Source organism: Apium graveolens, chromosome 6 (genome assembly GCF_009905375.1).
Source record: "Apium graveolens cultivar Ventura chromosome 6, ASM990537v1, whole genome shotgun sequence".
Classification (NCBI taxonomy): Eukaryota; Viridiplantae; Streptophyta; class Magnoliopsida; order Apiales; family Apiaceae; genus Apium; species Apium graveolens.
Genome location: NC_133652.1, coordinates 305,755,715 through 305,827,803, shown reverse-complemented (window position 1 = coordinate 305,827,803; position 72,089 = coordinate 305,755,715). Strand labels below are relative to the sequence as shown.

The following is a 72,089-nucleotide window of genomic DNA, read 5'->3' as shown; positions in this document are numbered from 1 at the left end:
TGCAAGTTATCAGCAGTAATAGCCTTGATGGCCGCATCCTCATCTATCCCCAATTTTAGGTCTCTTAAAGACCCGTCTATACTTTTTGAGAAGTTGGGCCTGAAAAAATGATCCCAACCCTCCTCGGAATCCAGAAATACAAAAAACCACTCACTCTTCCATGTTGGATACGAGTCGGGGTTGGTGCCAGAAATAAAGCAGGAACGGGCCAAGGATCTATGAACTATTTTGACCCATCCTTGGTCCTCAGAAGCATTTACAAATTTAAATAAGTAACGAAAGACACAAACATTTGGCTCAAAACCGTGTTTACGAGATTGGGCCATATAACAGTGAATAAAACGCCAAGAGTTGGGTGTGAGTTGGGTCGGACAGACTCGGGCCTCAGCCAAGAGGCGAAAAACAAAAGGATGAGGAGGTAGGCGAAAACCAGCATAGAAGGTTTCCTTATAGACCCGAATGGCCCCAGGTTTTGGGTAGCAGGCCCTATCATTTGGGCCTGGAGCCTCGGCCCTATAAGGGTGAGAAATGCCAAAAAGGCGGGCTATGGTGCCTACTTGATCTAGACCAAATCTAGAAGGATAATTATATGCATCTAAGTGTAACATGTTAGGAAAGGCTTGCCCGAATTCGGTTAAGAGATCCCTAAGAGAAATAACTGAGGAATGTACAAGAGATTTTTTACCTCGGCTGGCCCTAGAGGGACGGGCGACAGCTTGGGGGACATGGGAGTGAGATGAATCGGAATCCGCCATGAATGAAGACAAAAACCCAGGAAGCTCTTGAAAGTAAGTGAAGAAGATGAAGATTCAAACGGAATCTTCAAAATCAGCCCAGAAAGCGGTGGAGTATAAAGCCGGAAATAGCTTGGAGGTGGCGATTCTTAAGAGACTAATTGCAGAGTTGAAGTTTAGAAATTTTTGTGAAGGTGAAGTGTGAGAAATGAACTCACACTCCACCTCTTATATAGAGGAGCTCAAAGATGCACAAATGGGCCTGGGCCTAAGAAAAAGGCGGGAAGCCCATAAGATTTGAATTTTGAAAAGATTTAAAATCAAAGTTCATTGAATGAATCAAAGCTCGAACAACCTCCAACAACGCCCAGGAGACAATATTCCTAGGCGCTGTTGGAAGGATGTCTCCTAGGCGGGGGTCAACAACGCCTAGGAAGTATGGGACCTCCAACAACGCCCAGGAGACAATATTCCTAGGCGCTGTTGGAAGGATGTCTCCTAGGCGGGGGTCAACAACGCCTAGGAAGTATGGGACCTCCAACAACGCCCAGGAGACAATATTCCTAGGCGCTGTTGGAAGGATGTCTCCTAGGCGGGGGTCAACAACGCCTAGGAAGTATGGGACCTCCAACAACGCCCAGGAGACAATATTCCTAGGCGCTGTTGGAAGGATGTCTCCTAGGCGGGGGTCAACAACGCCTAGGAAGTATGGGACCTCCAACAACGCCCAGGAGACAATATTCCTAGGCGCTGTTGGAAGGATGTCTCCTAGGCGGGGGTCAACAACGCCTAGGAAGTATGGGGCCTCCAACAACGCCCAGGAGACAATATTCCTAGGCGCTGTTGGAAGGTCGTCTCCTAGGCGGGGGTCAACAACGCCTAGGATGCATTATGCAATAAAAGCCAATTTTCTGATTATTTAATTAATCAGAAAATGGGCTAAAAGTAAGAAAATTGCTGAAAAAATCCAAAAAATAGGGAAAAACAAAAGCAAAAATTCCCAGAAGATCAGGAAAATTAAAAAATAATTTTCAATAATTATTTTTAATATATTCTTGAAAAATTAGGGGAAAATACCTGTGAGTACCAAAATAAGGAAATTCCTTAAATATTTTCTGAAAAATGTTAATATTTTCAGAAATAAGGAATAAATCCAGAAAATTAAAGGATAAATCCCAGAAATAAGGGAAAAAATCCAGAAAAATAAGGAAATTCCTTAAATATTTTCTGAAAAATGTTAATATTTTCAGAAATAAGGAATAAATCCAGAAAATTAAAGGATAAATCCCAGAAATAAGGGAAAAAATCCAGAAAAATAAGGAAATTCCTTAAATATTTTCTGAAAAATTTTAATATTTTCAGAAATAAGGAATAAATCCAGAAAATTAAAGGATAAAACCCAGAAATAAGGGAAAAAATCCAGAAAAATAAGGAAATTCCTTAAATATTTTCTGAAAAATGTTAATATTTTCAGAAATAAGGAATAAATCCAGAAAATTAAGGATAAATCCCAGTAAATTAGGGAAAAATCCAGAAAATTAGGGAAAAATCCCAGAAGTAAGGGAAAAATTCCTGGAAATTAAAGATAATTCCTGAATCAAAGGAAAATTCATTGTAAATGTGTAGGTCGCCCCACACTTTACAGAAAAACGAAACCCTGTAAGGGAACAGATAGACTTAACTTCTGCAAAACCTAATCAATGTTTCCCAAAAGTTGGGGGGCAAATGATAGGGATAAATAAATTATGATTGTATAATTAAATACTGCATTAATTATACAAGCTGTGGGCTGCTAGACCCAATAAAAAGATATATGATACTCAGACCAGAAAGGTTAAGCCTAATGGACCAGATCAGGCCTGATGGAATAAAAAAAGGCCCAAAAGCCCTGATTATTAATTAATTACGAAATTAATTAATAAGGGACAAAACAGATGTTGAAAAGAGTCCCGATAAGAATATAAATCCTTGGAGATTAGCCTCAAGGGGACCTAAAAGGATAAGGAATCAATTTCCTACTATCTAGGACTCCAAAGTCCATTCTAACTATGAGACTTGCCCACCAAGTCTCCTATACCAAGTCCAATTCAAGGACTCCCAACATCTATATAAGGGGTCTCACCCCATAAATCAGAACTACATTTTTTGGCTTGATTCTCTAATTCACAGAGATACGTAGGCATCTCGTAAAGGCAGAGTTAAGCTACGAAACACGAGAGCAGCCATTAAAGGCCTTGAGCTCCCGAATCTCAGTAATAAATACAGCAATTATATATACTAGTTTTAATCCATAACAGAGTTTATTTGGGGTCATCCGGAAGTGAGTCGGGGCTGAAACGAATGGAAATCGATTTCGAATAATTTTCATAGGGGGTAGTACACGAGGTATGGAGGAAAAATTTATGTGGCCCGGTTTTTGTATATATTTTCATAATTCGTGCCAATGGATTTATGAAATTGCATTCGCGTTTATTTGGGGTCGTCCGAAAGTGCATTGGAGCTGCAACGAATGGAACTCGGTTTTCGAATAATTCTTGCAGGGGGTAGTACACGAGATATGGAGCAAATATTAAGGTGGCCCATTTTTTGGATATTTTTTCATAATTTGCCCTTACGAATTTATGAAATTATATTCGCGTTCATTTGGGTTCTTCCTGAAGTGAATCGGAGCTGAAACGAATGTAACTCGGTTTCCGAATAATTCTCGTAGGGGCTAGTACACGAGGTATGGAGCAAAAATTGAGGCGACCCGCGTTTTGGATAACTTTTCCTAATTTGTCCTCGTGGATTTATGAAACTTTATTCACGTTTATTTAGGGTTGTCCGGAAGTGAATCGGGGCTAAAATGAATGGAACTCGGTTTTCGAATAATTCTCGTAGGGGGTAGTACACTAGGTACGGAGGAAAAATTCATGCGGCCTATTTTTTGGATATCTTTTCATAAATTGTCCCTATGGATTTATGTAATTGCATTCATGTTTATTTGGGGTCTTCTGGATGTGAATCGGAGGCAAAATGAATGGAACCCGGTTTTCTAATAATTCTCGTAGGGGTTAGTACACGAGGTATGGAGCAAAAATTGAGGCGACCCGTGTTTTCGATAACTTTTCCTAATTTTTCCTTGTGGATTTATGAAACTTCATTCGCGTTTATTTAGGGTTGTTCGGAAGTGAATCGGGGGCTAAAATGAATGGAACACATTTTTCGAATAATTCTCGTAGGGGATAGTATACTAGGTATGGAGGAAAAATTCATGCGGCCCATTTTTTGGATATCTTTTCATAAATTGTCCCTATGGATTTATGTAATTGATTCACGTTTATTTGGGGTCTTCTGGAAGTGAATCGGAGCTAAAATGAATGGAACTCGGTTTTCCAATAATTTTCGTAAGGGGTAGTATACGAGGTATGGAGCAAAAATTGATGCGACCCGTTTTTTAGATATCTTTTCATAATTTGTCCCTATGGATTTATGAAATTGTATTCGCGTTTATTTGGGGTCGTCCAGAAGTGAATCGGGGCTGAAACGAATGGAACTCGATTTCCGAATAATTCTCGTAGGGGTTAGTACACGGGATATGGAGCAAAAATTCAGGTGGCCCGTTTTTGTGGATATCTTTTCATAATTTTTCTCTATGGATTCATGTAATTGCGTTCGTATTTATTTGGGATCTTCCGGAAGTGAATTAGAGCTGAAACCAATGGAACTCGGTTTCCGAATAATTCTCGTAGGGGTAGTACACGAGGTATGGAGCAAAAATTGAGTTAGCCCATTTTTTGGATATCTTTTCATAATTTTTCCTCATGGATTTATGAAATTGCATTCACGTTTATTTGGGGTTCTCCGGAAGTAAATCGGTGCTGAAACGAATGGAACTCGGTTTCCGAATAATTCTCGTAGGGGGTAGTACATGAGGTATAGAGCAAAAATTGAGGTGGCCCGTTTTTTAGATATCTTTTCATAATTTGTCCTTATAGATTTATGAAATTACATTCGAGTTTATTTGGGGTCATCCGGAAGTGAGTCGGGGCTGAAACGAATGGAAATCGATTTCGAATAATTTTTATAGGGGGTAGTACACGAGGTGTGGAGGAAAAATTTATGTGGCCCAGTTTTTGTATATATTTTCATAATTCATCCCAATGGATTTATGAAATTGCATTCGCGTTTATTTGGGGTCGTCCGGAAGTGCATTGGAGCTGCAACGAACGGAACTCGGTTTTCGAATAATTCTTGCAGGGGGAAGTACACGAGATATGGAGCAAAAATTAAGGTGGCCCATTTTTTGGATTTTTTTTCATAATTTGTCCTTATGAATTTATGAAATTGCATTCGCGTTCATTTGGGTTCTTCCTGAAGTGAATCAGAGGTGAAATGAATGTAACTCCGTTTCCGAATAATTCTCGTAGGGGCTAGTACACCAGGTATGGAGCAAAAATTGAGGCGACCCGTGTTTTGGATAACTTTTCCTAATTTTTCCTTGTGGATTTATGAAACTTCATTCGCGTTTATTTAGGGTTATCCGGAAGTGAATCGGGGGCTAAAATGAATGGAACTCATTTTCCAAATAATTTTCGTAGGTAATTGATTCACGTTTATTTGGGGATAGTACACTAGGTATGGAAGAAAAATTCATGCGGCCCATTTTTTTGATATCTTTTCATAAATTGTCCCTATGGATTTATGTAATTGATTCACGTTTATTTGGGGTCTTCTGGAAGTGAATCGGAGCTAAAATGAATGGAACTCGGTTTTCAAATAATTTTTGTAAGGGTAGTATACGAGGTATGGAGCAAAAATTGATGTGGCCCATTTTTTAGATATCTTTTCATAATTTTTCCCTACGGATTTTTGAAATTGCATTCGCGTTTATTCGGGGTTGTTCGGAAGTAAATCGGGGCTGAAACGAATGGAACTCGATTTCCAAATAATTCTCGTAGGGGTTAGTACACTGTAGTACACGAGGTATGCAGGAAAAAATCATGTAGACTGTTCTTTTGATATCTTTTCATAATTTGTCCCTTTGGATTTATGATATTGCATTCGCGTTCATTTGGGTTCTTCCGGAAGTGAATCGGAGCTGAAACGAATGCAACTCGGTTTCCGAATAATTCTCGTAGGGGTTAGTACATGAGGTATGGAGCAAACATTAAGGCGACCCGTGTTTTGGATTAATTTTTCCTAACTTGTCCTCGTGGATTTATGAAATTTCATTCGCGTTTATTTAGGGCTTTCTGGTAGAGAATCGGGGCTAAAATGAATGGAACTCGGTTTCCGAATAATTCTCGTAGGGGGTAGTACACTAGGTGCGGAGGAAAAATTCATGTGGCCCATTTTTTAGAAATCTTTTCATAAATTGTCCCTATGGATTTATGTAATTGCATTAACGTTTAGTTGGGGTCTTATGGAAGTGAATCGAAGCTAAAATGAATAGATCTCGGTTTTCCAATAATTCTCGTAGGGGGTAGTATACGAGGTATGAAGCAAAAATTGAGGCGGCCCATTTTTTTTATATCTTTTCATAATTTGTCCCTATGGATTTATGATATTACATTCGCGTTTATTTGGGGTCGTCCAGAAGTGAATTGGGGCTGAAACGAATGGAACTCTGTTTCCGAATAATTCTCGTAGGGGTTAGTACACGAGCTATGGAGCAAAAATTGAGGCGGCCCATTTTTGGATATCTTTTCATAATTTATCCCTATGGATTCATGTAATTGCGTTCGTATTTATTTAGGATCTTCCGGAAGTGAAGTGGAGCTGAAACTAATGGAACTCGGTTTCCGAATAATTCTCGTAGGGGTAGTACACGAGGTATGGAGTAAAAATTGAGGTAGCCCTTTTCTTGGATATCTTTTCATAATTTGTCCCCATGGATTTATGAAATTGCATTCACGTCTATTTGGGGTTCTCCGGAAGTAAATCGGTGCTGAAAAGAATGTAACTCGGTTTCCGAATAATTCTCGTAGGGGGTACCACATGAGGTATGGAGCAAAAATTGAGGCAGCCCGTTTTTTAGATATCTTTTCATAATTTGTCCTTATGGATTTATGAAATTGCATTCGAATTTATTTGGGGTCATCCGGAAGTGAGTCGGGGCTGAAACGAATGGAAATTGATTTCGAATAATTTTCATAGGGGGTAGTACACGAGGTATGGAGGAAAAATTTATGTGGCCCGGTTTTTGTATATATTTTCATAATTCGTCCAAATGGATTTATGAAATTGCATTCGCATTTATTTGGGGTCGTCCGGAAGTGCATTGGAGCTGCAACGAATGGAACTCGGTTTTCGAATAATTCTTGCAGGGGGTAGTACACCAGATATGGAGCAAATATTAAGGTGGCCCATTTTTTGGATATTTTTTCATAATTTGTCCTTACGAATTTATGAAATTGCATTCGCGTTCAATTTGATTCTTCCTGAAGTGAATCGGAGCTGAAACGAATGTAACTCGGTTTCCGAATAATTCTCGTAGGGGCTAGTACACGAGGTATGGAGCAAAAATTGAGGCGACCCGTGTTTTGGATAACTTTTCCTAATTTGTCCTCGTGGATTTATGAAACTTTATTCGCGTTTATTTAGGGTTGTCTGGAAGTGAATCGGGGTTAAAATGAATGGAACTCGGTTTTCGAATAATTCTTGTAGGGGGTAGTACACTAGGTACGGAGGAAAAATTCATGCGGCCTATTTTTTGGATATCTTTTCATAAATTGTCCCTATGGATTTATGTAATTGCATTCATGTTTATTTGGGGTCTTCTGGAAGTGAATCGGAGGTAAAATGAATGGAACCCGGTTTTCTAATAATTCTCGTAGGGGTTAGTACACGAGGTATGGAGCAAAAATTGAGGCGACCCGTGTTTTCGATAACTTTTCCTAATTTTTCCTTGTGGATTTATGAAACTTCATTCGCGTTTATTTAGGGTTGTCCGGAAGTGAATCGGGGGCTAAAATGAATGGAACACATTTTTCGAATAATTCTCGTAGGGGATAGTACACTAGGTATGGAGGAAAAATTCATACGGCCCATTTTTTTGATATCTTTTCATAAATTGTCCCTATGGATTTATGTAATTGATTCACGTTTATTTGGGGTCTTCTGGAAGTGAATCGGAACTAAAATGAATGGAACTCGGTTTTCCAATAATTTTCGTAAGGGGTAGTATACGAGGTATGGAGCAAAAATTGATGCGACCCATTTTTTAGATATCTTTTCATAATTTGTCCCTATGGATTTATGAAATTGTATTCGCGTTTATTTGGGGTCGTCCAGAAGTGAATCGGGGCTGAAACGAATGGAACTCGATTTCCGAATAATTCTCGTAGGGGTTAGTACACGGGATATGGAGCAAAAATTCAGGCGGCCCGTTTTTGTGGATATCTTTTCATAATTTTTCTCTATGGATTCATGTAATTGTGTTCGTATTTATTTGGGATCTTCCGGAAGTGAATTAGAGCTGAAACCAATGGAACTCGGTTTCCGAATAATTCTCGTAGGGGTAGTACACGAGGTATGGAGCAAAAATTGAGTTAGCCCATTTTTTGGATATCTTTTCATAATTTGTCCTCATGGATTTATGAAATTGCATTCACGTTTATTTGGGGTTCTCCGGAAGTAAATCGGTGCTGAAATGAATGGAACTCGGTTTCCGAATAATTCTCGTAGGGGGTAGTACATGAGGTATAGAGCAAAAATTGAGGTGGCCCGTTTTTTAGATATCTTTTCATAATTTGTCCTTATAGATTTATGAAATTGCATTCGAGTTTATTTGGGGTCATCCGGAAGTGAGTCGGGGCTGAAACGAATGGAAATCGATTTCGAATAATTTTCATAGGGGGTAGTACACGAGGTATGGAGGAAAACTTTATGTGGCCCAGTTTTTGTATATATTTTCATAATTCATCCCAATGGATTTATGAAATTGCATTCGCGTTTATTTGGGGTCGTCCGGAAGTGCATTGGAGCTGCAAGGAATGGAACTCGGTTTTCGAATAATTCTTGCAGGGGGTAGTACACGAGATATGGAGCAAAAATTAAGGTGGCCCATTTTTTGGATTTTTTTTCATAATTTGTCCTTATGAATTTATGAAATTGCATTCGCGTTCATTTGGGTTCTTCCTGAAGTGAATCGGAGCTGAAACGAATGTAACTCCGTTTCCGAATAATTCTCGTAGGGGCTAGTACACGAGGTATGGAACAAAAATTGAGGCGACCCGTGTTTTGGATAACTTTTCCTAATTTTTCCTTGTGGATTTATGAAACTTCATTCGCGTTTATTTAGGGTTATCCGGAAGTGAATCGGGGGCTAAAATGAATGGAACTCATTTTCCGAATAATTTTCGTAGGTAATTGATTCACATTTATTTGGGGATAGTACACTAGGTATGGAAGAAAAATTCATGTGGCCCATTTTTTTGATATCTTTTCATAAATTGTCCCTATGGATTTATGTAATTGATTCACGTTTATTTGGGGTCTTCTGGAAGTGAATCGGAGCTAAAATGAATGGAACTCAGTTTTCCAATAATTTTTGTAAGGGTAGTATACGAGGTATGGAGCAAAAATTGATGTGGCCCGTTTTTTAGATATCTTTTCATAATTTTTCCCTACGGATTTTTGAAATTGCATTTGCGTTTATTCGGGGTTGTCCGGAAGTAAATCGGGGCTGAAACGAATGGAACTCGATTTCCAAATAATTCTCGTAGGGGTTAGTACACTGTAGTACACGAGGTATGCAGGAAAAAATCATGTAGCCTGTTCTTTTGATATCTTTTCATAATTTGTCCCTTTGGATTTATTATATTGCATTCGCGTTCATTTGGGTTCTTCCGGAAGTGAATCGGAGCTGAAACGAATGCAACTCGGATTCCGAATAATTCTCGTAGGGGTTAGTACATGAGGTATGGAGCAAACATTAAGGCGACCCGTGTTTTGGATTAATTTTTCCTAACTTGTCCTCGTGGATTTATGAAATTTCATTCGCGTTTATTTAGGGTTTTCTGGTAGAGAATCGGGGCTAAAATGAATGGAACTCGGTTTCCGAATAATTCTCGTAGGGGGTAGTACACTAGGTGCGGAGGAAAAATTCATGTGGCCCATTTTTTAGAAATCTTTTCATAAATTGTCCCTATGGATTTATGTAATTGCATTCACGTTTAGTTGGGGTCTTATGGAAGTGAATCGAAGCTAAAATGAATAGATCTCGGTTTTCTAATAATTCTCGTTGGGGGTAGTATACGAGGTATGAAGCAAAAATTGAGGCGGCCCATTTTTTGATATCTTTTCATAATTTGTCCCTATGGATTTATGATATTGCATTCGCGTTTATTTGGGGTCGTCCAGAAGTGAATCGGGGCTGAAACGAATGGAACTCTGTTTCCGAATAATTCTCGTAGGGGTTAGTACACGAGCTATGGAGCAAAAATTGAGGCGGCCCATTTTTGGATATCTTTTCATAATTTGTCCCTATGGATTCATGTAATTGCGTTCGTATTTATTTAGGATCTTCCGGAAGTGAATTGGAGCTGAAACTAATGGAACTCGGTTTCCGAATAATTCTCGTAGGGGTAGTACACGAGGTATGGAGCAAAAATTGAGGTAGCCCTTTTCTTGGATATCTTTTCATAATTTGTCCTCATGGATTTATGAAATTGCATTCACGTCTATTTGGGGTTCTCCGGAAGTAAATCGGTGCTGAAAAGAATGTAACTCGGTTTTCGAATAATTCTCGTAGGGGGTACCACATGAGGTATGGAGCAAAAATTGAGGCAGCCCATTTTTTAGATATCTTTTCATAATTTGTCCTTATGGATTTATGAAATTGCATTCGAGTTTATTTGGGGTCATCCGGAAGTGAGTCGGGGCTGAAACGAATGGAAATCGATTTCGAATAATTTTCATAGGGGGTAGTACACGAGGTATGGAGGAAAAATTTATGTGGCCCGGTTTTTGTATATATTTTCATAATTCGTCCCAATGGATTTATGAAATTGCATTCGCGTTTATTTGGGGTCGTCCGGAAGTGCATTGGAGCTGCAACGAATGGAACTCGGTTTTCGAATAATTCTTGCAGGGGGTAGTACACGAGATATGGAGCAAATATTAAGGTGGCCCATTTTTTGGATATTTTTTCATAATTTGTCCTTACGAATTTATGAAATTGCATTCGCGTTCATTTGGGTTCTTCCAGAAGTGAATCGGAGCTGAAACGAATGTAACTCGGTTTCCGAATAATTCTCGTAGGGGCTAGTACACGAGGTATGGAGCAAAAATTGAGGCGACCCGTGTTTTGGATAACTTTTCCTAATTTGTCCTCGTGGATTTATGAAACTTTATTTGCGTTTATTTAGGGTTGTCCGGAAGTGAATCGGGGCTAAAATGAATGGAACTCGGTTTTCGAATAATTCTCGTAGGGGGTAGTACACTAGGTACGGAGGAAAAATTCATGCGGCCTATTTTTTGGATATCTTTTCATAAATTGTCCCTATGGATTTATGTAATTGCATTCATGTTTATTTGGGGTCTTCTGGATGTGAATCGGAGGTAAAATGAATGGAACCCGATTTTCTAATAATTCTCGTAGGGGTTAGTACACGAGGTATGGAGCAAAAATTGAGGCGACCCGTGTTTTCGATAACTTTTCCTAATTTTTCCTTGTGGATTTATGAAACTTCATTCGCGTTTATTTAGGGTTGTCCGAAAGTGAATCGGGGGCTAAAATGAATGGAACACATTTTTTGAATAATTCTCGTAGGGGATAGACACTAGGTATGGAGGAAAAATTCATGCGGCCCATTTTTTGGATATCTTTTCATAAATTGTCCCTATGGATTTATGTAATTGATTCACATTTATTTGGGGTCTTCTGGAAGTGAATCGGAGCTAAAATGAATGGAACTCGGTTTTCCAATAATTTTCGTAAGGGGTAGTATTCGAGGTATGGAGCAAAAATTGATGCGACCTGTTTTTTAGATATCTTTTCATAATTTGTCCCTATAGATTTATGAAATTGTATTCGCGTTTATTTGGGGTCGTCCAGAAGTGAATCGGGGCTGAAACGAATGGAACTCGATTTCCGAATAATTCTCGTAGGGGTTAGTACACGGGATATGGAGCAAAAATTCAGGCGGCCCGTTTTTGTGGATATCTTTTCATAATTTTTCTCTATGGATTCATGTAATTGCGTTCGTATTTATTTGGGATCTTCCGGAAGTGAATTAGAGCTGAAACCAATGGAACTCGGTTTCCGAATAATTCTCGTAGGGGTAGTACACGAGGTATGGAGCAAAAATTGAGTTAGCCCGTTTTTTGGATATCTTTTCATAATTTTTCCTCATGGATTTATGAAATTGCATTCACGTTTATTTGGGGTTCTCCGGAAGTAAATCGGTGCTGAAACGAATGGAACTCGGTTTCCGAATAATTCTCGTAGGGGGTAGTACATGAGGTATAGAGCAAAAATTGAGGTGGCCCATTTTTTAGATATCTTTTCATAATTTGTCTTTATAGATTTATGAAATTGCATTCGAGTTTATTTGGGGTCATCCGGAAGTGAGTCGGGGCTGAAACGAATGGAAATCGATTTCGAATAATTTTCATAGGGGGTAGTACACGAGGTATGGAGGAAAAATTTATGTGGCCCAGTTTTTGTATATATTTTCATAATTCATCCCAATGGATTTATGAAATTGCATTCGCGTTTATTTGGGGTCGTCCGGAAGTGCATTGGAGCTGCAACGAACGGAACTCGGTTTTCGAATAATTCTTGCAGGGGGTAGTACACGAGATATGGAGCAAAAATTAAGGTGGCCCATTTTTTGGATTTTTTTTCATAATTTGTCCTTATGAATTTATGAAATTGCATTCGCGTTCATTTGGGTTCTTCCTGAAGTGAATCGGAGCTGAAACGAATGTAACTCCGTTTCCGAATAATTTTCGTAGGGGCTAGTACACGAGGTATGGAGCAAAAATTGAGGCGACCCGTGTTTTGGATAACTTTTCCTAATTTTTCCTTGTGGATTTATGAAACTTCATTCGCGTTTATTTAGGGTTATCCGGAAGTGAATCGGGGGCTAAAATGAATGGAACTCATTTTCCGAATAATTTTCGTAGGTAATTGATTCACGTTTATTTGGGGATAGTACACTAGGTATGGAAGAAAAATTCATGCAGCCCATTTTTTTGATATCTTTTCATAAATTGTCCTTATGGATTTATGAAATTGCATTCGAGTTTATTTGGGGTCATCCGGAAGTGAGTCGGGGCTGAAACGAATGGAAATCGATTTCGAATAATTTTCATAGGGGGTAGTACACGAGGTATGGAGGAAAAATTTATGTGGCCCGGTTTTTGTATATATTTTCATAATTCGTCCCAATGGATTTATGAAATTGCATTCGCGTTTATTTGGGGTCGTCCGGAAGTGCATTGGAGCTGCAACGAATGGAACTCGGTTTTCGAATAATTCTTGCAGGGGGTAGTACACGAGATATGGAGCAAATATTAAGATGGCCCATTTTTTGGATATTTTTTCATAATTTGTCCTTACGAATTTATGAAATTGCATTCGCGTTCATTTGGGTTCTTCCAGAAGTGAATCGGAGCTGAAACGAATGTAACTCGGTTTCCGAATAATTCTCGTAGGGGCTAGTACACGAGGTATGGAGCAAAAATTGAGGCGACCCGTGTTTTGGATAACTTTTCCTAATTTGTCCTCGTGGATTTATGAAACTTTATTTGCATTTATTTAGGGTTGTCCGGAAGTGAATCGGAGCTAAAATGAATGGAACTCGGTTTTCGAATAATTCTCGTAGGGGGTAGTACACTAGGTACGGAGGAAAAATTCATGCGGCCTATTTTTTGGATATCTTTTCATAAATTGTCCCTATGGATTTATGTAATTGCATTCATGTTTATTTGGGGTCTTCTGGATGTGAATCGGAGGTAAAATGAATGGAACCCGATTTTCTAATAATTCTCGTAGGGTTAGTACACGAGGTATGGAGCAAAAATTGAGGCGACCCGTGTTTTCGATAACTTTTCCTAATTTTTCCTTGTGGATTTATGAAACTTCATTCGCGTTTATTTAGGGTTGTTCGGAAGTGAATCGGGGGCTAAAATGAATGGAACACATTTTTTAAATAATTCTCGTAGGGGATAGTACACTAGGTATGGAGGAAAAATTCATGCGGCCCATTTTTTGGATATCTTTTCATAAATTGTCCCTATGGATTTATGTAATTGATTCACGTTTATTTGGGGTCTTCTGGAAGTGAATCGGAGCTAAAATGAATGGAACTCGGTTTTCCAATAATTTTCGTAAGGGGTAGTATACGAGGTATGGAGCAAAAATTGATGCGACCCGTTTTTTACTTATCTTTTCATAATTTGTCCCTATGGATTTATGAAATTGTATTCGCGTTTATTTGGGGTCGTCCAGAAGTGAATCGGGGCTGAAACGAATGGAACTCGATTTCCGAATAATTCTCGTAGGGGTTAGTACACGGGATATGGAGCAAAAATTCAGGCGGCCCGTTTTTGTGGATATCTTTTCATAATTTTTCTCTATGGATTCATGTAATTGCGTTCGTATTTATTTGGGATCTTCCGGAAGTGAATTAGAGCTGAAACCAATGGAACTCGGTTTCCGAATAATTCTCGTAGGGGTAGTACACGAGGTATGGAGCAAAAATTGAGTTAGCCCGTTTTTTGGATATCTTTTCATAATTTTTCCTCATGGATTTATGAAATTGCATTCACGTTTATTTGGGGTTCTCCGGAAGTAAATCGGTGCTGAAACGAATGGAACTCGGTTTCCGAATAATTCTCGTAGGGGGTAGTACATGAGGTATAGAGCAAAAATTGAGGTGGCCCATTTTTTAGATATCTTTTCATAATTTGTCTTTATAGATTTATGAAATTGCATTCGAGTTTATTTGGGGTCATCCGGAAGTGAGTCGGGGCTGAAACGAATGGAAATCGATTTCGAATAATTTTCATAGGGGGTAGTACACGAGGTATGGAGGAAAAATTTATGTGGCCCAGTTTTTGTATATATTTTCATAATTCATCCCAATGGATTTATGAAATTGCATTCGCGTTTATTTGGGGTCGTCCGGAAGTGCATTGGAGCTGCAACGAACGGAACTCGGTTTTCGAATAATTCTTGCAGGGGGTAGTACACGAGATATGGAGCAAAAATTAAGGTGGCCCATTTTTTGGATATTTTTTCATAATTTGTCCTTATGAATTTATGAAATTGCATTCGCGTTCATTTGGGTTCTTCCTGAAGTGAATCGGAGCTGAAACGAATGTAACTCCGTTTCCGAATAATTCTCGTAGGGGCTAGTACACGAGGTATGGAGCAAAAATTGAGGCGACCCGTGTTTTGGATAAATTTTCCTAATTTTTCCTTGTGGATTTATGAAACTTCATTCTCGTTTATTTAGGGTTATCCGGAAGTGAATCGGGGGCTAAAATGAATGGAACTCATTTTCCGAATAATTTTCGTAGGTAATTGATTCACGTTTATTTGGGGATAGTACACTAGGTATGGAAGAAAAATTCATGCAGCCCATTTTTTTGATATCTTTTCATAAATTGTCCTTATGGATTTATGAAATTGCATTCGAGTTTATTTGGGGTCATCCGGAAGTGAGTCGGGGCTAAAACGAATGGAAATCGATTTCGAATAATTTTCATAGGGGGTAGTACACGAGGTATGGAGGAAAAATTTATGTGGCCCGGTTTTTGTATATATTTTCATAATTCGTCCCAATGGATTTATGAAATTGCATTCGCGTTTATTTGGGGTCGTCCGGAAGTGCATTGGAGCTGCAACGAATGGAACTCGGTTTTCGAATAATTCTTGCAGGGGGTAGTACACGAGATATGGAGCAAATATTAATATGGCCCATTTTTTGGATATTTTTTCATAATTTGTCCTTACGAATTTATGAAATTGCATTCGCGTTCATTTGGGTTCTTCCAGAAGTGAATCGGAGCTGAAACGAATGTAACTCGGTTTCCGAATAATTCTCGTAGGGGCTAGTACACGAGGTATGGAGCAAAAATTGAGGCGACCCGTGTTTTGGATAACTTTTCCTAATTTGTCCTCGTGGATTTATGAAACTTTATTTGCGTTTATTTAGGGTTGTCCGGAAGTGAATCGGGGCTAAAATGAATGGAACTCGGTTTTCGAATAATTCTCGTAGGGGGTAGTACACTAGGTACGGAGGAAAAATTCATGCGGCCTATTTTTTGGATATCTTTTTATAAATTGTCCCTATGGATTTATGTAATTGCATTCATGTTTATTTGGGGTCTTCTGGATGTGAATCGGAGGTAAAATGAATGGAACCCGATTTTCTAATAATTCTCGTAGGGGTTAGTACACGAGGTATGGAGCAAAAATTGAGGCGACCCGTGTTTTCGATAACTTTTCCTAATTTTTCCTTGTGGATTTATGAAACTTCATTCGCGTTTATTTAGGGTTGTTCGGAAGTGAATCGGGGGCTAAAATGAATGGAACACATTTTTTAAATAATTCTCGTAGGGGATTGTACACTAGGTATGGAGGAAAAATTCATGCGGCCCATTTTTTGGATATCTTTTCATAAATTGTCCCTATGGATTTATGTAATTGATTCACGTTTATTTGGGGTCTTCTGGAAGTGAATCGGAGCTAAAATGAATGGAACTCGGTTTTCCAATAATTTTCGTAAGGGGTAGTATACGAGGTATGGAGCAAAAATTGATGCGACCCGTTTTTTAGATATCTTTTCATAATTTGTCCCTATGGATTTATGAAATTGTATTCGCGTTTATTTGGGGTCGTCCAGAAGTGAATCGGGGCTGAAACGAATGGAACTCGATTTCCGAATAATTCTCGTAGGGGTTAGTACACGGGATATGGAGCAAAAATTCAGGCGGCCCGTTTTTGTGGATATCTTTTCATAATTTTTCTCTATGGATTCATGTAATTGCGTTCGTATTTATTTGGGATCTTCCGGAAGTGAATTAGAGCTGAAACCAATGGAACTCGGTTTCCGAATAATTCTCGTAGGGGTAGTACACGAGGTATGGAGCAAAAATTGAGTTAGCCCGTTTTTTGGATATCTTTTCATAATTTTTCCTCATGGATTTATGAAATTGCATTCACGTTTATTTGGGGTTCTCCGGAAGTAAATCGGTGCTGAAACGAATGGAACTCGGTTTCCGAATAATTCTCGTAGGGGGTAGTACATGAGGTATAGAGCAAAAATTGAGGTGGCCCGTTTTTTAGATATCTTTTCATAATTTGTCCTTATAGATTTATGAAATTGCATTCGAGTTTATTTGGGGTCATCCGGAAGTGAGTCGGGGCTGAAACGAATGGAAATCGATTTCGAATAATTTTCATAGGGGGTAGTACACGAGGTATGGAGGAAAAATTTATGTGGCCCAGTTTTTGTATATATTTTCATAATTCATCCCAATGGATTTATGAAATTGCATTCGCGTTTATTTGGGGTCGTCCGGAAGTGCATTGGAGCTGCAACGAACGGAACTCGGTTTTTGAATAATTCTTGCAGGGGGTAGTACACGAGATATGGAGCAAAAATTAAGATGGCCCATTTTTTGGATTTTTTTTCATAATTTGTCCTTATGAATTTATGAAATTGCATTCGCGTTCATTTGGGTTCTTCCTGAAGTGAATCGGAGCTGAAACGAATGTAACTCCGTTTCCGAATAATTCTCGTAGGGGCTAGTACACGAGGTATGGAACAAAAATTGAGGCGACCCGTGTTTTGGATAACTTTTCCTAATTTTTCCTTGTGGATTTATGAAACTTCATTCGCGTTTATTTAGGGTTATCCGGAAGTGAATCGGGGGCTAAAATGAATGGAACTCATTTTCCGAATAATTTTCGTAGGTAATTGATTCACATTTATTTGGGGATAGTACACTAGGTATGGAAGAAAAATTCATGCAGCCCATTTTTTTGATATCTTTTCATAAATTGTCCCTATGGATTTATGTAATTGATTCACGTTTATTTGGGGTCTTCTGGAAGTGAATCGGAGCTAAAATGAATGGAACTCGGTTTTCCAATAATTTTTGTAAGGGTAGTATACGAGGTATGGAGCAAAAATTGATGTGGCCCGTTTTTTAGATATCTTTTCATAATTTTTCCCTACGGATTTTTGAAATTGCATTTGCGTTTATTCGGGGTTGTCCGGAAGTAAATCGGGGCTGAAACGAATGGTACTCGATTTCCAAATAATTCTCGTAGGGGTTAGTACACTGTAGTACACGAGGTATGCAGGAAAAAATCATGTAGCCTGTTCTTTTGATATCTTTTCATAATTTGTCCCTTTGGATTTATGATATTGCATTCGCGTTCATTTGGGTTCTTCCGGAAGTGAATCGGAGCTGAAACGAATGCAACTCGGATTCCGAATAATTCTCGTAGGGGTTAGTACATGAGGTATGGAGCAAACATTAAGGCGACCCGTGTTTTGGATTAATTTTTCCTAACTTGTCCTCGTGGATTTATGAAATTTCATTCGCGTTTATTTAGGGTTTTCTGGTAGAGAATCGGGGCTAAAATGAATGGAACTCGGTTTCCGAATAATTCTCGTAGGGGGTAGTACACTAGGTGCGGAGGAAAAATTCATGTGGCCCATTTTTTAGAAATCTTTTCATAAATTGTCCCTATGGATTTATGTAATTACATTCACGTTTAGTTGGGGTCTTATGGAAGTGAATCGAAGCTAAAATGAATAGATCTCGATTTTCTAATAATTCTCGTAGGGGGTAGTATACGAGGTATGAAGCAAAAATTGAGGCGGCCCATTTTTTTGATATCTTTTCATAATTTGTCCCTATGGATTTATGATATTGCATTCGCGTTTATTTGGGGTCGTCCAGAAGTGAATCGGGGCTGAAACGAATGGAACTCTGTTTCCGAATAATTCTCGTAGGGGTTAGTACACGAGCTATGGAGCAAAAATTGAGGCGGCCCATTTTTGGATATCTTTTCATAAATTGTCCCTATGGATTCATGTAATTGCGTTCGTATTTATTTAGGATCTTCCGGAAGTGAATTAGAGCTGAAACTACTGGAACTCGGTTTCCGAATAATTCTCGTAGGGGTAGTACACGAGGTATGGAGCAAAAATTGAGGTAGCCCTTTTCTTGGATATCTTTTCATAATTTGTCCTCATGGATTTATGAAATTGCATTCACGTCTATTTGGGGTTCTCCGGAAGTAAATCGGTGCTGAAAAGAATGTAACTCGGTTTCCGAATAATTCTCGTAGGGGGTACCACATGAGGTATGGAGCAAAAATTGAGGCGGCCCATTTTTTAGATATCTTTTCATAATTTGTCCTTATGGATTTATGAAATTGCATTCGAGTTTATTTGGGGTCATCCGGAAGTGAGTCGGGGCTGAAACGAATGGAAATCGATTTCGAATAATTTTCATAGGGGGTAGTACATGAGGTATGGAGGAAAAATTTATGTGGCCCGGTTTTTGTATATATTTTCATAATTTGTCCCAATGGATTTATGAAATTGCATTCGCGTTTATTTGGGGTCGTCCGGAAGTGCATTGGAGCTGCAACGAATGGAACTCGGTTTTCGAATAATTCTTGCAGGGGGTAGTACACGAGTTATGGAGCAAATATTAAGGTGGCCCATTTTTTGGATATTTTTTCATAATTTGTCCTTACGAATTTATGAAATTGCATTCGCGTTCATTTGGGTTCTTCCAGAAGTGAATCGGAGCTGAAACGAATGTAACTCGGTTTCCGAATAATTCTCGTAGGGGCTAGTACACGAGGTATGGAGCAAAAATTGAGGCGACCCGTGTTTTGGATAACTTTTCCTAATTTGTCCTCGTGGATTTATGAAACTTTATTTGCGTTTATTTAGGGTTGTCCGGAAGTGAATCGGGGCTAAAATGAATGGAACTCGGTTTTCGAATAATTCTCGTAGGGGGTAGTACACTAGGTACGGAGGAAAAATTCATGCGGCCTATTTTTTGGATATCTTTTCATAAATTGTCCCTATGGATTTATGTAATTGCATTCATGTTTATTTGGGGTCTTCTGGATGTGAATCGGAGGTAAAATGAATGGAACCCGGTTTTCTAATAATTCTCGTAGGGGTTAGTACACGAGGTATGGAGCAAAAATTGAGGCGACCCGTGTTTTCGATAACATTTCCTAATTTTTCCTTGTGGATTTATGAAACTTCATTCGCGTTTATTTAGGGTTGTCCGAAAGTGAATCGGGGGCTAAAATGAATGGAACACATTTTTTGAATAATTCTCGTAGGGGATAGACACTAGGTATGGAGGAAAAATTCATGCGGCCCATTTTTTGGATATCTTTTCATAAATTGTCCCTATGGATTTATGTAATTGATTCACGTTTATTTGGGGTCTTCTGGAAGTGAATCGGAGCTAAAATGAATGGAACTCGGTTTTCCAATAATTTTCGTAAGGGGTAGTATACGAGGTATGGAGCAAAAATTGATGCGACCCGTTTTTTAGATATCTTTTCATAATTTGTCCCTATGGATTTATGAAATTGTATTCGCGTTTATTTGGGGTCGTCCAGAAGTGAATCGGGGCTGAAACGAATGGAACTCGATTTCGGAATAATTCTCGTAGGGGTTAGTACACGGGATATGGAGCAAAAATTCAGGCGGCCCGTTTTTGTGGATATCTTTTCATAATTATTCTCTATGGATTCATGTAATTGCGTTCGTATTTATTTGGGATCTTCCGGAAGTGAATTAGAGCTGAAACCAATGGAACTCGGTTTCCGAATAATTCTCGTAGGGGTAGTACACGAGGTATGGAGCAAAAATTGAGTTAGCCCGTTTTTTGGATATCTTTTCATAATATTTCCTCATGGATTTATGAAATTGCATTCACGTTTATTTGGGGTTCTCCGGAAGTAAATCGGTGCTGAAACGAATGGAACTCGGTTTCCGAATAATTCTCGTAGGGGGTAGTACATGAGGTATAGAGCAAATATTGAGGTGGCCCATTTTTTAGATATCTTTTCATAATTTGTCTTTATAGATTTATGAAATTGCATTCGAGTTTATTTGGGGTCATCCGGAAGTGAGTCGGGGCTGAAATGAATGGAAATCGATTTCGAATAATTTTCATAGGGGGTAGTACACGAGGTATGGAGGAAAAATTTATGTGGCCCAGTTTTTGTATATATTTTCATAATTCATCCCAATGGATTTATGAAATTGCATTCGCGTTTATTTGGGGTCGTCCGGAAGTGCATTGGAGCTGCAACGAACGGAACTCGGTTTTCGAATAATTCTTGCAGGGGGTAGTACACGAGATATGGAGCAAAAATTAAGGTGGCCCATTTTTTGGATTTTTTTTCATAATTTGTCCTTATGAATTTATGAAATTGCATTCGCGTTCATTTGGGTTCTTCCTGAAGTGAATCGGAGCTGAAACGAATGTAACTCCGTTTCCGAATAATTCTCGTAGGGGCTAGTACACGAGGTATGGAGCAAAAATTGAGGCGACCCGTGTTTTGGATAACTTTTCCTAATTTTTCCTTGTGGATTTATGAAACTTCATTCGCGTTTATTTAGGGTTATCCGGAAGTGAATCGGGGGCTAAAATGAATGGAACTCATTTTCTGAATAATTTTCGTAGGTAATTGATTCACGTTTATTTGGGGATAGTACACTAGGTATGGAAGAAAAATTCATGCGGCCCATTTTTTTGATATCTTTTCATAAATTGTCCCTATGGATTTATGTAATTGATTCACGTTTATTTGGGGTCTTCTGGAAGTGAATCGGAGCTAAAATGAATGGAACTCGGTTTTCAAATAATTTTTGTAAGGGTAGTATACGAGGTATGGAGCAAAAATTGATGTGGCCCATTTTTTAGATATCTTTTCATAATTTTTCCCTACGGATTTTTGAAATTGCATTCGCGTTTATTCGGGGTTGTCCGGAAGTAAATCGGGGCTGAAACGAATGGAACTCGATTTCCAAATAATTCTCGTAGGGGTTAGTACACTGTAGTACACGAGGTATGCAGGAAAAAATCATGTAGCCTGTTCTTTTGATATCTTTTCATAATTTGTCCCTTTGGATTTATGATATTGCATTCGCGTTCATTTGGGTTCTTCCGGAAGTGAATCGGAGCTGAAACGAATGCAACTCGGTTTCCGAATAATTCTCGTAGGGGTTAGTACATGAGGTATGGAGCAAACATTAAGGCGACCCGTGTTTTGGATTAATTTTTCCTAACTTGTCCTCGTGGATTTATGAAATTTCATTCGCGTTTATTTAGGGCTTTCTGGTAGAGAATCGGGGCTAAAATGAATGGAACTCGGTTTCCCGAATAATTCTCGTAGGGGGTAGTACACTAGGTGCGGAGGAAAAATTCATGTGGCCCATTTTTTAGAAATCTTTTCATAAATTGTCCCTATGGATTTATGTAATTGCATTAACGTTTAGTTGGGGTCTTATGGAAGTGAATCGAAGCTAAAATGAATAGATCTCGGTTTTCTAATAATTCTCGTAGGGGGTAGTATACGAGGTATGAAGCAAAAATTGAGGCGGCCCATTTTTTTGATATCTTTTCATAATTTGTCCCTATGGATTTATGATATTACATTCGCGTTTATTTGGGGTCGTCCAGAAGTGAATCGGGGCTGAAACGAATGGAACTCTATTTCCGAATAATTCTCGTAGGGGTTAGTACACGAGCTATGGAGCAAAAATTGAGGCGGCCCATTTTTGGATATCTTTTCATAATTTGTCCCTATGGATTCATGTAATTGCGTTCGTATTTATTTAGGATCTTCCGGAAGTGAAGTGGAGCTGAAAGTAATGGAACTCGGTTTCCGAATAATTCTCGTAGGGGTAGTACACGGTATGGAGCAAAAATTGAGGTAGCCCTTTTCTTGGATATCTTTTCATAATTTGTCCCCATGGATTTATGAAATTGCATTCACGTCTATTTGGGGTTCTCCGGAAGTAAATCGGTGCTGAAAAGAATGTAACTCGGTTTCCGAATAATTCTCGTAGGGGGTACCACATGAGGTATGGAGCAAAAATTGAGGCAGCCCGTTTTTTAGATATCTTTTCATAATTTGTCCTTATGGATTTATGAAATTCCATTCGAATTTATTTGGGGTCATCCGGAAGTGAGTCGGGGCTGAAACGAATGGAAATCGATTTCGAATAATTTTCATAGGGGGTAGTACACGAGGTATGGAGAAAAATTTATGTGGCCCGGTTTTTGTATATATTTTCATAATTCGTCCCAATGGATTTATGAAATTGCATTCGCATTTATTTGGGGTCGTCCGGAAGTGCATTGGAGCTGCAACGAATGGAACTCGGTTTTCGAATAATTCTTGCAGGGGGTAGTACACGAGATATGGAGCAAATATTAAGGTGGCCCATTTTTTGGATATTTTTTCATAATTTGTCCTTACGAATTTATGAAATTGCATTCGCGTTCAATTTGGTTCTTCCTGAAGTGAATCGGAGCTGAAACGAATGTAACTCGGTTTCCGAATAATTCTCGTAGGGGCTAGTACACGAGGTATGGAGCAAAAATTGAGGCGACCCGTGTTTTGGATAACTTTTCCTAATTTGTCCTCGTGGATTTATGAAACTTTATTCGCGTTTATTTAGGGTTGTCTGGAAGTGAATCGGGGCTAAAATGAATGGAACTCGGTTTTCGAATAATTCTTGTAGGGGGTAGTACACTAGGTACGGAGGAAAAATTCATGCGGCCTATTTTTTGGATATCTTTTCATAAATTGTCCCTATGGATTTATGTAATTGCATTCATGTTTATTTGGGGTCTTCTGGAAGTGAATCGGAGGTAAAATGAATGGAACCCGGTTTTCTAATAATTCTCGTAGGGGTTAGTACACGAGGTATGGAGTAAAAATTGAGGTGACCCGTGTTTTCGATAACTTTTCCTAATTTTTCCTTGTGGATTTATGAAACTTCATTCGCGTTTATTTAGGGTTGTCCGGAAGTGAATCGGGGGCTAAAATGAATGGAACACATTTTTCGAATAATTCTCGTAGGGGATAGTACACTAGGTATGGAGGAAAAATTCATGCGGCCCATTTTTTGGATATTTTTTCATAAATTGTCCCTATGGATTTATGTAATTGATTCACGTTTATTTGGGGTCTTCTGGAAGTGAATCGGAGCTAAAATGAATGGAACTCGGTTTTCCAATAATTTTCGTAAGGGGTAGTATACGAGGTATGGAGCAAAAATTGATGCGACCCATTTTTTAGATATCTTTTCATAATTTGTCCCTATGGATTTATGAAATTGTATTCGCGTTTATTTGGGGTCGTCCAGAAGTGAATCGGGGCTGAAACGATTGGAACTCGATTTCCGAATAATTCTCGTAGGGGTTAGTACACGGGATATGGAGCAAAAATTCAGGCGGCCCGTTTTTGTGGATATCTTTTCATAATTTTTCTCTATGGATTCATGTTATTGCGTTCGTATTTATTTGGGATCTTCCGGAAGTGAATTAGAGCTAAAACCAATGGAACTCGCTTTCCGAATAATTCTCGTAGGGGTAGTACACGAGGTATGGAGCAAAAATTGAGTTAGCCCATTTTTTGGATATCTTTTCATAATTTGTCCTCATGGATTTATGAAATTGCATTCACGTTTATTTGGGGTTCTCCGGAAGTAAATCGGTGCTGAAATGAATGGAACTCGGTTTCCGAATAATTCTCGTAGGGGGTAGTACATGAGGTATAGAGCAAAAATTGAGGTGGCCCGTTTTTTAGATATCTTTTCATAATTTGTCCTTATAGATTTATGAAATTGCATTCGAGTTTATTTGGGGTCATCCGGAAGTGAGTCGGGGCTGAAACGAATGGAAATCGATTTCGAATAATTTTCATAGGGGGTAGTACACGAGGAATGGAGGAAAAATTTATGTGGCCCAGTTTTTGTATATATTTTCATAATTCATCCCAATGGATTTATGAAATTGCATTCGCGTTTATTTGGGGTCGTCCGGAAGTGCATTGGAGCTGCAACGAATGGAACTCGGTTTTCGAATAATTCTTGCAGGGGGTAGTACACGAGATATGGAGCAAAAATTAAGGTGGCCCATTTTTTGGATTTTTTTTCATAATTTGTCCTTATGAATTTATGAAATTGCATTCGCGTTCATTTGGGTTCTTCCTGAAGTGAATCGGAGCTGAAACGAATGTAACTCTGTTTCTGAATAATTCTCGTAGGGGCTAGTACACGAGGTATGGAGCAAAAATTGAGGCGACCCGTGTTTTGGATAACTTTTCCTAATTTTTCCTTGTGGATTTATGAAACTTTATTCGCGTTTATTTAGGGTTATCCGGAAGTGAATCGGGGGCTAAAATGAATGGAACTCATTTTCTGAATAATTTTCGTAGGTAATTGATTCACGTTTATTTGGGGATAGTACACTAGGTATGGAAGAAAAATTCATGCGGCCCATTTTTTTGATATCTTTTCATAAATTGTCCCTATGGATTTATGTAATTGATTCACGTTTATTTGGGGTCTTCTAGAAGTGAATCGGAGCTAAAATGAATGGAACTCGGTTTTCAAATAATTTTTGTAAGGGTAATATACGAGGTATGGAGCAAAAATTGATGTGGCCCATTTTTTAGATATCTTTTCATAATTTTTCCCTACGGATTTTTGAAATTGCATTCGCGTTTATTCGGGGTTGTCCGGAAGTAAATCGGGGCTGAAACGAATGGAACTCGATTTCCAAATAATTCTCGTAGGGGTTAGTACACTGTAGTACACGAGGTATGCAGGAAAAAATCATGTAGCCTGTTCTTTTGATATCTTTTCATAATTTGTCCCTTTGGATTTATGATATTGCATTCGCGTTTATTTGGGTTCTTCCGGAAGTGAATCGGAGCTGAAACGAATGCAACTCGGTTTCCGAATAATTCTCGTAGGGGTTAGTACATGAGGTATGGAGCAAACATTAAGGTGACCCGTGTTTTGGATTAATTTTTCCTAACTTGTCCTCGTGGATTTATGAAATTTCATTCGCGTTTATTTAGGGTTTTCTGGTAGAGAATCGGGGCTAAAATGAATGGAACTCGGTTTCCGAATAATTCTCGTAGGGGGTAGTACACTAGGTGCGGAGGAAAAATTCATGTGGCCCATTTTTTAGAAATATTTTCATAAATTGTCCCTATGGATTTATGTAATTGCATTCACGTTTAGTTGGGGTCTTATGGAAGTGAATCGAAGCTAAAATGAATAGATCTCGGTTTTCTAATAATTCTCGTAGGGGGTAGTATACGAGGTATGAAGCAAAAATTGAAGCGGCCCATTTTTTTTATATCTTTTCATAATTTGTCCCTATGGATTTATGATATTGCATTCGCGTTTATTTGGGGTCGTCTAGAAGTGAATCGGGGCTGAAATGAATGGAACTCTATTTCTGAATAATTCTCGTAGGGGTTAGTACACGAGCTATGGAGCAAAAATTGAGGCGGCCCATTTTTGGATATCTTTTCATAATTTGTCCCTATGGATTCATGTAATTGCGTTCGTATTTATTTAGGATCTTCCGGAAGTGAATTGGAGCTGAAACTAATGGAACTCGGTTTCCGAATAATTCTCGTAGGGGTAGTACACGAGGTATGGAGCAAAAATTGAGGTAGCCCTTTTCTTGGATATCTTTTCATAATTTGTCCTCATGGATTTATGAAATTGCATTCACGTCTATTTGGGGTTCTCCGGAAGTAAATCGGTGCTGAAAAGAATGTAACTCGGTTTTCGAATAATTCTCGTAGGGTGTACCACATGAGGTATGGAGCAAAAATTGAGGCAGCCCGTTTTTAGATATCTTTTCATAATTTGTCCTTATGGATTTATGAAATTGCATTCGAGTTTATTTGGGGTCATCCGGAAGTGAGTCGGGGCTGAAACGAATGGAAATCGATTTCGAATAATTTTCATAGGGCGTAGTACACGAGGTATGGAGGAAAAATTTATGTGGCCCGGTTTTTGTATATATTTTCATAATTCGTCCCAATGGATTTATGAAATTGCATTCGCGTTTATTTGGGGTCGTCCGGAAGTGCATTGGAGCTGCAACGAATGGAACTCGGTTTTCGAATAATTCTTGCAGGGGGTAGTACACGAGATATGGAGCAAATATTAAGGTGGCCCATTTTTTGGATATTTTTTTATAATTTGTCCTTACGAATTTATGAAATTGCATTCGTGTTCATTTGGGTTCTTCCTGAAGTGAATCGGAGCTGAAACGAATGTAACTCGGTTTCCGAATAATTCTCGTAGGGGCTAGTACACGAGGTATGGAGCAAAAATTGAGGCGACCCGTGTTTTGGATAACTTTTCCTAATTTGTCCTCGTGGATTTATGAAACTTTATTCGCTTTTATTTAGGGTTGTCCGGAAGTGAATCGGGGCTAAAATGAATGGAACTCGGTTTTCGAATAATTCTCGTAGGGGGTAGTACACTAGGTACGGAGGAAAAATTCATGCGGCCTATTTTTTGGATATCTTTTCATAAATTGTCCCTATGGATTTATGTAATTGCATTCATGTTTATTTGGGGTCTTCTGGATGTGAATCGGAGGTAAAATGAATGGAACCCGATTTTCTAATAATTCTCGTAGGGGTTAGTACACGAGGTATGGAGCAAAAATTGAGGCGACCCGTGTTTTCGATAACTTTTCCTAATTTTTACTTGTGGATTTATGAAACTTCATTCGCGTTTATTTAGGGTTGTCCGGAAGTGAATCGGGGGCTAAAATGAATGGAACACATTTTTCGAATAATTCTCGTAGGGGATAGTACACTAGGTATGGAGGAAAAATTCATGCGGCCCATTTTTTGGATATCTTTTCATAAATTGTCCCTATGGATTTATGTAATTGATTCACGTTTATTTAGGGTCTTCTGGAAGTGAATCGGAGCTAAAATGAATGGAACTCGGTTTTCCAATAATTTTCGTAAGGGGTAGTATACGAGGTATGGAGCAAAAATTGATGCGACCCGATTTTTAAATATCTTTTCATAATTTGTCCCTATGGATTTATGAATTTGTATTCGTGTTTATTTGGGGTCGTCCAAAAGTGAATCGGGGCTGAAACGAATGGAACTCGATTTCCGAATAATTCTCGTAGGGGTTAGTACACGGGATATGGAGCAAAAATTCAGGCAGCCCGTTTTTGTGGATATCTTTCCATAATTTTTCTCTATGGATTCATGTAATTGCGTTCGTATTTATTTGGGATCTTCCGGAAGTGAATTAGAGCTGAAACCAATGGAACTCGGTTTCCGAATAATTCTCGTGGGGGTAGTACACGAGGTATGGAGCAAAAATTGAGTTAGCCCGTTTTTTGGATATCTTTTCATAATTTGTCCTCATGGATTTATGAAATTGCATTCACGTTTATTTGGGGTTCTCCGGAAGTAAATCGGTGCTGAAACGAATGGAACTCGGTTTCCGAATAATTCTCGTAGGGGGTAGTACATGAAGTATAGAGCAAAAATTGAGGTGGCCCGTTTTTTAGATATCTTTTCAGAATTTGTCCTTACAGATTTATGAAATTGCATTCGAGTTTATTTGGGGTCATCCGGAAGTGAGTCGGGGCTGAAACGAATGGAAATCGATTTCGAATAATTTTCATAGGGGGTAGTACACGAGGTATGGAGGAAAATTTTATGTGGCCCAGTTTTTGTATATATTTTCATAATTCATCCCAATGGATTTATGAAATTGCATTCGCGTTTATTTGGGGTCGTCCGGAAGTGCATTGGAGCTGCAACGAATGGAACTCGGTTTTCGAATAATTCTTGCAGGGGGTAGTACACGAGATATGGAGCAAAAATTAAGGTGGCCCATTTTTTGGATTTTTTTTCATAATTTGTCCTTATGAATTTATGAAATTGCATTCGCGTTCATTTGGGTTCTTCCTGAAGTGAATCGGAGCTGAAATGAATGTAACTCCGTTTCCGAATAATTCTCGTAGGGGCTAGTACACGAGGTATGGAGCAAAAATTGAGGCGACCCGTGTTTTGGATAACTTTTCCTAATTTATCCTCGTGGATATATGAAACTTTATTCGCGTTTATTTAGGGTTGTCGGGAAGTGAATCGGGGCTAAAATGAATGGAACTCGGTTTTCGAATAATTCTCGTAGGGGGTTGTACACTAGGTACGGAGGAAAAATTCATGCGGCCCATTTTTTGGATATATTTTCATAAATTGTCCCTATGGATTTATGTAATTGCATTCATGTTTATTTGGGCTATTCTGGAAGTAAATCGGAGTTAAAATGAATGGAACCCGGTTTTCTAATAATTCTCGTAGGGGTTAGTACACGAGGTATGGAGCAAAAATTGAGGCGACCCGTGTTTTCTATAACTTTTCCTAATTTTTCCTTGTGGATTTATGAAACTTCATTCGCGTTTATTTAGGGTTGTCCGGAAGTGAATCGGGGGCTAAAATGAATGGAACATATTTTCCGAATAATTCTCGTAGGGGATAGTACACTTGGTATGGAGGAAAAATTCATGCGGCCCATTTTTTGGATATCTTTTCATAAATTTTTCCTATGGATTTATGTAATTGATTCACGTTTATTTGGGGTCTTCTGGAAGTGAATCGGAGCTAAAATGAATGGAACTCGGTTTTCCAATAATTTTTGTAAGGGGTAGTATACGAGGTATGGAGCAAAAATTGATGCGGCCCGTTTTTTAGATATCTTTTCATAATTTGTCCCTATGGATTTATGAAATTGCATTCGCGTTTATTTGGGTTCGTCCAGAAATGAATTGGAGCTGAAACTAATGGAACTCGATTTCCGAATAATTCTCGTAAGGTTAGTACACGAGGTATGGAGCAAATATTGAGGCGACCCATGTTTTCTATAACTTTTCCTAATTTTTCCCTATAGATTTATGAAACTTCATTCGCGTTTATTTAGGGTTGTCCGGAAGTGAATCGGGGGCTAAAATGAATGGAACACATATTCTGAATAATTCTCGTAGGGGATAGTACACTTGGTATGGAGGAAAAATTCATGCGGCCCATTTTTTGGATATCTTTTCATAAATTTTTCCTATGGATTTATGTAATTGATTCACGTTTATTTGGGGTCTTCTGGAAGTGAATCGGAGATAAAATGAATGGAACTCGGTTTTCCAATAATTTTTGTAAGGGGTAGTATACGAGGTATGGAGCAAAAATTGATGCGGCCCGTTTTTTAGATATCTTTTCATAATTTGTCCCTATGGATTTATGAAATTGCATTCGCGTTTATTTGGGGTCGTCCAGAAGTGAATCGGGGCTGAAACGAATGGAACTCGGTTTCCGAATAATTCTCGTTGGGGTTAGTACAAGGGGTATGGAGCAAAAATTCAGACGGCCCGTTTTTTTGGATATCTTTTCATAATTTTTCCCTATGGATTCATGTAATTGCGTTCGCATTTATTTGGGATCTTCCGGAAGTGAATTAGAGCTGAAACTAATGGAACTCGGTTTCCGAATAATTCTCGTAGGGGTAGTACACGAGGTATGGAGCAAAAATTGAGTTAGCCCGTTTTTTGGATATCTTTTCATAATTTGTCCTCATTGATTTATGAAATTGCATTCACGTTTATTTGGGATTCTCCGGAAGTAAATCGGTGCTGAAACGAATGGAACTCGGTTTCTGAATAATTCTCGTAGGGGGTAGTACATGAGGTATAGAGCAAAAATTGAGGTGGCCCGATTTTTATATATCTTTTCATAATTTGTCCTTATGGATTTATGAAATTGCATTCGCGTTTATTTGGGGTCATCCGGAAGTGATTCGGGGCTGAAACGAATGGAAATCGATTTCCGAATAATTTTCATAGGGGGTACTACAGGAGGTATGGAGGAAAAATTTATGTGGCCCGGTTTTTGTATATATTTTCATAATTCGTCCCAATGGATTTATGAAATTGCATTCGCGTTTATTTGGGGTCGTCCGGAAGTGCATTGGAACTGCAACGAATGGAACTCGGTTTTCAAATAATTCTTGCAGGGGGGTAGTTCACGAGATATGGAGCAAAAATTAAGGTGGCCCGTTTTTTGGATATCTTTTTATAATTTGTCCTTATGAATTTATGAAATTGCATTCGCGTTCATTTGGGTTCTTCCTGGAGTGAATCGGAGCTGAAACGAATGTAACTCGGTTTCCGAATAATTCTCGTAGGGGTTAGTACACGAGGTATGGAGCAAAAATTGAGGCGACCCGTGTTTTGGATAACTTTTCCTAATTTGTCCTCATGGATTTATGAAACTTTATTCGCGTTTATTTAGGGTTGTCTGGAAGTGAATCGGGGCTAAAATGAATGGAACTCGATTTCCGAATAATTCTCGTAGGGGGTAGTACACTAGGTACGGAGGAAAAATTCATGCGGCCCATTTTTTGGATATCTTTTCATAAATTGTCCCTAAGGATTTATGTAATTGCATTCATGTTTATTTAGGGTCTTCTGGAAGTGAATCGGAGCTAAAATGAATGGAACTCGGTTTTCTAATAATTCTCGTTGGGGGTAGTATACGTGGTATGGAGCAAAAATTGAGGCGGCCCGTTTTTTTGATATCTTTTCATAATTTGTCCCTATGGATTTATGAAATTGCAATCGCGTTTATTTGGGGTCTTCCGGAAGTGAATCGGGGCTGAAACGAATGGAACTCGGTTTCCGAATAATTCTCGTAGGGGTTAGTACACGACGTATGGAGCAAAAATTGAGGCGGCCCATTTTTTGGATAGCTTTTCATAGTTTGTCCCTATGGATTCATGTAATTATGTTCGCATTTATTTGGGGTCTTCCGGAAGTGAATGGGAGCTGAAACTAATGGAACTCAGTTTCCGAATAATTCTCGTAGGGGTTAGTACACGAGGTATGGAGCAAAAATTGAGGCGGCCCATTTTTTTCGATATCTTTTCATAATTTATCCCTATGGATTCATGTAATTGTGTTCGCATTTATTTGGGGTCTTCCGGAAGTGAATTGGAGCTGAAACTAATGGAACTCGATTTCCGAATAATTCTCGTGGGGGTAGTATATGAGGTATGGAGCAAAAATTGAGGCAGCCCGTTTTTTAGATATCTTTTCATAATTTGTCCCTAGGGATTTATGAAATAGCATTCGTGTTTATTTGGGGTCGTCAGGAAGTGAATCGGGGCTGAAACGAATGGAGCTCGGTTTCCGAATAATTCTCATAAGGGTTAGTACACGAGGTATGGACCAAAAATTGAGGCGGCCCAATTTTTTGGATATCTTTTAATAATTTGTCCCTATGGATTCATGTTATTGCGTTCGCATTTATTTGGGGTCTTCCGGAATTGAATGGGAGCAGAAACTAATGAAACTCGGTTTCCGAATAATTCTCGTAGGGGTTAGTACACGAGGTATGGAGCAAAAATTGAGGAGGCCCATTTTTTGGATATCTTTTCATAATTTGTCCCTATGGATTCATGTAATTGCGTTCGCATTTATTTGGAGTCTTCCGGAAGTGAATTAGAGCTGAAACTAATGTAACTCGGTTTCCGAATAATTCTCGTAGGGGGTAGTACACCAGGTATGGAGCAAAAATTGAGGCAGCCTATTTTTTGGATATCTTTTCATAATTTGTCCCTATGGATTTATGAAATTTCATTCGTGTTTATTTGGGGTTGTCCGGAAGTGAATCGGGGCTGAAACGAATGGAACTCAGTTTCCGAATAATTCTCGTAGGGGGTAGTACACGAGGTGTGGAGGAAAATTGAGACGACCCATTTTTTGGAATTTTGTAATATTTTGTCCTTATGGATTTATAAATTTGCATATGCATTTATTTAGGGTCGTCCAGAATTAAATCGGAGCTAAAACGAATCTGATTTTTTTACATAATTGGATTTTTTTAACTTTTTTCTACATCGAATCTGATTTAATATTTCAATTTTTTTGCACATCTATGTTCAAAATACAGGCACAGAATTGGATTTTTTTAACTTTTTTTAGATCGAATCTGATTTAAGATTTCAAATTTTTTGCACATCTATGTTCAAAAGACAGGCACAGAAGAGCATCTCCAATAGGGGTTGCCTAGAGGTGGTCAATGCTTATTTGGCATGGCAACCTCGGTTGCCAACTTATTGGAGTTATGGGGTTGCCAATAGATTGACAACCAAGGTTGCCAAAACTTCTCTGTGGTCATAACAATCACTTCAAGCAGTGGAAATATCCTTTCCTCTTTCCCCGAATGGATTAGATTACTTTCCATTTTCAAATTACCAATTTTCTTATTATATTAATGTAAGGACCATATTGGCAACTATTGGGGTTGTCAAATATTGGAGTGTATTTTTAAAAAAGGCTGCCAAAGATCATATGGAGGAGAGACAAGATTAAAAACTAATATGTGTATTGACTTGACAAAATTTGGCAAATTTTTGGATAAATCCTATTGGAGATGCTCTAAGAGCAATTTTAATACGGATGTCAATAGTGGTGTTAAATCCTATGTATGTATAATGACATTATTGGATGCTTCCTTGTCGAAGATGAAAGGGTGCTCAAAGTGTGTCAAGAGAAGTTGTCAATAACACCCCGTACAAATAGAAAAAACCAAAATACTTGTACCAAATATATAGTTTTTTTATTATTGAACCATGAATAGAAGTTAAGATAAATATTACTATTATTTATAATAAGATGGAAAAGTTTGGCACCTGTTAGCAAGGGCGGAGCCAGGAAATAAATTTCACCTAGGGTAGCTTAAAAAAAATTTAATGAAATATTCAAGCAACTGAAAAGACATGCATAGCTGCCCTAATTAGAAAAATAAAATCTAGGTGCCCAAATACATGTGTCAAATCATAGCTTAAGAGTAGCTATATGTTCTTAAAATTAGAGAAAATAGTTCCGGATAAATTGAAGATTGTAAAAGTTGATTTTTTAATATATTTCGTACCTTAAAGGCATTAAGACCCTGCCTTTTGTCACAACCAGAATGCACCCACTCAACACATATGCCACAGACACACTTCAACCGATCACTAGCAGTGCTACTGAAACATCAACATAATTCATATGCTAAGAAATAATGATCACAACAGTATACAAAAATATTAGATTCTTAATATATAATAATTATAGTAACCACGACAATGCATCAGAAGTAATAGCAAAATCTACAACTAAAGGTTCGAACTCAAAGTATAAATTTTAAACCTCAGACTTGGAATGAAAAAAACTAGAAAAATTGAGTAATTCTTACGTGTTATTCGAGTTGCAACCTTCGATTCTTAATAGAACAAAATTCATCTATTATAGAATTTGAATCGACATCTTTAATGAGGTCTGACTCAATATAAATTATCATAGAATCTGCTAAAAACTCCTCTTCCATTTTATTGCGCATATATATCCTGTAATGAAAAACAGAGTAAAAGAGATTGAATGGGATTATAAACTATATAAACAAAATTGCAAAAATATAAATTATAAACCAAGAACAAGATGAATTGTTCTTGTTGTTAATCACCTTCAAAGTTTAAACCTTTAATCTCCTGCTTGGATAACCTATTTGTAATTATTTTTTAAGTTTTTTTCTTTTTTTCCTCCCCTAACTAGCTGTTTTGCACAAAAAAAATTGGACGGGGCCAAATTTTGTCATGAGCTGACTTCAAAAAATACAGGTTGCATAATAGAAAAATTTTGATAATGTTAAAATATTTGAATAAAATAAAGTGATTGTCAAAGCGTATCGAGGAAGTCTCTCAAATCTTACCGAGGAAGACTTTTAAAGCTTATCGAGGAAGACTTGTAAAGCTTATTGAGGAAGTTTTGTAATACTTAATGAAGAAGATTTGAATAGCTTACTTAGTAAGCCTTGTAAACCAACTACTATAAATAGCTCATTTAGCTAATGAAATAAAACACAACTTTCTCTCCATCTTCTATTCTCCTATACTTCCTCTACATTAAAACATAACTAGTATTTTCAGTCAAGGTTTATAACAAAGGTTTATAAGACGTTATCAGCACGAGTCTCTGCCAACTGAAGCTTTATTCTCGAAAGAGCTACGACTTATTCTGACCCACGAGTCCCTATCAATAAAAAATATTTCATAAAAGAGGTACGTTTTCTTTTCTTTATTTTCTTCTAAATATTATTACATATTTATGTTACTGATTGAAATCTATAAAGATGGCTTTGTCGTCAAGTAATATAAAGATGGTTCTGCCATCAAGTAATACTACTATAAAGATGGCGATGCCGTCAAGTAATAATCGAAAGTTTTCTGGTCGGCTATGCCGTCGTAACTTTTGTATAATGTCATTATTTCAACTTGCCTGTTTAAATATTATGTGACATATTATATCTTAAATCTATTCAGAATGACAAATCTTGCAAAATTAGAGTTTGTTGCCTTGGATATTTCGGGGAATAATTATTCTTCATGGGTCCTTGATGCGGAATTACACCTTAGTGCTAATGGCCTAAAAGATACTATTGACCCGGAAAAAATCCCAACTGTTGAACAAAATGTAAAAGCGATTATCTTTCTTAGGCATCACATCCACGAAGATCTAAAATCTGAATACCTCACTATTAAAAATCCACTCACCCTTTGGAATAATCTCAAAGATAGATTTGATCACCAGAAACTTGTTCACTTGCCATCTGCCCGATATGACTGGATTAGTTTGAGGTTACAAGATTTCAAATCTGTAGCTGAATATAATTCTGCTTTTTTCAAGATAAGCTCAAAATTAATTTTATGTGATGAAAATATTACTGATGCTGAAATGATTGAAAAGACCATCTCAACCTTTCACCCCAACACTATGATCCTGGCTCAACAATATAGGGAGCGTAATCTTCAGAAATATGGTGAGCTGATATCTCTCCTTCTTGTGGCTGAAAAGAATAATGAGTTGCTATTGAAAAATCATCAAATACGTCCCACAGGCTCTGCCCAGTTACCTGAAGTACATAACACGTCATTCCTGAAGAATGAACGTGTGAAAGGGCATAGAGGAGGACGGGATTATGGATGAAACCGTGGACGTGGAAATTTCCGTGGTCGGTTTCACAATCAATATCATTTTGGCCACCTGAAGTGGCAACGTGATGGTTACAACTCTGGTCACCAGAAATGGCAACGTGAAGTGCCAAATAAAAGAAAGGCACCCCAAAAGGAGAGAACTGAGGCATCTGTCATAGGTGCGGATCTGAGGGGCACTGGCAACGTATTTGTCGCACACCCAAACATCTTGTTGATCTCTACGAGTCATCCAAAAGGAATAATGGAAAGAGAGTAGAAACCAACTTCGCTAATTATAATCTAGATAATGAACCAGTCAATAAGGCCTCAAATAAAATAGACACCGGTGCTAATCTTTATTATGGTTTAGACGACTAGACTTCATATGTATTGTCTTGCTTTACTTATTTTCTTTGTGTTTTACTTATGTACTCATTTTATGTACTTGTTTCATGTTGTTATTCTATGTACTCGGTGTATTTTTAATAAAGATGTTTTTCATTTATATATGTATAGAGATGGAAGATATATACATTGTTGACTACGCAACCATACACACTATTTTACAGAGTCAGAAATACTTCTCACAGTTAACTAAAACCAACTCACATGTCTGGACGATATCGGGTACATCAAATATAATAGAAGGTTTTGGGAAAGCTAATTTTCTTCTACCAAACAAGACACACATACACATACAAGATGCTCTATACTCTAGCAAGTCAACTAGAAACCTACTGAGTTTTAAAGATATTCGTCTTAACGGGTTTCACGTTGAAACTACTAATGAGAATGAAAAAGAATACCTTCTCATCACCTCAAACACCGTTGACAATAAAAGGGTCCTAGAAAAATTCCACTCGGTTTCTTCAGGATTATATGTTACGAGTATACGAGTTCTTGAATCTCATAGTGTCAACATCCCCAAAGTCATAGACCCAAAACTACTTTCCCTTTGGCATGAAAGACTCAGTCATCCAGGAGTATCTATGATGCGTCGTATCGTTGAAAATTATATGGGTCATCCTCTTAAAACTCAAAAGATAATATCCTAAGATGAACTTCATTATTCAGCATGTTCCTTAGGAAAACTGATTGTCCGACCATCCCCAGTTAAGCTTCAAACCGAGTCCCCGAAATTCTTAGAAAGAATTCAAGGTGACATTTGTGGTCCTATTCATCCATCTTCTGGCCCATTTAGGTACTTTATGGTTTTAATTGATGCGTCAACTCGGTGGTCTCATGTATGTCTACTTACAACCCGAAATACAGCCTTTGCCAAATTACTTGCCCAAATAATTAAACTCCGAGCTCAATTTCCTGACCATCCCATTAAATCAATCCGACTAGATAATGTTGTTGAATTCACATCTGCAACTTTTAATGATTATTGTATGTCAGTAGGAATCTCAATCGAACACCCGGTGGCTCACGTACATACACAAAATGGTTAAGCAGAATCCTTAATTAAAAGACTTCAACTTTTTGCCCGTCCCTTACTCCTAAGGGCAAAGTTACCTATATATGTTTGGGGTCATGTAATACTTCATGCTGCAAATATAATTAGAATAAGGCCTTCTGCTTACCACAAACAATCCCCTCAAGAATTAGTTCTTGGTCAAGTACCTAATATATCTCATTTAAAAGTATTTGGTTGTGTTGTGTATGTTCCTATATCACCACCACAAAGAAATGAAATGGGAACTCAAAGAAGAATTGGTATATATGTTGGTTTTGATTCTCTGTCTATTATAAGGTATCTGGAACCATTAACTGGTGATGTTTTTACTGCTCGCTATGCTGATTGTCATTTTGATGAATCCATGTTCCCTAAACTGGGGGAGATAATGATTTGCATAAATTAAATTCCGAAATATCATGGAATGCATCAGGATTAAATTCTATTGATTCACGTACTAATCAATGTGAATCTGAAGTTCAAAGAATTATTCATATGCAAAATATTGATAATCAAATGCGGGATGTCTTTAGTGACTCTAGACATATTATAACGTCACATATACCTGCTATTAATGCTCCGGCACGAGTTGAAATCCCTACTAAGAAATCAATTCCTGAAGAATTGATTGGTGATTCAAAGCCACTCCAGAAGCGTGGTAGACCTATTGGTGCAAAATATATTGTACCACGAAAACGGAAATTGATTGGAATTGCCCCAGAAGTAGTAAAAGTTTCAGAAAATACCCCAGAAGTGGTATTACCTCCTGAAGAGGTTCAAGCCCCTGAAGTGGCTGTAACAAAACTCCCAGACGTGGGATTGCCTCCAGAAGAGAATGTTGCCCCAGAAGTGGCACATGCCCCAGAAGTGGCAAAGGCTTCCACAGAAGCAAAGGTACCTGAAAATTATGAGATCTCAATGAATTATGTCCATAACGCGAAATTACTGGATCATGGGAGTATTGAGGTTGATGATGTATATGCTTTTTCCATGGCATCTGATATTATTATGAACTCCGATCCTGAACCACAAAGTGTGGAAGAGTGTCGACACTGAGATGATTGGCCAAAATGGAAAATTGCGATTCAAGAAGAATTGTAATCCTTGTGCAAGAGAAATGTATTTGGACCTGCAGTCCAAACACCAGCTGGTGTAGTCCCTGTCGGGAATAGATGGGTGTTTGTACGAAAACGAAATGAGAGAAATGAAATTGTGAGATATAAGGTCTGGCTAGTAGCCCGGGGATTCTCTCAAATACCTGGTTTTGATTACCAGGAAACATACTCTCCTGTGATGGATGGAGTTACTTTTCGTTTTCTAATGGGTATGGCTTGTATGGAAAAACTGGAAACACGTTTGATGGACGTTGTGACAGCATACCTGTATGGATCACTTGATAGTTATATTTATATGAAAATTCCTGAAGGGTTAAATATTGAGGACACTAAGCCTCGATATTTATATTCTGTTAAATTACAACGATCATTGTATGGTGTGAAACAATCTGGTCGTATGTGGTACAACAGGCTTAGTGAATACTTATTAAATGATGGATATGTTAATAATCAAGTGTGTCCTTGCATTTTTATTAAACGATCATCAACTGGTTTTGTTAGTATTGTTGTATATGTGGATGATTTAAATATTATCGGTACTACTGAAGATATTACTAACGCTGCTAACTATTTGAAAAATGAGTTTGAAATGAAAGATCTTGGAAGGACAAGATTTTGTTTAGGTATACAGGTGGAGCACTTATCTTCAAGAATATTTGTTCATCAATCAAACTACACTGAAAAGATTCTTGATCGGTTCTACATGGACAAAGCTCATCCACTAACCACACAAATGGTTGCTCGATCACTCGAGGTTGAAAAGGATCCTTTTTGTCCTAGAAAACAAGATGAAGAGACTCTTGGACTTGAAGTTCCATATCTCACTGCAATTGGCGCTCTTATGTATCTTGCAAACAACACACGGCCTGATATTGCATTTGCAGTGAACCTGTTGGCAAGATTTAGTTCTGACCCTACTAAAAGGCATTGGGATGGAATAAAACATATATTCAGATATCTTCGAGGGACAATCGATCTTGGACTATTCTTCCCAAACAATTTAAGATCACGGCTAGTTGGATACGCAGATGCTGGATATATGTCAGATCCTCATTTTGGGCGATCACAAACAGGTTACCTATTTACATATTGTGATACTGCTATCTCTTGGAAGTCTACAAAACAGACTATGGCTGCAACTTCATCAAATCACGCAGAATTACTAGCAATTCATGAAGCAAGCAGAGAATGTATTTGGCTAAGGTCGGTAATTCAACATATTCGAGAATCATGTGGATTATCAAGTATTTCAGACAATCCTATTATTCTATTCGAGGATAACTCGGCCTGCATCAAACAACTTAAGGAATGATATATTAAAGGGGACCGAACAAAACACATATAGCCAAAATTCTTCTACACTCATGAACTTCAAGAAAATGGTGATATTGATGTTCAATAAGTTCGCTCATGCGATAATCTAGCGGATATACTTACAAAGTCACTACCTACATCAACATTTGAGAAGTTGAGAAATAATATGGGTATGCGGAGGTTAAAAAGTTTGCTACATCAAAATGTCAGAATGTGAGACATTTTATTCAAGGGGAGGCTGTACTCTTTTTCCTTCGTCAAGGTTTGTATCCCACTGGGTTTTTCCTTGCAAGGTTTTAACGAGACAATCAATCTTTGCAATAATTCGCATTTGACAATCAAGGGGTGTGTTAAAATATTTGAATAAAAATAAAGTGATTTTTAAAGCGTATCGAGTAAGTCTCTCAAATCTTACCGAGAAAGACTTGTAAAGCTTATCGAGGAAGACTTATAAATCTTATTGAGAAAGTTTTGTAATACTTAATGAAGAAGATTTGAATAGCTTACTTAGTAAGCATTGTAAACAACTACTATAAATAGCTCATTTAGCTAATGAAATAAAACACAACTTTCTTTCCAATTTTTATTCTCCTATACTTCATCTGCATTAAAACATAATTAATATTTTCAGTCAAGGTTTATAACAAAAGTTTATAAGATAATTTTTTTTTTGCACGCCGACCGCAGCCTGCCTGTTAGGAAAATGCCCACAGGAAAGCATGTGTACAAGTATTGTTGAAAACTTAAAGTCAAACACCAAAATAGTACATAACAACAAAATATTATTATTATTTGTTTAGTACTCCTATTATTACTATGAAATTCAAAGAATATTTATCACGGAGAAGTAGATGTTGATGATTATGATGAAACCCTTATAAAAAGAACTTCCCAAACTCCCAGAGCTAATCTTAATCTTCAATCCCCTAATTTTTTTTACGAGATCATTTATATTTAATTTAAATATAAATACTCGCGCTCGAAGAGGTTTGAAACTGAGAATTTTAACCGAATCTAAATGGGCGCGGAAGATTTCGTGGGCCCAAAAATTGATATTGAAGTTGTAATGAGTCTCAAGTCAAAAACCCCAGTGGTGGGATGTGAAATTAACCCTTCTGTTCGGGTTAACGGATACGGGTCGGGTCAGCCTCCTCCACACACTCTCTACTTCACCTGGTTAGTACTTTTCTTTTTCCATATGTTTTCAGAGTTATATGAGCTACATATTTGATGTCTTGTTTGCTCTTCCAGTTTATTTTATATATGTTTGAGTATCTGAATTAAAATTTAATTCTTGTATTTTTTTTATGTCAAGAAAGATGAGTGAAATAGTAGTTTAGGAGTATTGTGAGTAATTTAGACAACTCAGCACAAACGAGTGACATTGGATATTATTTAAGATCATATTAGCAAATGGAGGCTTACCAGTATTGTGATTAATTTAGACAACTTAGCACGAACGAGTGACATTGAGAATTGGGTATCATTGTGATCATTTTTAAGGTATCTGGAATGGTAAAGTGAAAACTGTTCATTCATGATTAGTTGGACGATCTGGTAGATTTTCTTTTCGACCCATTTTTTATGAGCTGGAAGACAAGGAGATTTGGCCCTATTGTATGTCTGCTCATGTTTTGCCGTTACGTAGTGCATGTGTCCATATATCATGTTGTTTATGTCACCCATTAAATCAAATTGTTGTTTCTAAGAGCTTTTCTTACAGGTACCGTGAGAATAGTGTTTCTGGTCAACAGACTGCTGTAATTGACGTCCAGGAAGGTAGCTCTTTGGAATCACATTTATCTGTTCCCGATATATCAGATATTATTAACCCCCTCTGTCTTAGCAACGAGATGGCACAGGAAAATCACACTGCAATTAGTCCTTTGCATGCTGTTAGTAATGCATTGCCACATGTCTTAAGCTATCAAAATCTGATAGATGTAAAAGGAGAAGGTATAACATGGATTAAGTTAGGCTCTTCAAGATCGTATATACCGTCTTCAGATGATGTGGGTCTCACTTTGAAATTAGAATGTGTTCCTGTCGACCATTCAACTGGCATTCATTTGTCTCCAGTGTTTGTCATGTTAACTGATCCTGTAATATTATTTCCTGCTCCTTGCCCTCGTTGTATGATTTCAGTAGGATCTGCAATGAAGTATGAGTGTTCGAGTAGTCAACCACAGTCTACTAGTGGTATAAATTTTACCGTGCTCTCTTATAATATCCTCGCTGATCTATATGCTAGTAGGAATGCACACCAGAGTACACCTGCTTGGGCCCTTGCATGGGAATACCGGAGTCAAAATTTACTAAATGAGATTATTGGCTATAATTCAGATATCATTTGCCTTCAGGAGGTAGGCCTCTCTTCATTTATATATATGCAATCAGTGTTCAAAAATTCGGAAACCTTCCAGCACTGGGCAGGTGTCAGACCAACAGGGAATCATTTATCACCCAGCCCTACCTACCCTATCTCAGCATTGTTCGGTAGAGGTACCTTTTAGTAATTAATTGAGGTACCTTTTAGTAATTAATTGAATAGTCGGTGATTAATCGGAGTTTTAATTGGAAGCAATTTAAAAAACTAAATAATGATATATAATTCTATTTTAATTTCAATAAACTTTCATAAGATTTACAAAAATAATATCACATATCATTAGTTCATATTAGATATTTAAGTGGTTTATACATAATCTTTTGATAATAGGTTTATACATAATAACTAATACTCACTAATTAGTAGTTAGAAATTTAGTATCTACTATATATAAATTAAACATAAATTCGTGATATGCTAAAATTAGTTACATAGCAAAGCGATCGAGTAAATTTTCGAGGAAAAATAAGAGTAATTTAGTTGAAGAAACTTATTCAATTATTCGAGATTAAGATTTATGGGAATATTATTATTAAATATTAAATATTATTTCAGTTTTCAATTTTTTTAAATTTTTTTTTATTAATTTTCACCTTTTGACCGAACTGGCCGATTTTTGACCGAATCGGCCGATTTTTGACCGAATCGGCCGATTTTTAAAAATACGTATTTTAACCCGATTTTCGATTAATCAAGACGGACTCGTGCGAACCCCGATTAATCAGTTAATTGGTCGATTTTTAGAACATTGTATGTAATACATATGTATAAATTCCTTGTGATTAATTGGCCAATGAGTTTCTCTTATTTTAAACACTTTATTATGGCTCATGCAGGTACAAAGTGATCATTTCGACACATTTTTTCAACCTGAGATGGAACAACATGGCTATTCATCAGTTTATAAGAAAAAAACAAAAGAGGTATGTTTTAAAAACTTATGTTTAGTAATAATGTGCACATCATTCCATACATTCATTTTCTGTGGAGCAGTTATATACTCATACAACTTATTTTCACAGTTAGGTTTCACAATTTATGTTGTACAATTATTCTTTCATAAATTTCATCAAGCTCTATACTCTTTTTTGTAAAGTATTATTTTTCAACGATTTTTCTTTTAATATTAATTGTAATAATTCAAGTAGGTTTGCCACATATAACGTAGCAATAGCAACCCGCAGTGTTAGGAACAATAATTAATCAAAAACAATTATATAATGAACGCCAGAAGTGCGATAGTGGTTGTGTTGGACCAAGACATTACAGTCAAAAGGAGTTATAATTAGGATAATTGTAAAGCATAATGTAAAGTCCAAGAAGACCCATTTTGTAAGAAAAGTCCATTTGGGACATGGTATAAATATAAGACAACAATCTCATTTGAAGGGGTTGGCAAATTAAAGTAAAGAGATCATCTCCTAAAATTATAGTCTTAATAATATAATAATATTGTAGGCTTATCATTTGGCGCTAGAAGGAGCTTTACTTTACAGATCCAACCGGAAAATGATTGTGGAAGAGCTTGATCCGGGAATAGCCGGACCAACTCAAGTGAAGGATTTGACGGCAGAAATTGCCGCCGACCCCTCGACCTTCGATGGCCGTGAGCTTCCCAAGCAGCCGGCATTAAAGCCAAAATGTTTGTTTCCTCCACCTGAAGGCCCTCCTGAGGATCAGCCGAAGAGCTTGAAAGATACACGTCAAAGAGACAAAAAGAGAAAATCCGTCTCAGATCAGCGTTTTAGAATACAAACCTCCAGAGGTAAGAATGTTCTCTCAAGCGACATGCGACTACATTTAGAAAAGAAAGAAAGGCTAAAGGCTCAAAACCAAGAAAATCCGAAAGAACCAGAAGAACCATTCGATTCAAATGAAGAGCTAGAACTGCTAGAACGTGAGACTCGGAGGCTGCAGGCCAAACTCGAGCGAAAGTGTGAAATTCACCGTCTCCGTCGAGAGCTCCAACAAACAACAATACAAAACAAAGAGCAAGATGATGAATTTTATGATGAAGACGATGATGCAGAATATGAATATGAGCCATCGGCAGAGTCGACCTATTCACAACCACGTGAACGTCGACAGCGGACAGTGTCATCCGCCGAGGTTTCGCGCCAAACTGAATCCACGGAGCCCATATCGCATGAAGAATTTGCCAAAATGCAAGAAGAAATCGCCAAAATGCGTAACATCATGAGGAATCAATTAGGATTCGAAACTGTCTCTGAAAACCCAATCCCTCGATCAGTTCGACGGATCTTCAGACCCAATGGCATTCCTCAACACATTCGACGGACGAATGGCTTTCTTCGGCCACTCTGAAATCGCCCGTTGTCAGTTTTTCTCTACATGCCTTCAAGGCACAACACTCCGATGGTATAGCAATTTGCCTCCTCGATCCATCGATTCATGGGCAACCTTAAAAAGCAAATTTCAAGCCCGGTTCTCCAGTAACTACAAAGGCATCAAGGTCACAGCATCTTTGATGACAATGCATTAACGCTCAGGTAAGAGCCTTTGCAGCTTTTTAACCCGATTTAGGTAAGAGATCGCCAAGATTCCAGATTTAATTGAATAAATGGCCGTCAACTTCTTAACGGCAGGCATCGATAAGTCATGACATGGATTACTCCTAGAAGAAATTTTCGAAAAAAGGCCAAAGACTCTCCAAGCAGCGTTCCAAATTATCGAACATCGTATGATGCTACAAGAAGCAGTGAGCTGCATTCAGTCACCACGACACTCTTCAAAGCATGAACGTCGTCGTAGCTATAGCCCGCGATCTCCTGCGCAAGAAAGACGTCATGAGCGTCGTCGATCACCTCCGCCACGTGTGGATGATCGCTTTTCGAGGGATAGAAGGGAAGGGACTGGCAGCCCTGCACTCGACCAGAAAAAGAGTTCACTAAATTGAACACAGAGAAGACAACAATTCTGGCAGTTCTAAAAACAGAGCCAGACTACAGACCACCGAGGCCCATGAAGGCCGGAAGACCCCCCAGTTCCAGATATTGCGAGTATCATGAGGATACTGGTCACACTACAGAACAGTGCTTTCAACTTAGCAACCTCATAGAGGGAAAGATTCGTCGGGGACAGTTAGTACATTACGTACAACAAGAAGACAATCCTAGACGTCACCATCGAGATCAAGAGGATCGGGTCATTGACGTCATATTTGGGGGAGCAGCTTCTGGAGGATTCTCTCACAACTCTAGGAAAACGTACGCTCGAGAAGTCTTCAACGTCAATCCCTCGACAGTTAAACGCCCTCGTGCGAATCCGACCCCGGTCATTTCCTTCTCCGATGATGATTATCAACCGGGGCTCATCGAGGGTCATCAAGATGCTCTTGTCATCACAACCCGAGTAGGAAATAATACTGTGAAAAAGATGTTGGTCGACAACGGAAGTTCTGTCGATGTCCTCTACCATCACGCCTTTTCACGAATGGACATCGGAAATAATATAATATAATTTATATTATTATAGTCTTAATAATATAATAATATTGTAGGCTTATCAGGTTGAGTAGGGGTGTAATCGAGCCGAACCGAGTCGAATACTGTCAGGCTCGGCTCGAGCTCGATTAAAATTGTTCGGGCTCGAGCTCAAGCTCGAGTTCGACCAAGCCTTAACTCTGAAGCTCGAAGCTCGGCTCATAAAAAGTTTCATAGGCTCGAGTTCGGCTCGAAAGCTCAATTCGATTTCACCAAATAATGACCAAAACTCGAAATATGATCGGTTCGGCTCGAGTTCGATTCAATTAAATATATAAAATATAAATAAAAAATTAAATATTTATATTAAAAAAAATAGTAAAGGCTCGATAAGGCTTGAGCCGAGTAATCTGAAGCTCGAGCTCGGGTCGCTAAAGAATTCGAATATCTCGAGCTCGAGCTCGAGCTCGGCTCGATTATTACCGAGCCTAATTTGAATATTTTACGAGCCGAGCTCGAATAGCTCACGGACATTTTGGCTCATTTACACCCCTATGGTTGAGTATATCCTTAACTACTCAAATATGAAATTAGACACACTGCACTCAACCATCTATAACCGACTAAAATCAATCTGATACTAATGTCTAAGAAACCATGAGTCAAACTCTTTGCAGAGCCCGCAAGGGTTGGCTCAGTTGGTTAAAGAGAGGAAAACTAACCTCTTGGTTACAGGTTCGAATCCCACGGGAGGAGAATTTATGATTATGCCTCATGAGTCAGAGTCTCGCTTAAATGCGGTTTACCTTGGTTCACGTGGTTTGCAGGCTATTACGTGAACCCGTAGGGTTTACCCAGTGCGCACCCGTAGGGTAGCGGCTGCGGGTTACCTACGATAAAAAAAAAAAAAAAAAAAAAAAAAAAAAAAAAAACTCTGCAGACAAGCTTGGTCGGACCAGTAATATTTATACATATATATTAGTTTGTGGGTAATGCACGAATTACTCTTACTATTCGTTGTTTATTATTTATAATATTGTTTCTTTATTATTTTATTATTAATATTCTAAGATGTGTTTTTCCATTAAAAAGAAAACAAAAAAATAGAATACAATAATGTGATAGATAGTATTCAAACCATGTCTTTTTATTTGTATCTTTAGAATTAGAAATATAAATTTATTATTAAAAAAATTGTTGACATTATTCGAACTTTAGACCTTTGGTAGTATTTGAACAAATGTAAAATGTTCTTATTTTTATTAGTATAACAGCAGCCTATTTATAGATTACAAGGTATAAGCTATATACTCTAAACAAGGAAAAAAATCACCTAAAAAACTAAGAAAGAATCATACTCAATCTCTGTAATTACACCGTATCATGACAGCTTGTATTGACTAGATAAATCAAGAATTAAATCCCTGAAAATCTGGTAATTACTACAAAATCAGAGAATAATCTTCCAGAGGAACAGATTCAATGAATCTGGACTGCATTGTCAACACTCCTCAAGCTATCGACATTCCTCCGAAAACTGGTGAAATGATATTCTTCATTCCCATTTTCTTTATGATACTATCAAACGATGTCCATTCATTAAGACATCTGCTAGTTGTTTGCTGGTTGGTATATAAGGGGTGCAAATTAGTCCAATCTCCAGCTTTTCTTTAATGATATGACGATCAATTTTAACATGTTTTGTTTGATCATGTTGGACAGGATTGTGTGCAATATTGATAGCTAATTTGTTGTCACAATATAACTTTGTAGTACCTTCCCATTTGATCCCCAAATCTCTTAAAATCATTTTTATCCATAATAACTACTCGCATGTTCCTTGAGCCATAGCTCAAAACTCAGCCTCAACACTCGATCTAGTGACTACTGGTTGTTTCTTACTTCTCCAACTCACAAGATTTCCTCCAAGAAATGTGCAATATCACGAGGTAGATCTTTTATCAACTAAAGATCATGTATATGCTTCTAAGTCAAGTCTTCCATTTCTTTTAAAAAGGATACCTTTTCCAAGAGTTCCTTGTTCCTTTAAGATAGTGAAGGACTTTGTATGCAGCTTGTAAGTGCATCTCTCGTGGAGAATGCATAAATTGACTTAAAACACTAACAGCATAAACTATATCAGGTCTTGTGTGAGCAAGGTAAATGAACGTCCCGACCAGCCTTTGATATCTTCCTTTGTCAACCTCTGGATTATCTGTAGAGTCACTTAACTTGTGACGATGATCAATGGGGATTTCAGAAGGCTTGCATCCTAGTGTACCTGTTTCTTTCGGTAGATCTAGAATATATATTCCCGTTGGGAGATGAATATTTCTTCCTTTGAATGTGCAACCTCGATTCCTAAGAAATACTTGAGTTTTCCTAGATCTTTAATCTCAAACTCCTTGGATAGGTTTTCTTTTAGCTTTTGTATCCCAAATGAATCATCTCCAGTCACAATGACATCATCGACATACACTATCAAAATAGTGATTTTGTTTTCGTTGGATCTTTTAAAGAAGAGCGTATGATCTCCCACACTTTGCTTGAATTTCATTCTTTTCATAACACTGTTGAATTTGCCAAACCATTCTCTCGGAGATTGTTTTAAACCATAAATAGGTTTTTGTAACCTGCGAACATAGTTGGTACCAAAAGTTTGATTGAATCCAGGGGGAGGTTCCATGTAGATTTCCTCTCTCAGATCACCATGTAAAAAAGCATTTTTAACATCCGATTGTTGCAAAGTCCAATTATGATTCACTGCCTAGGATAATAATATTTGAATAATGTCTAATTTTGCAACAAGTGCAAAAGTTTCTACATAATCCACCCCATACGTTTGAGTATAGCCTTTGGCTACAAGCCTAGCTTTATATCTTTCAAGTGTCCCATTAGCATTATATTTCACCGTAAAAACCCACTTACATCCTACTGGTTTTTTTCCTTTAGGCAACTTAACAATCTTCCAAGTTTTTTTTTTCGAGTGCTCTCATCTCCTCAATCATAGCATTTTTCCATTCCTCACTTCTAAGTGCTTCTTGAGCAGTTTTTGGAATCTTAATAACATGTAATTCAGTGGGAAAGGCTTTATGTGATGTAGATACGTTGGTTAATGATATAAAATTGGCTATCGAGTGTTGTGTGCATTTACATGTACCCTTTCGGAGATAAGCAGACAGGGTGACAAGATGCGACAACCAGGTAAAGGACTTTTTTCTTACAGAGTTCTTTTACTTTTCTGTAATCACCTCACTCACTCTAAGGTGAGTGAAATGCCCTACTTCTACCTGCAAAAGGAAATCCAATTGGAAAAACCTGACTGAACGTTAGGATGTTATGTCGACTTAATCCGTGATTTAATATGTTCTGTAGGCTTAGCCTGAAGTTGAAGACCGATCCATGTAATGGAATAGAGTACCATATGTTTCTCGTGAGAGTATGAGGACTCAGGTCTATCGCTTGGAGCTATGAGTCTTCTATTAGCGGAATCAGCAATAATCAGATAGAATGTGAGCTCCTTGGAAAGGTATGTCTCTAGATTTGAACCTTTGCTTTGTCGTCAATGTTACAGATGATACACGAGGAATCTTTTTATGGCGGTTCTTCCTTCTAATGACCGGCATATCTATGATTCTTTTCTCCCAGATGAAGCAGCAGGCATCGGTCCGTAGAACCTATAAAAAAGAGATGGTTGTGGCACGAAGTACTCTTGTGCACCTACGTCACTCGGCTCGCGCGCAACCCCCCCCCCCCGGTTATGTTATGGAAGAATTGAGCTGTCGGATTTCTGGTCAGGTTTGTTTGGCATCTATGCCCCCTGCCCTCCAAACAGTATGGGAGCCTTTCAGCTCGTATTGCTCACACTCCTAGATCTTCACGGCACCTCCTCCACCATAGTGTGAGCTGGCTACAGCACTGCACGGGTCGATACGCACAGCGCCTAGTATCCATCGTTTACGGCTAGGACTACTGGGGTATCTAATCCCATTCGCTCCCCTAGCTTTCGTCTCTCAGTGTCAGTGTCGGCCCAGCAGAGTGCTTTCGCCGTTGGTGTTCTTTCCGATCTTGTTCAAAAACGGGAAAAGCGTCGTTCGAAAACTCGCGTTAGCTCGTTTTTTGGACCACCTTCTACTTTTGAACCAGTTCTCGACCCCGAGCGTGGGCGACTCAAAGAAAGGCGCGCTGGCAGCTCGTAGTCGCAGCAAACGCACTTATTCAACGGCTTCTTTGGGAAAAACTTCCATTTCTGTGTGGGACGATGCCGGGGAGAGAAGGGAATGCGTCGAGGCGGCGAACAAGACAACTCCATTATTTCTTTTGGAGGGCCTTATCATCAGTTGCAGGGTTTGGTGGCCCGAAATTGACTTGGCTTCGCCAAAAGGCCAGAGAAATAGGCAAACTGAATTCTGGTGGTAAAGAAATTGGATTGTTACCTGTCATGGCAGATTGATCTTGCACGGGGTCCAAGGGATGCAACTAGTTCAGGATTCTTCTTCGTTCTCGAGTACACTAGTAATGGAGGTACCATCTGCTGATTATCTGAAATATGATTATTGCCTTTACTAAGAAGAGGTGTTGGATTAGGGCTTTGACTCGAACTAGGTGTTAAAATTTCTGGTTGAAGATTGATTGGACTGTTTGAAGGTTCTGAAGTCATATCTTCGACATGATTATTTTTTGAAACCAATGTTGATGGCATGATTGAGCTAAGATCAAAAGTGAGGATGCTTAAATCTGAATTGTCTTCCCATTCATGCTCCCAGGAAGACAATTTGTATGAAATGCCTGATTTTCAGCAAAAGTGACATCCTTTGATATGTAGAACTTTTGACTACTTGGTTGATAACATTTGTACCCTTTTGTGGTTGATGAATATCCTAGAAAGATAGACTTTAAGGCTCTTGGATCAAGTTTACTATTTCTGTTCTGTTTTTGTATATGAACATAGGCAATACAACCAAATGTTCGCAACTGAAGTTGTGAGTGTTTTATATGAGGAAATGATTCAGACAGTATATCAATGGGAGATTTGTTTTGAAGCACTCGACTAGGCGACCTATTAATGAGATATGTGGCTGTTAAAACAGCCTCCCCCCAATAGTGTTTAGGAACGCTTTTTCTCAAATAAGAGGGCACGAGTAACCTCTAGAAGGTGGCGGTTTTTCCTTTCTGCAATCCCATTTTGTTCGGCAGAATATGTTTTTCGTAGGATAGGATTTGCTATTCAACGAGGTATTGCAGGGCAGTTTGTAGCTCGCTTACCTCGTACACTTGCATGGACTTTTTCTAGCTCTGAAAAACATAATAACAAGCAATATTTAAAATCCAAATATCACTTTACACAAGCTTTAGAATGTTGAAAACTGTTTTGAACTGAATCTCCATTGCCTAAAACTATATCTCTTATTAATCTACCAGAAATCTTGTTTAGCAAGAAGTCTTGATTTTACATTTAAGTTAATAAATTAGGTAGAGTAAGGGGTTTTCATGACAGATTCATAGAAATATTCTCTTGCAGCTAGAGATTCAACTTGTTTTATAAGATCGTCCCCTGTGTGATCAACATCTTATCAGGATTATAAACTGCATTGTTTTGCATTTTGTTCCCTTTTGTCCTGCGTTTTCTTTTGCATGCATATTTAAAAATTATCTTTCTTTTGCCTTGCTACACTTTCTTAACCTCACCATAAGAATAATTTGTTCTTGTCCAGGTGTATACTGCTAACCAGTATATAATCGACGGATGTGCTATATTTTTTCGCAATGACAAGTTTAAGCTAATCATTAAATATGAGGTGAGAAGAGTTCTAATATGTGAATTTCATAGTCTTCAAATTCTTGTCATGCTGCGGTGTATGACTTGAAGCTTGAGTTTTGTGACCAACTTTTTCCTCTGTATGTCTTGCAGCTTGAGTTTGATAACCAACTATTTCCCGTGGTTGACATGTTGCAACCAAATCAGAGAAATGAAGTTTGCTTTCGCCTGATGAAGGTAACCCATGTTGTCATACTGACGGGATCGCAGTTTCTTTAACTGGGTAGTGCATTATTATGATATATTCTACTATGTTTTAGGGTAACATTGCGGTTGTCTTAATATTGGAGACAGTTGGAAATGACAATATGCTGAATGACGTGAAGTTCAGGATTGGTGTGGTAATATATGTCTATGTTCTCTACTAATTTTACTTAATTTGATCTTGTGATGATTACTAATATGCATTCAATTGGGACCAAGGCAAACACTCACATACACGCCGATTCAAATTTCCAAGATGCTAAAATGTTTCAGGTGAGCCGGAATATGGGAGTTATTATCTATTTTTAAGTAAATTTTAGTAGTCCAACTTTCTTTCCAATCTTGAAAAAAAAGGTGGTCAACTTCATCAAGGGATTAGAGGAAATTTCAAAATCACAAATACCTCTTTTGATATGTGGGGACATGAACTCGCTTCCAAAAAGGTTCGTCTTTTTATTTTTATGTTTTCTACTTGACAATAAGGTTTCTTTAATATTACTGGTAGTTAATATTAAAACATTTTTATGCTTTTTATACTACATATACATGATTTCTCTCCTTTACAGTTACAGTGAGGCTATTATATATGATTTCCAGGTAAGATAATAGATTAAAATGATATAAATTACAAAGATTATACGAATTCCCAAGAACAATGAATATTATTATTTTAAAGAAAGAGGTGTATAATCAAGCTAAGAATAATATGTTTATCACTCAATATAAATACTGTCAAATAACCCTAACGGGCCAAAACACTAAAGCCCACAAACAACCGGGCTGAAAATACAACGGATAAAACTATATGTAATAAGTCTATATATATAGGTACCTATTTCAATAAAAACCAATATTAAATTATAAACTAGAAAGTAGAAACATGTCTTAATCACTATTTACATACTAAAAATCACTAAATATAAAAATAATTTGTATAATAACAATTTAGTGGCTATCACTAATTTACACATATATAATAACTAAATTCGAATCACTAAATTACATGCAAATGATCGCTAAATGAGGGGCGCAACCGTCATAAATATATAAATAAATTAGTTAATGATAACTTATTATACCTAATTAAATCACTAATCGATCACTGGTTTCTAGTTTCTATTTTAATATTGATTTATATATGATCACTAGCATATATATACATACATATATATAGGGGATTGCTCAAATAAGAACCGATCTTAAAATGAGATATGAGATCTAATCTCAGCCATTAACTTTTTACATCTAGATTAAATCTTAACCATCCAATTTTTAATTTAAATTTTATTTTAATTTCCTCACCCCTTCACCCCCCAACTGCCATCCATGGACACCCACTCACCGAGCTCCTTTCTCTCTCTTCTTTTTCTCTCTTCTCTCTCTTTCTAATATACATATTGATTATACACACACACAATTCCCTCGCCCATCTTCATCATCACCCGCCTCTATCTCTCTACGACGCCGCCAACCTTCGCGGCCCAAACCCGCCGCCAGATCTGATTGACCGGATCGTAGCCGATCAGGTAGCAGGTTATAGATTTATGTCCATTTTGCAGTGATTAAAATTTGTAATTGATAATTCTTCCATAATTAGGGGTCTAAGTAAATGATGGTGGTGGTAACATGGTTGTTATTATTTAAATGTGGTGTTTTATAATTAAATCTGGTGATTTTTGTTATGATATTGGTGATCGGAGTTTATGATGGAGTTGGTGGCCGGATCTGGTGGGTAGAGACAGTGTCGATTGTGGTGATTCTTTTTGTCCGGTGGTGATTTTCTATTTACCAGTGGTCGGATGTAGTGATTTCTGTGTTTGGTGGTGATCTTTTTATTTTGATGGTGGTGATTTTAAATTTGACGGTGGTGATTTTCTGGTGGTCGCTGGAAATAATGGTCGCCGGTGGTTGGAGGGAGTGGTGGGTGGTTGGAGCACTAAGAAGATGATGAAGGAGGTGATGGTTGAACATGATGATAAGATCTTAAATGAATGGTGTATATTAAAAGTAGATTTAAATTTGAATGGTGGAGATTAGATCTCATATATATATATAGACCTATAATAAGACCGTATCGACACAACCGTTTCAATGGTTGGAACAGTCCATCATTAGCCCCCCTTTTCTCGCAATGCCAAAATTTCCCAAACATTCGTAGTAGAGACTGATACTTAAGGTTTCGGTTGGGTGTAGTTTTGTTTCAAGAGAACCGGCCTATAGCGTTCTATAGTTAACTGCTGGGACCGAGAACGCAGTAAAAGTGAGTTAACGAGAAAGAATTGATGGTCATTTTCTTGAGCGAGAGCGCAATAAAAGTGAGTAAACGAGAAAGAGTTGATGGCCATTTCTTGGTCATTCAGAGGTGAAAACACTACTTATGGGGTCAACATTTCGCTGTTAGAACAGACGAACAAAGTTTGCGGTTCATCACCCAACAACAAGAGAGTGTTAGTGACTATCAGAAGTAGGGCAGCAAATTGATGGGTTACTCGAATGATATCCAATTTAAACCCGGATTGGCCAACCAAATGGCAGATGCACTGTCGTGGAAATTTGTGGGAGAGGTCAAAATGGGTACGTTGGTTTCGATTCCGGATATCAACTAGGAAGTTCTATAACAGGAGACACAAGAAGATTCCCTTCTTCAGCAAATCATTTCTGCCCCCAAGGAGGACACAAACTCATGAGAAGTTTATGTTAACTGGAGGCAGGTTACTCTATAAAGGACAAGTGGTCATACCTCGGAATTCAAAGTTTAAAGAAGTATTGTTAGTTATGTAAATATCATGGTTTTTGACTGGGGGACACACAGGCGATGTTAAAACCTACCATAGGCTTGCTTGGTAGGGGGTATTCAACAAGGATGCGTAAGGAGGTAGCTAAATTTGTAAGTGTACAGTACTACGGTATGCCCATCAGCAGAAATTGTCTCAGCAAACTCCGGAGGGGTTATTACATCCTTTACCAATCCCATCTAAGGTATGAGAAGATGTGGCAATGGAATTTATCGAAGGACGCCAAACTTCAAAAGGAATGAACACGATTGTTGTTGATTTGATGTCCAAGTACAGATTTTGTCAGGTTGAAACACCCATTTTTAGCCACTTCGGTAGCTGAAGCATTCATGAAAGAGATAGAGCATTTACATGGTTTTCTTGTGATCGGTTGTGGTGATAAGAATTATATTTCATTAATACTAGGCAGCCTAAGTAATAATCTCACAATTTATATGTACTTTCATTAAATATATGTTTACTATCAATCTATGACTTTGATTATTGAAGTTCACAAAAATTTTATATTTTGGCGCATTCATAAAACCATACTTTCCAGAATTTTTCCATATATGATTTATTTGTGCTAGTTCCTAAAAAATACCATATTTTTTTAATTGTTCGACCTTTTTCTCGTATGTGGTTTATGTGTGTATGTAATGTCGGAATCTCCCTGTTTATTTATTTTGCAGTGATCCCTATAAGTTTGTACGTGAGGGAAAAGTCAGACATATTAGTAACAAAATACGAGATCCATTGGGAATACAGAAACATATGGTGTTCTGTCACTCCTTGCGCTTGGTAAATAAATAAATTCATCATCTCACATGTTGCACCAATAATTTCTGATTATAATAATGAATAAATCATGGACAAAATATGCATCTCAATTGGTCCTTCTCTTGACAGCTTTTAATTATTATATACCTTCATACTCAAAAGCACAGTCTCTAATCTCGTACTTTCATTATTACCCGTTATCCTGCCATGTTCTTAATACGTATATCTGATTTCTCAGTGGTTCCTATCCAGGCTAGTGCTTATTCTTCACTGATTCAATCTGAAAATGTCGAGAGAAAGCAGAAAGCAAAAATGAACAGTAAAACCGGAGAGCCTAAGTTTACAAACTTTGGTTCAGGACATCCGCGGACTCTGGACTATATTTTCTTCACAGGTACTCTATGTAATAATAGATAAAAACATAACCATCTGAATGGCCTGGTCCGGCTTTTAACAAAAAAAAAAATTGAAAAATTAAAGTGGCTTGGTTACCTAGTTCTTTTTCCCGTTTAAGATGCCAGACTATCTGACTGTATACATCCTGACAGTCGTGCTCCTTCAATGCGTGTACATTGCTTAAGAATATTGTTTCTTATTCCTTCTGCATAGTCTTTTCCAATCTCCGAGACTTGTAAAATTGTGTGGAAAAATGCAAAGTCTTGGAACCAAAATGTGCTATTCTTCTCTGATTTTATTATTTTTTGATGCAAAAATATACCAAGTTTTGTTTAATTAATTTTCTTGTGATTACATCCCTGAAATTTCTTTGCTGAACAATCTGACATTATTTAAACAGAAAATGATCTAAAGGTTGAAAAGCTATTGGAGCTTCTTGATAAGAAGAACATTGGAGGTCATGCTCTTCCATCACCTCTGTGGTCCTCGGATCACATTGCGCTCATGGCAAGTTTTAGCTATAAGCAAGGTTATATAAGTCAACCAATTTCTGTACCTCGGAACCCATGGGAAGGAAACACACCTGGATTAAAATTACTCCTTATGGAAGAATTTGGTCATACAACATGCACTAGCAGGTACTGTAAAGCTCTCTCTTAAAAGTCGAGCAACTTGTTGATCAATATACTACCCTTAAAAATTTAGATAGTGGTAGTAATAACTGTATAGAGGAATGACAAATTTAGTCAAAGAAACTCCATGAATTTTGTTTTAGTTAACTCTTACTTTGACCTTGTGAATGATAATCAATCTTGTATTTAGCCAGCCTTCAGAGTCAGATTCACCCTTGGCTTTAAATATAAGACAGCACACAGTTTGCATGTTGACTTCGACAAACATATCTTAGCTGAGGTAAGAGACTCAGAGTTGAAACTTCTGTTTGGCTAAATAAATCTATGCTGACAACGATAACTAAGATGTGACACACGTAACCCGATACACATGAGAAGACGGAGCTAATCAAATACATGTAAAAAGAGACCAATGACCAAATACATTACAATATTACATAATTTTTATGTATAAGGTTCACTTAGCAGCATATTATAGCTTGGAAAATTAGCGTGATATGTAGAGTGGAGTTTTTGGTGCATAGAGAGCCCATCTCCCTTAAATTATTTTATATATAGCAGTAGGTTGTTGAGGTAACGTGATATATAAATTTTGAATGCCCGAGGCGGGTTAAATGGCTTAATTACAATCAAACTCGCCTTCAAGTGGCAACTGGGTCATTATTCTCAAAAACTAATTAATGATATATGATTGGTAGGTTATTAAACTAATTAATGATAGTTGTTTTTGTATTGTTAGTAATAAAAGAGATAAGTAATGAATGATTGTTGAGGGAAAAATTGAAAGAGCGTCACTTGTCAGTTTGATGGCGGTTTCTATTTTAGTATTAGTATAGATTAAGTCGACTGTATAAGCTTAAAAACTTGAATTTAGGAGTTCCGAAAACTGAAGTGATACATTTTGAATATTATGCATTAGATTAGTTTTACAAATGGCGTGGCATTGTTTTTTTTAAAAATTTTGCGGTGTAAAGTACAAGATGTGTATGTATTTGAAATTTGCAAATTGTGCAATTTGTACACTTGTAATTTGTGAATTACAAAATGCGTACCTGAAATTATCAAAAGACGTATATTTTATTTACAACCGTTAATTTTTTAACACCGTTAGGGGATTCCTTTTCAAAATGCAAGACATGTAATTGATTATTCAAAATGGAACAACTTGTGTGACTGTAGTTTGAGAATATATAGTAGAATGTACATCTAAAGAAATTTGGGCAAAATGTATTGATAAAAATATTTAAATTACATTTATATACAGCATTCTTATATCAAGTATTATTTTAAAAATAAGGAAAATGATAACAAATAAGGCCGTGTTTAAGCATTAAAACTTTTTTAAATTTTCAATACAGTATTCAATCAAAGTCATTAATTATTTGTACAGCTGTATACCTAAATGGGTTTATCGATTCTGGATATATAATAATGACTACTATATTGCATTACGGTTTAATCTATTGCTTAAATATTCATAATTAGTTATATAAGTATATTTTAGCTCTTTATTAAAATTACTTAGTGTTATAGAAATCGCCGATTTCGGCGATTTATCGGTCGACATATCGGAAATCGACGAACTTCCGATCTAACAAGCCGGAATCGGTGCAGTAATCGTTTTTCTCCGTATCGCAAAATCCGGCTGAAATCGGTCAAAATCCGGTTGAAATCGGGCATAACAGAAGAGGGAGACACGAAAGTAGAGAGAAAATGATGTAAATACGAGAGAGAGGGAGAGGGTGAGAGGATAGGCGGACTCCGGGTGGGTAACTAGTTGAGGGGGGTTAACTTATTTGATCGAAATCAATGCAAAGTGCTTTTTTTTTCTTTACCTAATCAATAACATTTTCATTTCGTTGATTTTGTAGTAGCAATTTTAATTTATTTTAATATCTTCACACTTACATATATATTATATTTATAATAAAATAATAAATATATATGTTGGCATATTAATAATAATGATGTAATTTATAAATATTATAAAATTTAATATTAAATTACATTCGATTTATTTCTGATAAATCTCCGATTTCCGATAAATCACAAATCGGCACCTCAACCGATTTAGTTCGATTAACAATTTCGGTAACACTGATATTACTTAAAATTAAGATTTAACAATATCAAGTTTATATTAAATATATAAAATAAAAAATTATTTATATTTACTAAATTTTAGAGTTAAAATATGTAAGTTAAGAATGCATAATACTTTTAAAAAAACAAAGAATGTATCACTCTTTAAAAAAAGACTGTGCCATTAAAGGGGGTGAACTTATTAAATGCGTTTTCAAAGAGAGTGCATAGCATATAATGTAAAGGGTTCATAAAATAAGACAGTTATTAGTAATTATTTAAACACATCTCTAAGGGTGGTTGTTAACATTACCTAAAAATCAACATGCATATATTTTCTTATAAATAAATAAATATATATATATATATGTTATAATTATTATTATTTAATAAAAAAATTATAAATGCCGTAAGCCGCGTACTCGGAGGATAAACAAAATATTGATACTAAATCAAGTTCGTATTGTTTTATGTTTGTGTGCTTCCGTATCGTATATTAAAAATGTAAACACAATCCCTAAATTTTCATGTTATTTTGAGTGACATATTTCATATACGTATTTCATGTCCCGTAATAGATTGATGGATCTAATATATTATATTTTTCATATATAATATGCATAAATGGAATATTATCCATTTTTTTAGTCATTGTACCTCATGATCGATGTAAAAAAGACCGTTAGATCTTAAAATAAATAGATAATACAAAATACTTAATTTTAATTGTCTTTTATCTCCTATTTCTAAATAATTTTAGTTGTATAATCCTTTTTAAACCATCGATGGATTAACATTATTCGAGATAAAGTCAAAATAATATCAAACGGAACTCCTTAAATTTATTTTAATTTTTTGTGTCAACTTCAACTTAATTTTTATTAATATTGTTTCAAATTAATAAAACATTTTTAAAAGAGTAGATTTTAAAATTACAATTTTTTTACTTGAAAGTTCACATAAATAAGTTGGATCATTTCAAATCTTCATGTACCCATTTTACATTCAAAATGAGCCCTCCATTATCGGTGTTATAAAAACTTAACGGTTGTACAAAATGCACGTTTTTTTGTTAATTTCATGTATACAAGTTACACAATTTACAAATTTTAAATATACATCTTACATTTTTTGCATAATAAAAATGCAAATGAGGGTTAAAAGTGAGTTGAAATGTAGATGAATAGCTAAATTTTGCTTGTTTTAAAATCAAAAAGTGAAGAGCAAAAGTCCCGTTTTTTTGACAATTCAAAATCACACCTTCAACATTATCACCGGAACTTAATACGGTTCAAAATGTGAAAGGGCTCGTTAATCTCGACTTTTAACAAAAACACACAATACACCTTTGTGGGGTATTTTTTTTCTTGGCCAATATAGTAGTATTATAAGACAAGTGATAAAACAAATGCACAATTTATTATCATTTAAACAAGTTACACATTTTTTTGCATTCACAAAGAGCGTCATTTTATCATTTACAATTGGCTTCGCAATCTGCTTTTGAATTTGGGCAACCTTTATGTCCTCCAACACAACACCAACACGTATGAACATTCGTTGAAATTTCCTTTGAATCACAAGAGGTAGGAACACAAAAATGAACTCCATCTACCATCGGTAAGGGGCTCAAGTTCATCATTGTGTCGCCTGCATATTACTATTAACAAAATAAGTTAAAAATATATATTTAACAGAAATGTAAATGTTGATTAGACTTACATTGGCCAATAAAAGAGTTGGAGTAATAATAATCTTCAATGAAATGAAAATGGGAATAAAACCTCAACTTATAGAATAAGCATGTGGTGATAACTCTAAGTGCATTTGAGAAGATGCAGTTTCACAAAATATGTTAATGTTTTAATGTACTAATTAATGTGAAGTTATTTAATATTTTAGTATTTATTCTAGCAGTAATGATTTTCTCACACATTTATTAAATTAATGTTGTTTTAACTTTTAAAACTTATACTATAATGTAAAATTATTTTCAAAAGATTGACTAAATGAAAAACGAGATTAAATTGATGACAAATAAAAATATATGAGTATGTATGTACGTATATATATATGCATGTATGTATAAATGCATATATTAATGAATGTTCATATATTTATGTATGTATTTTTTGTATCAATGTATATGTATGTATGTATATTTGTATACATTGATACATATATATTAATACAATAAATACATATACATTGATACAATAAATATAATAAATACATAAATATATATACATACATACATATATACATTTATATGTATATAGTAATTATACGATAATTAATGATTTTCAATAAATAAATGATGAGCTGAATTAAATATTAGATATTAATACAGGGATTTAATAGTCATAATAATTAATTTGCTCACCAATTTTAAACTTTTATTCAGAAAAAAATGAAGTATGGAGCTATGTTTAATATGCACTTAAAAATACTTGTAAAATGGAGGGTGGACAAGAAAATCGGGAGGGAGAGGAGTATTTGTCTATGCATGTGAGCACTGTTTGAGGTGCACGATGTAATAGATTATGATAGTATACATTTTTTGCTACTTCACAATTAACTAGCATAATAACCAGTGCGAGGCACGGGTAATTTTCTAGGTTTTTTAATATATCATGCAATTATAATGTTCTTAGTTGTTTTCTTATTTATAAATGTTGTACAATGTCTAACGTATATCAAATACAATTTGGTTGTTTATCAATGTGTATTATTTTCATACAAGACATTACAAAATTAAACAATGTTTCTAATATAGCTGATTAAGCAAATATATATATATATATATTCTTATTTGTATTGTATAATTTGTATTTAATGAATTAATATTAACATAGTAGTCAGTGTACGTTTAAAACGAAATGATTAAACTAAATCCGTAGAATGTTGTCAGTATGTTTACAAAAAAAAGGTAAAAATTAACATAAATGTTGAATACAGAGTTGACCAAAAAAAATCAATTTTATTTAAATAAATTATATGTAATGGTCTATATTATTACCGAGTTCACTACTAACTTACAATTAACTTGCCCAAATTAAAAAGATAAAAAAATGCATAGCTGAAATCAGAATGACTTGCAATTATAATATACAATAATATAAAATTTACACTACTGTTTATATAAAAGTTGATTTTAATCAAAAAAAATAGTTTTTGAAATTAATGTATGCATGTATGTAAAAATGTTAGTTTTTTATTTAGAATACTGTTAATAAAGTAAGAAGACAACACAAGTTATAAGTGACCACACTTTTATTAAACTACATGATTAGTATGTGATTTTTCACTAACATTACATCAGTTAGTTGCACTGCTGCCGATAATTAAGTAACCAAAACTTAAAAGGAAATCCAGTACTATTATATAAAAAAACATTAAAAATTTTGGTATGATACTTTAGGTTATATTTGTGTGTCATCATGTAAATTACCGTATGTTACATTTCTTAGTAATTATGACGGTTTCAATAATTTATATGCTAAATATTGATTTATGTACATGTATAAACATTATTAACATCTAGTAATGCAATTGATTACTTAAATAACATATATTTATAATTATTCAAAAATTAAAATTATGTAATAAATAAATTATAATAATTTATATATGATATTCACATCATCACCGACAAATAATTCATATCTATTTTTTACGCAACCTGAGTATGGATCATGGTTGAAACATAAAAATAAATTATATATTGTAAAAACTTATCAATAATATTCATGTTTTCTTTCAATAATTCGAAGGAAAAATTATAATTATATCGTTATTTAAACCGTTTTTAAATTTTTTCATTGCGACTCTAATTTTTCTTCATATAATAATTCGATAATATTTTATACAATTCTCCTAAAATTAAATATTTTTTAATTCGATAAAGTTTTATAAATATCGGTTGAACTGATTAATTCATTCAAATTATTGAACAATATATATTTTTTCTTCAAATAGTATAAAATGCGTTGAATCAAATGCTACAATATAGTATAGATATAACTTTTATTTGAATAATTCAAACAATTAAAATAATTCAAAATATTTGTACAATATTATTTTGATCAATGAATATTGTTATCTAAATGAATTCTTTTTAAAAAGTTGGTTTTTTAAAGTAAAAAATGAAAAATAAATCGATTTAATATATCATTGTAATTTTAACAAATCTCGTGAAATCTCATATCAAATTTCGAATATTTTTAAAATCGGGACTAGTCCAAAAAATAATAATGCGTTACGGGTGAAATTAGTAATTTTAATACAAATAATCAATTGATTTGATTATATAAAGACCTCAAACACATTAATTTTTATTAATATAAGATATTAAAAAATTTCACCTTATTGGTAAGCTATTATCGCCGAACTTGTAATTTTAATTAACTAAATGTAGAATCTGAAGATGTTTTTCGGCCGGATCATGTAGTCAAATTTCGAATATTTTTTGAATAATGGGTCAAGTTCTGATTTCAAATTCGAAATAAACTAAAATTCATTGAGTCATTATAATTCGAATTTATCTAAATATGTAATACCAATATTGATTATTTATTTATAAGCGATTCTATTTTCAATATTTTCTCTAAAAATTATTTATGTACATTTTAATTACTTTTAATTACTTTTAATAATAAAAATATGTTAAAATATATGAGATATATTTTCAAACTAAAAAATGATTAATAAACAAGATAATAATCCTTTTATGTATTATGCCTAACTTTATATCTAGAATTCAATTATTTAAAATTAATTGTACAAATATTCAAGTAACTATTTTTTATACGGAATTCAAGTAACTATCTTTAAAGTTAAATAAAATATTCATTTAACACACTTACTTATGTGTGATAAAAGCCCTATGTAAAAAATATTGTTATATAGTTGAATGAAATATTTCGAGTTTGCACAAATCGATATCTTCATATATATTAATCAAGTTACAGTGTACCTTATAAAAGGTTTTTGTAGAAATTATATGATCTTTACCTGGGCATATAGAACACATCTATATATTCTCGAAACTATATTGATTATGAAATTTATTTTTGCATAAAATAAAATTTTTTACTTGTATTGTTATATTTTGAATTAATAAATAATATATTTGATTCAATTTTCATGCATTTTTCTTTTGTTAGTAGGTTCCATTATGTTTTACATAAAATATATTTGAATTGCATCCACGCACTATAGTATGGAAAATGAAGAGTAGGAAATTTTGATGGTAACTTAATATTTAATTTTTTACATTAAAATTTATATTTTTCTTAATATTCACATTTAAAAGTAAAACCTACCATTACATATTTATTGATGACCTTGCAAGTACATAGGTTTATAGGATTCCATGACAATATCACTTATTCTTTATTATTTTTAAGTGAAGCACTTAGGCCATATTTTTATATTTAGTTTTGCTAGAAAAATATATACAAATAACTTATTAATTGTATACAAAATCATATATAATTTTAAGGTGAAGTTTAATTTTACTAAATCTAAGTAAAAGTTTGTATATTCACAATAATAACATTGTATATTTAAATTTAATTTCATTTTACTTGTATTGTTGTGTTTGGATTAATAAATGATACATTTGATTCTTTTTTCATTTTTTTATTAGTTGGTTTGATTATGTTTTACATGAAATATATTTGAAATATATCCAAAATGTCTTCTTTAGACTAATTTTGATGGTAACTTTATATTTATTTTTTTACATTTAAAATTTATATTATACTTGATATTCATATTTAAAATTAAAACCTACTATTACATATCTATTGATAACCTTGCAATTATATGTTTATAGAATTACAGAACAATTATTCTTATTATTTTAGTGTGAAGCACTGAAGCACATATATGTATACTTAGTTTTTCTAGAAAAATATATAACAGTGACTTATTAATTGCATACAAAAACATAAATAATTTTGAGGTGAAGTTTAATTTTACTAAATCTGACTAAAAGTCTGTATATTCACAATAGCAACATTGTATATTCAAATTCAACTTAACTATTTACGTGTGAGCTTCAACATTGTAACCAGAAGGGTTTGTTTGTAAAGGACAAGCAAGGTAATCGACTGATAAAGGTTTTGTATGGTTGTAGACAAACTCCAAGGATGTGGTACAGAATCGACACTCATTTGTTAAGTTTGGATTTCACTAAAAGTCACACGTTAAATTAAAAAATCCGATAACAAAATTCTGATTGTATCACTATAAGTTGATGATTTTCTTGTAACAGGTAACAACTTGGATCAAATAAACAACTTTAAAGAAGAAATGAAAGTTATGTTCGAGATGACAGATCTCGTAAAGATGACATTTTTCTTGGCATGAAAGTGCAGCAAAATACGAATGAAATTTTCATATGTCAAAAGAAATATGCCAAGGAAATTTTGAAGAAATATGGATGAGTGCAAGCCTTCTGTGACCTCGATGAATAACAAAGAGAGGTTATGTGAAAAATATGGTGCTCCTAAAGTTGATGAAGGACTCTACAGAAGCTTAATCGAATGTTTGATGTGTCTGACCATAACAAGGCCGAAAATTTTCAATGTTGTGAGTATCATTTCAAGGTATATGCATTGTGCTAGTTAAATTCACTTACAAGCAGGTAAAAGAATTTTATGATATGTTAAAGGTACTACTGATTATGAAGTAAAGTTTAGTCAAGTTAAAAATTTCAAACTTCATGGTTATGTTGATAGCGATTTAGCTGGATGTGAAGATGACATGAAAAGCACATTAGGTTATTATTTTAGTTTTGGTTCTGGAGAGTTCTCCTGGAGTTCAAAGAAACGGGAAATAATAGCCCAATCGACAGCTAAAACGGAGTTTGTAGCTGTTACTGTTGCCCTTAATCAAGCCTTATGATTAAGGAAACTAATGATGGACTTGCACATGGAGCAACAAGAAGGTACAACTATATTTGTGGACAACCAAGCTGCAATTTCAATTGCCAGTTTCATGGTAAGACAAAACATTTTAAAATTAAATTCTATTTTCTAAGAGATGGCCAGATAGAAGGGGAGATGCAACTGATTCACTGCAGTTTAGAAGATCAAAGTGTCGACATTTTCACGAAGGCACTTCCAAAAAATAGATATGAATGCTTGAGGCATGAACTTGGGATTTGCAGCTCCAGAATCAAGGAGGGGTGTTAATTAATATGATTTTTGAAACGGAGATGTAATTAAGGACCATGAATATTTCTATTTGATTGATTATATGGCACCTTCTGTTAGAAGATTTTATTATAAAATTAAAATCGATTTCCTGATATTGATGCTATGCACTATAAAATTAATCCATGCCTATCAATAAAATATCACTCCATACTATACGATCATGTTTTCTCTTATATGTCTAACAATATCAGGTTGCAAATGTTCTATATTAAGGTTTCTGAAAAACTAGTAGAAGGGTACATGTAAGAATAAGAAATTCATTTTCATACTTGTTGGATTTAGCTCCGGTGTAAATTAGCACCAACAGCTTAAAAATCCGAAGTCTTGTCAGAAGCAACTCAAGTTGATAATCACTTGAACAGACCAGTTTTAGTATTCAGGAACAAATCAATACTTTTTCCTTCACAAAGCTGGGAAAGAAAGAACGTTGATAAGAGTTCCGCTAATGACATTATGCATCACTTCCTTACTAATTACTAGCAATCACCCTAAGCAGATTTAAACTAGCACCACTGACCTTCTAGTAAAGTCAACCACAACTGGATGAGAATATAGTATTGGTACGATGTTCAACTAGTTGCAGGCTTGCAGCCTACTTATGTTTGATAAAGAGCTCATCACTATAGCAAAAAACTAAGTAGAACTGTAGAACATCCGGAGCAGTAATACTTCCAGTGCTGGTCAGTTTGCTGACAGATGAGACTGTCAATTAAAACACACCTTTATATTGTTAAAAGATAATATCTTAAATCATCTTACAATAACCATATGGTCCTTAAATGAAGAAAGTAACTTGGATCAAATAGCAAGAATACAGAACCCTCTATTTTAGGAAAGACATGATCCAGGACATTGAAACAAAATGTTCTAAAAAAACAGGAAGAAAAATCAGTAAGAAGACATCTTTGCTCAGTCAAAGCCTCAAATGAACCAGTGTCACCACTCATAGGCCCATCATGCTGAAAGGCTTTACATGTATACACTTATATAAGGAGCTTCTCAATGGCATCCTGCAATCACAAGCACGTCTTTTAGAATTATGCAGAGACAAATTACTGTGTGGGACAAACAGCACATATATATTAGTTACCTTGAGTTGCTGTATCTGAGATTTCAGCTGGCTGCCCTCATTGCTCGTCACAGAACAAGAAATAACTGGTCTGGTTACCCCACATGCACGTCCAAGAGCTTGCTTAGAAGGAACAAAAACATAGGGCACATTCTGCATAAATAATACAAAGCAATTCATTTATATCCGGTGTAAGAAAAAAATAACTCGACCACGTAACACATTCAACAACGAGAATTGTCTCCTACTCTCAAAAGGAAGACCAAGGTCAGAGTTATAATTGACAGTCAAATTTACAAAATTCCAACGATTATTTCCCATTCAGTACAGTCATTGCACTATAGAAGTGAAATATACATTTGAAGTGTTGAGGAAAGAGCTTCAACAAAATTAAAAACATAATTATATTCTCTGCAAACATATTCACATTAAGCAGTACCCTGATAAAGTTTCTGTTTGTGCTGGGCTTGATTTTAAGTCACATAAGGAGTTACAAATAAAAAAGTACACATTGATTCAAGCGCAAACAGCATATGTACATATGTTATTAACAGTCAGACATAAGCTTTAAATAAGTGTAATCGACACCCAGATAACCTGTTTGCTCTATTACATATGTTGTTTTTATTACATATTCATATCTCAGACCCTGATCCGAAGTAAGCCATAGGTATGCTCAATTTGGTTTCATTTAGTATCCATTACAAATTGTAATGGATGGAGCTCAAAATGCACCATTACCGATGCAAAAACTTCATATAACATGCCCTGCATCAAGTTTAGAGCTAGACACTACACGCCTTTATTTTATTTTTTCCCAGGCAGAATACAATCACCCAGAAAAATAAAGCTAAAGATTCTGATATTAAAGTAAGTACTCATGCTAATGCACTCTACAAGCCTATCTCCCACTAAACATTACTATAAAAAACTCAAGCTCCACTAACAAATCCAACATATTAAACAATTAATTAACTAATACCACAATGCACAAAAGTAACTACAGCATACAAAAATCACAAATATAAATACAAAAAAAAAACACAAAGAAATATGCATACATACGTACACAGATATAGAAGTACCTTGTCTTCCGCAAGAAGGGGGAGATGGAGAAGAATCTCGAGAGGCTCGGTGTCAGCAGCCATCACCACAAACTCTGAAATTCCCCTGTTCAGTGTCTTTGTTGCTGAAATCAAAACCCAAAGAATTAACAGCATATATATATATAGAGAGAGAGAGAGAGGATATATATATATATAGAGAGAGAGAGAGGCGAGAGAGAGAGAGAGAGAGTTAACAGCATAAGCATATATGAGCTGACCTTCATTAGCACCCTTTTTAAGCTGCTTATAATTAGCAGCTTGTTGAACGAGATCAAGAATAGTAATAGTTAGCTGTGCATCAGCTAAAGGGTAAGCTTTAGGGTTCACAGCTTCTGCGCTCTGCAATTCAATTCAACAACATAATTATCAATTCATTCAATAAAAACACACACACGTGTAAAAGAAGAGAGAATAAAAAGTACCATTCTTGCTGATTAGAGAAATTAGGGTTTGGGGGAGATTGTGAAAGAAAGGAGGGGTTTTATATATAAAAGGAGGCGAAGAGTGAGCTAAAATTATAGGGTTAGGGTTTTTACGACTTCTCCCCCTAATATTCATCATTTTCATTATTTAATGTTTATTATTTTTTATTTTATTAATTTTGTATGGTCAATTTTGTTTTAATAATGATAATTGGTATGAGTTGAATATTAAATAATGCTTTTTTGCTTGAAAATTGAATATTGGTTATTATTATACAAGTGTATGTGTTTTTGGGAATTAGATTTCAAAAATACTTATAATTATAATAATTTTTTTAAGTTATTGGGCTTATTCTTAAAAAAAAATAGTTATTTGGGCTTCGTTCTGGGTTATGCTGATCGAGGCCTGAATTACTAGGATTCAAATTTGGCACAGCCCATATTAAGTTGGATTTTGGTTGGATTGACGCAGAAATATTTATTGATTTTTACAGATTTAAAATTGTGGTACTGAATTTTATATATGGACGTATATGAAATAAAAAGTATCCAAAACATTCTTTAGTTGTTATAAATCTCCGATGGGTTTGAAAACTGTTATTTTTCTCGGTTTTAATTAAAGATGTAGTTCTTTCGTGACTAGCATAATACTGTGTGCAAGGCATGTGTCGTTTTCTAGTAATATTGAAATACGGTATATATAATTTTTTAAATGTCAGATTTTTGCGCTTAAAAAATAAAGCATATAATTATTAATAATTTAATAATATAATTAAAGTGTACAACAATAGCAAAGAAAGTAGTTTAGGGTTGATGATTATTTATATGCTTAAGTGATGATTTATTATGTTACATTTATTATTCTTCTTTCTCAGGATTTGATGATTCCGATGAAAACATATATTTTTATTGTCCGTAATCTCTGAGTTAAATATGTTGTTGTATATTATAATTTTCCTAGTTCAAATATATAGGGTATGAGGTGATAAAAATTTATTGCATATGAAATTGAAGATATCTCAGCCCAATCTTAAATTTCTCAAATTGAAGTTTCGGTATAATGTTTTTAAAATACTTGGGGGAATATAGGCATATCTAATATTTATGCATGTGACATCTATATTATCTATCTATCTATACAATAATAACCGAAATTTGTATAATTTCTATTTTGATTAAACACTCATTTTAATCATCTCATTCCATTACGGCTGCCGATTTTCTTCATCAAATAATCAGAGGCGTTAGATCCAAATACTAAAAAAATATATTTCACAAGTTCTCAAGTTCGAATCCCGTTAATAACAAATATTTAATATTAGTATTTGTAAAGATACATATAAGTTTTGAGTATCGAATCTCGTTAACAACAAATATTTATATTATTTATAAATATACATATAACTTTTCAGGTTCGAATCTCACTCACCAACAACAAACGTTTACATTGTTATTATGAATAAGAATTTATCAATCATATACTATTTATAATATTTGAACTTAATTTGAATTTATACGCAATTAAATTATAATTATATAATCATTATTTAGTATTTAATTATTTATTTAGAATTTTAATGAACTATATAACATAGAAATGAAAATATTATAAATATTAATAAAGACCCGTGCATCGCACGGGCAGTAAGCTAGTATACTTTAAAATATGTCATGGCAGTGTTCATGTAAGACTATATATTATTTTTTAGTATAGAGACTAATGTAGATTTATTTTAATCATTCTTCATTTTTTCCCCTTTTTTTGGATGATTTCAACCTTTTTCACATTCAGATTCAATAATTATATATGTTGGCTTACCGTGTCAAACTATTCTAAATTCGATAAAATTTTCATATATCGATTTTTAAAAAATCGGGCTTATTAAACCCAGACAAAGCCCAATCCAGTGGGTTTTTTTGCATATCTAATTATAAGAATGACACACGTACAAATATTTTTTATCCTTTTTTTAATTACTTAAGTATTGTTTCATTCACTTATTTTTATATTCTTTTATCAATCATTTAAATTTTTTTAATTAAATCAACATAAAAAAATAACACGGTTATTGTTGAATTTATATAATTATACCGTTGGAACTTTTCTTATGTAAAAAATGGTAGGGTGTGTTAACTTCATACATTTAATATGGGAAATTAAATTATAATGAAGTTCTTGAACTATTGACGTCTGAGTCACTAAACTAAAGAATTTGTATGTTAAAAAGATTTTAACTAAATTAAAATCAGAAAACTAGGATTTTTGATGTTTATACGGATCAGAGCAATTTTGAATGTAATACTGTTGTGCAAATTTAAAGTTCAAATAGTTAACTTGAAATTTGAATCAACAATAATAACACTCATATGACACAAATTATTATAAGCTAGTTCCGATTATAAACTAGTTCCGATTCAAAATTTTATAAATTTAGATCCCTATATTTGACCAAGAACCCAAAATTTAGGGCCTAATTTAGGGTTTTTTGAATTAGGCTTAGAGAAAAAAATGGTGTCATGTGAGTGTTATTGTTGATTCAAACTTCAATTTTACTACTTGAACTTTAAATTTGGATATCACGGATATCTTCAAAATTTATTTGGTACGTATGAACACCTAGAAGACAAGTTTTTTTATTCTAATGTGGTTAGAATCTTTTTTACGGAAACATTTAGATTAAAAAAACGGAAAAGTTAAGTGACATGAAACACAAAATCTTTAATTAAGGGATCTCGACAATAAAATGCTAACAGTTGAGGTACCTATAATTTGATTTCCCCGTTTAATAATATTTAAAATAATTAAATATTCATAATGTATCATACATATTTCTAAGAAAATGAAAATATTTTATTAACTCATTCCCAAAATTCATATCCATTTATAGTAGATACAAATGATACCTCCACAAGTTATTTTTAAATTATATTTTTCAGAATAAAAGTATAAATATCAATCTTTAATTAAAAAATATATTAGAATAATAATACCCTGATATATCACTTTTATACACCTTAACTACGTGGGAAAAAAATTCAAGGAGACTTGTACTATGATTATTATATGATTCGATTTGTTAAATAATTATTGTATTTAAATATGTAAGTCGAATGACTATTTTACGATTCATTCAGAAAGTTGATTTGTTCAGAAATTTCAACTATCCAGAAAATATGATTCAAATTTACCAAATGATCACTGAGTTTGAAAACGCAGGAAAGAGAAACGAAATTTTTTAGTGAAAATTTAAAATCTAAGATTGTAACTCGAAACCAATGATGTAGTTGTTGTGATGCGATTTTTTTCACTTTTTTATTCAATTTTAATTTATGTTTGTAACTAGTCTTTCAGCCGTATCGGTCCTAGTCCGTGAATAATTTATGTCCGTGGACCTTAACGACCTCCGCTCGTGGGTCTTGATGACTCGTGCTCTGTGACGGGTCTTGATCAAGCCAGTTTTGTATTGGTATTTAGACAAGAATTCTAAGTGTAATTAATACGGCATTTAATATATCCTTAGAATGTATTTTCTATCCATATCATTAAAAATAATGTATGAAGCCTAAAACAAACAAAGTTCCAACCTTTATATCTAACAAAATCTGATGCAAATATACATAATTTAATATTAAATAATAATTATACCATCAAAAGACTAAGACAAAGAGAAAAAGAAACTTGCCGAATATCCATTCAGAACAATACAACACAATGTTAAGCTTGATTCTAAGAAACCTTGCTCTCAGATGATACTCCTAGAGAGAGATCTAAGGGGTCGTCGTTTGATTCGCGAAGTGGTGTGAAGTTGGAATGAGTAATCGGTTTAAGGTGGTATAAGATTGAGATATCATTTTTGATATCACGTGTTTGGTTGTGTGCTGAAATTAATATGTATAATTAAAATATCATTAATTTATTAATTTTTATTAATTTAAAATATTAATATAATTTTATTTTATATTATTTTGATTTATCGGTTTAATTTTGTATTAAATATTTACATATATTTATATACAAAATGAAAAATATATTTGATTACTC

General features: G+C 35.5%; 2 protein-coding genes and 1 long non-coding RNA gene across 4 annotated transcripts; 2 read left to right on the top strand and 1 right to left on the bottom strand.

Moving 5' to 3' along the window:
* Positions 1-40,500: 40,500 nt before the first annotated feature.
* LOC141668762 (carbon catabolite repressor protein 4 homolog 1-like) lies at positions 40,501-56,331 on the top strand. Of its 2 annotated transcripts, none has more exons than XR_012553186.1 (11): positions 40,501-40,882; positions 41,430-42,069; positions 42,932-43,018; positions 51,253-51,336; positions 51,450-51,533; positions 51,617-51,697; positions 51,780-51,833; positions 51,915-52,003; positions 55,027-55,135; positions 55,353-55,508; positions 55,911-56,044. XR_012553186.1 is itself a non-coding variant. In XM_074475770.1 (11 exons), the coding sequence occupies exons 1-11, from the start codon at positions 40,725-40,727 to the stop codon at positions 56,168-56,170; spliced, it is 1,788 nt and encodes a 595-aa protein (XP_074331871.1). In that variant the 5' UTR covers positions 40,534-40,724; the 3' UTR covers positions 56,171-56,331. The 2 variants fall into 2 exon arrangements, 1 of the variants encoding a protein (XP_074331871.1); XM_074475770.1 differs by having other exon boundaries at positions 40,534-40,882; positions 55,367-55,508; positions 55,911-56,331.
* Positions 46,816-49,561, top strand: LOC141668763 (uncharacterized). The gene is made up of 3 exons (XR_012553187.1): positions 46,816-48,742; positions 48,914-49,067; positions 49,187-49,561. It is a non-coding gene; the product is annotated as an uncharacterized LOC141668763 (long non-coding RNA).
* A 9,822-nt stretch (positions 56,332-66,153) lies between the features above and the next one.
* On the bottom strand, positions 66,154-68,173 carry LOC141663642 (uncharacterized). The gene is made up of 5 exons (XM_074469434.1): positions 68,048-68,173; positions 67,844-67,964; positions 67,605-67,708; positions 66,541-66,672; positions 66,154-66,460 (listed from the first exon to the last, which is right to left on the bottom strand). The coding sequence occupies exons 1-5, from the start codon at positions 68,048-68,050 to the stop codon at positions 66,434-66,436; spliced, it is 387 nt and encodes a 128-aa protein (XP_074325535.1). The 5' UTR covers positions 68,051-68,173; the 3' UTR covers positions 66,154-66,433.
* Between the last annotated feature and the right edge of the window lie 3,916 nt (positions 68,174-72,089).

What these genes read in the sequence shown, in the direction of transcription:
- LOC141668762 (XM_074475770.1), top strand. Translation starts at nt 40,725, where the DNA reads ATGGGCGCGGAAGATTTCGTGGGCCCAAAAATTGATATTGAAGTTGTA. An exon ending in ATATCATTTGCCTTCAGGAG is followed by an intron (nt 42,070 to 42,931) that starts GTAGGCCTCTCT and finishes TGGCTCATGCAG; the next exon opens with GTACAAAGTGATCATTTCGA. An exon ending in ATAAGAAAAAAACAAAAGAG is followed by an intron (nt 43,019 to 51,252) that starts GTATGTTTTAAA and finishes GTTCTTGTCCAG; the next exon opens with GTGTATACTGCTAACCAGTA.
- LOC141663642 (XM_074469434.1), bottom strand. An exon ending in TAAAAAGGGTGCTAATGAAG is followed by an intron (nt 67,709 to 67,843) that starts GTCAGCTCATAT and finishes TTTTGATTTCAG; the next exon opens with CAACAAAGACACTGAACAGG. An exon ending in CCCTTCTTGCGGAAGACAAG is followed by an intron (nt 66,673 to 67,604) that starts GTACTTCTATAT and finishes TTATTTATGCAG; the next exon opens with AATGTGCCCTATGTTTTTGT.